Genomic DNA, 72089 nt, shown 5'->3' on the forward strand with positions numbered 1-72089 from the left:
CTTTAAAAAAAATTAGTATCCGAGCTATGTGGCTGAACCTTTTCAAAAAAAAGAACGATATCAAGATTTACAAAGCGACGCCTGGGTCGACCAATGATGGAGATTTTACCGTTGGGGATTTTGAAACCCTCATCACGATCGAGAAGGGTCTATATAGGATCGAGGATCTCGCTGCCATAGTCAACGACCATGCGGGAGGGAGGATCAAACTTTTCGTACTCAAGAAAGGAGTATGTAAAGTCAGAGTTAGTAAAGGGTATGTTGCGATAGTCGATAAAACACTGACGGATCTTATGGGGTATAATTTTGATACCAAGTCAATGTTTACTGAGGGCGACCATGACAGCTATTATAAGACTGACGTCTACAAACTGCTGAGATTTATTTGTCACCAACTCGATGAAGATTATTTCCTGCTTAATGGAAAAAAATCAAAGATACTAGCTATGCTTGCAACGAAGGAATTAAATAACTGGGGAGACATGTTGACGTGGAATTTTGCTACTCCTGTATACCTTCCTTTAAAGGGCTCGACCGATCGTCTTGAGTTCATGTTAACAGATTAATTTCACCACGATAAAAACGTTTCTTTCATGGGTATAACCATGAATATACTGATAAAATAAATATGACAGATATTACAAAGCTTTATCCGAGTTTACCACCGAGTGCACCTGATCAAGAAAATGAGGGGCATGTATATCGATTGAAGAAAATAGAGGAGATCGAACAATTTCTGCGAAGCGAAGTTAAGCAACGTGAAAAACTCGCTAAAAAATTTGGAATGCATGGAACCTGGATACACTATATGGACCACGGATTATTAGCGATAAGTGTGATCACTAGCAGTGTTGGTATTGCAAGCACGTTGAGTGGTATTGGAGTCCCATTAGCGGTAGCGATGGGTGGTATCTCCATAGCAGTTGGATTAGGACAAACAGCCTTAAAACAAGGTGGGAAATTGAACTATAGACGTAAAAAACACGACTCAATAAGACTCCTTGCAGAGACTAAGCTGAATTCAATAGTTGATCTTATATCAAGGGCGATTGAGAGTGGAGTGATAAGTGATTATGAATTCAGTCTAATAATTCAAGAGAAGCAACGCTATATGCTGCTTAAGGAGCAAATACGTCAGAGAACCAGAAAAATCGTAGAGTCGCTATGAACAAGAGAGACAGCAGCTAGTTGAGAAGGGACGCGAGGAGAGCAAACAGGAGTTTATGAAAAAACTTCAATCTGTTCAACATGTAAGCGACATCTAGACGAACCGCCAGCGTATTTATAATCTAATGTATATTGACAATACATTAGATGGTACCGAGTACTTCCCCGGTACTGGCATCAACCATGAAATTATTGTTCCCTTTTGTTTTGTCTCTAAATTTCTAACATATTCCTCGAGTACTTTCATAGCTGTGATTTCTAAGCATTCTTTACAATGAGGCCCGAGGGTCTGGGTAGAGATATCCTTGTATTTGACCTTTCGAATCGCGGCTATAATTTCACCCTTCTTCATGGTGGAGTAGCCATGGATTCTCAGCTCTCTCGCTTTTCTTTTCAAATCATTCATAGTTTATTTTGTATACAACATTAATATACAAAAATCTATCGAGTTTTAACTATACTACAACGAATGGTTCTTCATCGTCATCTGAATTAATAAGGTGCCTGGTCCTGGAAAGTTCCACTGGTTTATACTTACACTCCTCAAGCAAGACCTGTGGATAGTGCTTATTCCCTTGTCGATAGTAATGCTTAGTTTTATTATAAATATGCATTCACAGGATTGCTTCAGTAGTAGTGGTTGATCGTAGAAATACGTGTTTATTTTACCCTTTCATTCTTTAATTTTTGTGTTCAGGTATCTACCGTTCTTCACTGATGAGGTCGTGAACTTACTACCATATAATTTCTCTATCCTGGCCAGGATACACTTATATTTTTCCAGCCATTCAGGATGTTGATGCACATCAAATGACATGGTAAGCGAAGATCCATTATCGTATCTGGATGCACCATTTGAATAGAGCCCCTCTGGCGTTATGATTAATAGTGACGATATCTTGCTACCATGTTTATAACCGATCACGAATCGCTCATCCTTACCCTTGTTGGCTTGGATGGGATCGCTTGGTACAATTTTCTCAATTTGAACATCATCGATGCTTAGTACTGTTTGTTCTCTGAAAAATCACTGGTTTCAATATTATTTCCATAAAATTTGAACATCCCTTTATTTATATAAAAATTGAAGCCCAACTATGGATTTTAACAAACACAGTATCCACTATTGTAGGAGATCCACATGATATAATGTAGCCAACACAACATTTTTCCACATAAAATTAATCTTCGTCCACACTTATCGCATCTGTCATATTTATCAAGATCAATCCCGCATTCGTCGCAATATTCCTTGGTCATATTTATTTGATAGAACTTTGGTAACTAGCATTGGGAAATTCCCTTTACTCATATTCTATATAATATAAATATATACTATATATGATTATGTGTTGGTTATTGGCATTTATATATCATTTAATATTATTTTGTGTTGGTGACTGGCATTATAGGGAATTTCCCTTTGGTCGACGTCGACTGCGCCAGAACGAACATTCTCTATCTCTCTACTAATGAACAAGCCAATGGTAATTGATCTACGGTGTTCCCAGGCCACATCTAACCGTCTTTACTTTTCTAATTCGAACCCTGGACGATAATTTTAATTGAAACATGCACTTAGCAATTATAACCTAAAAATCGTCTATAAAATACTAGCTGTTAACCTGTTGTAATCCACAAATTTGCTAGATTAGCTGGTTGTATACACGTTTTTTTCCTATAAGAAAAGCGTTTCTGACCTGCTTCAATTTCACTAGCAAAATGCTTCTAGGCTGAAACTTTCTTACTTTTTTTTCTTCTCTTTTCTTTGTTTTAAAACACTATTTTCGTTGAGAAAAAAAGACTGTTATTTTTAGAATAATTTTTTCAGGATGTAACTTCAGTAAAATAATTGTGTTGATTCTTGACCTGTAATTGGAAATACGCGGGTTTTTTCCAATATAAGAAATTTTGAAAATCTTAGTATGACAGGTTTTAATTCCTGGAGACCTTCATATTTACATTTTTGTACAGTTATTTAATCACCATAATTTCAAAGCAGCATATATCATGCTATATCGTTTATGTGTGGAAAAGTAAATTAGTAAATTAGTGAATATTTTGTGAAAGGGATTGCATCTGAAATTAAAGATAGACCTAACTTAACTGTGTCACATAAAAATATGATAATGTTCCCCTGCGTACATTAAAGATAATTAACTCCTATATATACGGAGGTGTGGCACTCGAGGGCTAAAATATGCTGTTATCAGTAGCAAAAATCTGAAAATCATAAGGCAGAACCACATTTTTTTAAAATTACCCAGGGTTCCTCGACGTTGTCCATCATATTGGCTAGCGCTGAAACTGAACAAGACGCGGTTGGAAGCTAAGGAATCGTGGCTTAGAACTGAAGACATGCAAAGAAATGCCATGAGTGGTGCCAGGGAAAGAAACGGAAGTCTTAAGTAATTTTTTTCATTGGATTTGCAAGAATTTGAGGTACCCCACAATGAGAAGTAAAGAACAGAAACGCCTTTCTGATGTCTGATGATGAGGGATGGTCACATCTGGATAATATTCATTTTGTGATTTTAAGCTACCTATAGCTAGTACCATGCCGGCACTCCAGGGGCACATTTGTTATTAAATAATTAAGTGGTAAAGTAAAAGAGCTAAATATATTATTTTTATGTAGCTAGCTACACAAAAGATTTTTCAAGGCATTCTGTCATTTTAAATAAAGATAGCTGCTACCTGCTAGCTATTTGGACCTCCCATAACATTCCCACTTTCTCTGAGCTGGATAAGGTATTTGGTCCTAAACCTGGGACACATTTTATCTGTTTGAATTATTTTGAATCCTGAGAATCACTTTTGAACATGCTGTCAAAAACAGTTTATCGGCGTCTCTAAAAATGGCTAAATTCAGGAACTCAGAAACTATGATAGTAGCAAAAAAAAGTTTTCGGTTCATTTCATCAAACTGGTCTAAAAACATGTTTCAAGTTTCAAGTCATTATTTCAATTTTTTCTGAAGTAATAGGACTTTTACTTAGTATAGTTTTAGCATAGTTTTTCATACCGCTGACACCAAAATGGCTGCAGGGACTAATCGGTTTGAAATTAATTTATAATATTTTAATAACAACCTTTTTCTCTTTATGTGTTTTTATTTTCCTGCAAAAGTTGTTGCATAGCTTATGTATATGACATTATGATAAGTATGAAAAAGTTACTGTGCGACATGGGTTTTAAACCTTAAAAATTTCCAGCGAGAAATTTGAAAACTAATAAATGACAAAATCGCAAAAGTTTATCTTAAAAACTTTTAATTTTTGTTAATGTGAAAGTAATCCACTTGAAAAGGTTTCTGAGGTTTTATATGAAGAAATCTTCCATATTACCCATTATGGGGTAACTTGATGAACAATGAATTTTCCCGCAGGTGTTCTGTAGTATGTGTAATATAATTTTAAAAAATGTGATGTAATTTTCCTTTTAAGTTTTGACTTTTAAACCCAGCTAAAAATCTTAGCCTTGTCCTTTCCATACTTAGTCTAGCTAGCTATAGCAAAAAAGTTTAATATTCAAACTTGACCTATTTTACTGAGTATTAAGTAATAAATGCTAGTTTAATCTTTAATCTAGGTATAGGGGAGCTAAGCTACCTGTAAGAACAACATCAAACAACGTCGAGGCTGTTCTCTTTTGTAAACAAAACCAAAACTTCGACAGAAAAACTTTCGGACACAATTTTTTATTTTCAGCGAAAAAATTTTCGGACAAGATTTATATAGTCAAAAAATGTAAGTCTTTTGAAGGAATTTTAACCAAAATTCAAAAGTAATGATTACGGGAAATGACACAAAAAGAAGGCTAGAAGCCTTTATACTTTACACATATTCAACCAAGATCTAAAAAAGGGTCTTTAGTACCCAACTTTATAGATAGAGCCTCAGACAAATGTGGAAATAACGAAAATAATAAGTTCAAAAACTGACGTTTTTATTGATTTTTTGATTACCTTATAAAAAATTTCTATAAACTGGTAAAAATTAAATAAAAACAAAATTTTCGGACAAAACAACTTTCAGCAGACACAAATTTTAGACGGAAAAATTTTCGAATAAAAAAAAAGGATTTGCAAGAATTTGAGGTACCCCACAATGAGAAGTAAAGAACAGAAACGCCTTTCTGATGTCTGATGATGAGGGATGGTCACATCTGGATAATATTCATTTTGTGATTTTAAGCTACCTATAGCTAGTACCATGCCGGCACTCCAGGGGCACATTTGTTATTAAATAATTAAGTGGTAAAGTAAAAGAGCTAAATATATTATTTTTATGTAGCTAGCTACACAAAAGATTTTTCAAGGCATTCTGTCATTTTAAATAAAGATAGCTGCTACCTGCTAGCTATTTGGACCTCCCATAACATTCCCACTTTCTCTGAGCTGGATAAGGTATTTGGTCCTAAACCTGGGACACATTTTATCTGTTTGAATTATTTTGAATCCTGAGAATCACTTTTGAACATGCTGTCAAAAACAGTTTATCGGCGTCTCTAAAAATGGCTAAATTCAGGAACTCAGAAACTATGATAGTAGCAAAAAAAAGTTTTCGGTTCATTTCATCAAACTGGTCTAAAAACATGTTTCAAGTTTCAAGTCATTATTTCAATTTTTTCTGAAGTAATAGGACTTTTACTTAGTATAGTTTTAGCATAGTTTTTCATACCGCTGACACCAAAATGGCTGCAGGGACTAATCGGTTTGAAATTAATTTATAATATTTTAATAACAACCTTTTTCTCTTTATGTGTTTTTATTTTCCTGCAAAAGTTGTTGCATAGCTTATGTATATGACATTATGATAAGTATGAAAAAGTTACTGTGCGACATGGGTTTTAAACCTTAAAAATTTCCAGCGAGAAATTTGAAAACTAATAAATGACAAAATCGCAAAAGTTTATCTTAAAAACTTTTAATTTTTGTTAATGTGAAAGTAATCCACTTGAAAAGGTTTCTGAGGTTTTATATGAAGAAATCTTCCATATTACCCATTATGGGGTAACTTGATGAACAATGAATTTTCCCGCAGGTGTTCTGTAGTATGTGTAATATAATTTTAAAAAATGTGATGTAATTTTCCTTTTAAGTTTTGACTTTTAAACCCAGCTAAAAATCTTAGCCTTGTCCTTTCCATACTTAGTCTAGCTAGCTATAGCAAAAAAGTTTAATATTCAAACTTGACCTATTTTACTGAGTATTAAGTAATAAATGCTAGTTTAATCTTTAATCTAGGTATAGGGGAGCTAAGCTACCTGTAAGAACAACATCAAACAACGTCGAGGCTGTTCTCTTTTGTAAACAAAACCAAAACTTCGACAGAAAAACTTTCGGACACAATTTTTTATTTTCAGCGAAAAAATTTTCGGACAAGATTTATATAGTCAAAAAATGTAAGTCTTTTGAAGGAATTTTAACCAAAATTCAAAAGTAATGATTACGGGAAATGACACAAAAAGAAGGCTAGAAGCCTTTATACTTTACACATATTCAACCAAGATCTAAAAAAGGGTCTTTAGTACCCAACTTTATAGATAGAGCCTCAGACAAATGTGGAAATAACGAAAATAATAAGTTCAAAAACTGACGTTTTTATTGATTTTTTGATTACCTTATAAAAAATTTCTATAAACTGGTAAAAATTAAATAAAAACAAAATTTTCGGACAAAACAACTTTCAGCAGACACAAATTTTAGACGGAAAAATTTTCGAATAAAAAAAAATCGAAAATTTTTTTCGTTCGAAAATTTTCCTTGCTAACGTAATTACCTAAACGCAATTTCCAGAACAAAAACGCACTGTTTTGCATCAAAAATTGGATAAAAAAAAGATTGTTATTGTGTGGTCAGAATTCATGATTGGAGTATAGCCAATGCAAATTTAAAGCAATGCAGGGTCTAACACATTTCTCCCCTGGCTAGTAATATAGAATCCGAGAAATTAAATGCTGATGATGAGCATATCGCTTCTTCCAAAACTGCGTCTTTCATTTAGAGTTTTATATCACAAAAAAGTGGCGCGAGGAGGCCGTAAAAAGTGAGCAGATTACGAAAATAATTATTAGTAGTAGTAAAAGGAGGAACAAAAACTGAATAGAAAAACACCAAACCTAGTACACATTTGATAGTGTGGTTCTTACACAAGTCTTAACCCTATTCGGTTCGGGGCGGATTTTGTCACCCCCCGAGCCTCTTGTGCAATGCTTCATGATTGTGATACCTACTCAGTCCTTATATTTATCTATTAGACACCTGTGTGCTAAATATTTCGGTCCCACACCTCTCAGAGATTTAGATATTGGCTATTACTCGAAAATACCCCTAAATATCTCTATGAAATCCTTATAGTCGGCAAAATATAATAACTTTCGTTAGAATTATCCATAGGACTTGAGACTTACAAGACTTTCTTTAATTCAGGGGAATCTTTCTGACAATTTTGGTCATGTGATTAATCCGATTACCTGATTTTTTCGGATTTTACCTGATAATAGTCTAATTCTCTTTAGATCATAAGTAATTGAATTTTGGACAGACAGTGGTAAATTAAGCAAATTTAAAGCTTACGATGACATCACAGAAAAAGTACTGACATAAGCAAAATTTTTTGCTGCTATTGTGTTTCTTTTATGACGTACTATGAGTGTATCAAGTTTGATTTATTTTTAAAAAAGTCTTTCAAAAATACTATTACCTCGCGGTAATAATATGTCCGAAATACCCCAGATCGAATAGGGTTAAGCTTTGTCAAAAGTTTTCATATTTTCACATAAGTACTTATTGTTTTTACGATATCTCTGGATGTTAAGCCATGATACACTTCAACTTAAAACAATTTCACAAAGGTGAAGATGTGTTATAATAAAAAGCAATATCACACATTTAACAAATCCTAAAAATAAAAACCGAAAATTATGTATTGAAGTTAAATAATAAACGTTTCCAGAAGACTGATAAACAACGGCTTTCTACGTAATGGAGAAATTAAAAATACAGTGGAATCCCCCTAAAGCGGACACCCTATAAAGCGGACAGCCCTCTAAAGCGGACAAAAATTTTTGCACCGGCAGAATTTAGGTCAAACTCTCATAAAAAAATCTCTATAAAGCGGACGATTATAAAGCGGACACTCTATAAAGCGGACAAAAATCTTTGCACCAAATGACAGTTTCCCTTATAAACACTCCCTATAAAGCGGACAATGGAAAAATAACGAGATGAAATGTCACTTTTTCTTAAAATTTAAACCATTTTACTTAGTACATCTTTGAGTTTTGTTATTTACCGAGTCCAACACTTTCCTTATATTTTTCTCGGCCCACTCAACTGCCTTTTCAACACCAATTAATTGGTACTGGGCAGGAATTTCTAGTCCGTAGCCAGCACCACGGTTCACTCGCTTCCCAGTCACTTTACATCCGATGGTACAGTTAGGAAGCGACATGAATTTGTTGAATAGTTTGCTAAGGTTTTTAGGGACGTGCCCAACTACTTTATCGTCATCTGTAACAGCTACAGCAAACTTGTCATGTTCGTTATCTTCTTCCGCTTTTAAACAAAAATTCTCTTCTCCGACTTTTGGGCTCCATATGTCCATGTAAGCATGGTATCCACGGATAAACGAGTCGAAGCGATATTCTTTCTGTTTTATAAGGATAATCTCAATCTGTTGGTCAATGTTTTTGAGAAGCATCTCATTTAGTTGAACGTTCGACATATCTGTGTTCTCTTCAGCTTCTTTAACTTTAAAATAGCATTCGAATCGTGAAGACATTGCAGCGTAAAATTTTAAACTGGAAAGAATTTCGAATTTTGAATTTCTAATGCACATTCAACATGGCAATGTCGAAGCAGCAGCTTGCTGATAAACTAGCGAAGAAAACTTTATCATTAGATGATAAGATCAAGTTTTTGGATTTCGCCAAAAAAAATCCAGAACTTGGATGTAGAAAACTAGCAGACATTTACAAGATTGGAAAGACAGCCGCAGCAAATATTTTAAGAGACGAAAAGAAAATTCGTGAACAACATGAAATTTTTCGTGAGAAAACAAAAAAACGTAACCGCCATGGCAAGTATCACAAGATAAATGAGATCTTATTCGAATGGTACAAAAGATGTTGCGCTTCTAACATCTACCCTAATGGTGTAATGCTTAAAGAGGAGGCGTTGGAAATTAAGGAAAAACTTCAGAACAGCGATTTTGATAATTTCTCCGCCTCTGACGGTTGGTTGGATCGTTGGAAAACAACATATTCCGTCAAAGAACGTCGTATTGTTGGTGAAGCTGGTGACGTTTCTACAGAAACGGTTACTTCCTGGATGGAGAGGATCAAAGAATTGGTTGAAGGTTATTCACTAGAAAATATTTGGAACATGGACGAGTCTGGCTGTTTTTTTAAAGCTCTACCGGCCAAAGGGTTAGTGGAAAAAGGAAAACAAGCAAAAGGTGGGAAAAAGTCAAAGCTTAGATTAACTGTCGCTTTTTTTGTAAATGCAGCTGGGGAAAAGATCGACCAGCCTGTTGTTATCTGGAAGAGTAAAGTCCCGCGTTGTTTTAAAAAATTGAAAGATCCATCGCGTCCAGCTAACGTTCACTACTTTTCAAATCCTAAATCTTGGATGACATCTCAAGTAATGGAAACTGTACTGGCACGTTTTAACAGAAAACTTTTATTTGAGGACAGAAAAGTTATTCTTTTTCTGGACAACGCCACCTGTCATCCGGAGTCAATGATAGGCCAGTTTTCACAAATCAAAATCATTTTCTTACCGAAGAACACAACTTCAAGGCTTCAACCACTCGATGCGGGGATCATCCAAAACTTCAAGGTGAAGTACAGAAAAAGACTGGTCAAATACGTGCTTGCAAGGATCCAGGAGAATAAATCTGCAACTGAAATTATCAAGAGCGTAGACATACTTATGGCTATTCAATGGGTTCAAGATGCGTGGAAAAAAGTAACCAACTTGACCATCAAAAATTGTTTCGAGAAATTTGGCGTAGTTCAAGGAGAAAGTGAATTGATGGAAGATCAAGAAGATGACTTGGAATTTGAAGCTCTGGTGAAGGAATTAACTGAAGATATGTCTGCTGCAGAACACATCGATTTTGACGCCGATGTTCCAGCTTCGGAGCCAAGAATTAACGAATTAGAAATAAATTGGCGACATCAAATCCGAGAAGCTAGCATTAACGCAATTGAAAATCCAGAGATGGCATGTCAGGTCGAAGAGATTTCCGAGGATGATGATGAGAGTGAAGACGTGGTTGAAGAAGAAATGCTTGGTTTCACCGAGCTAATCACTATGCTTGATAAAATTAAGCGATCTACTATTTTTGATGATACATGCCAAGAAATGTTGTCAACCATTACGAAAAAGATTGAGGAACTTCAGCTTCAAAATAGAAAACAATCCTCAATCAAAGATTATTTCAAATAGGGAGAAAAACGTGTATTGAAAGACCTATAAGATAAATGAAATATATCTTCGTAATATAACTTGGTTTCTTAGTTTATAACCTTAGCAACACTTCAAGGTTGGTTGCAACACCGACAAATTTGAGCTGCTAAACTTACTTTACACAGCCAACTTGGGTTCTTTGCTCGATAAGCTAAATCTATTGATGTTGCCGTCTACCCTAGTGTTGCAAGTCACCCCATGATACCCGCCAGTACTACAAAAAAAGCTTTTTTGGTCAAAATTAGGTCTAAAACTAATTTTTTGGTCAACTTCCTATAAAGCGGACATCCCTCTAAAGCGGACACTTTTTTTTGCACATATGGTGTCCGCTTTAGAGGGATTCCACTGTAACACAACCCTTGAACTTACTTCGCCAAAGAATCTATCAAACTTTGCCCAGCTAGAAAAAAATCCTAGATCCGCCCCTGATTGTAAGAGTTAGGGTTCATAAAAAGCTATAATTGATGTCTTGTGTAAACTTTTTATAACGGACACCATCGGGACTTTTGTTGAGTCTCAATGGTGTCCTCTATAGAGAGATTTCACTGTATTTAAAAATTAGGAAATTGCATGGACGACTTAAATCTATGTTCTATCTGCAAGAGTAGATATATTTCATATGTCATTTTCAGGTTAAAATGGATGTTCATCTTTATATTTTGAACCTATTAACCGTATAACACAGGTCTCAGCAACTTGTGAAAAAAATACAGCACACGTCCTTTGCTTTTAATAAATATATATTTTTATTTTAAAGTTTGAAAACAATCATTTTCCATTTTCTAGATACGCTGTCAATTTTTTTCCGAAGCATGTTATCAAATTTGAAAAAGAACTAAAGAGGACGATATCATACGCCACTGCATTGACAAATCACGCTTAATTCAAAAAGAAATGATCAAAAGATAATCTTCCTTTATGAATGGTAGCGAGTCATTTGTGAATATGCGGAATATTTGTATATAATCAAAACAATATAACAAGTAAAATTAGAAGGACCACTAAATATATTTAGTGTTCATAAGTGTTGACAATCATTCTAGTGTGGCTTTTGATTTGTCCCCTCAAAATACAATTTTTGGCTCTCAACTCCCTGACTATCCAAGAAAGTGAAGATCTTACACTTTAAATAGATACAGTTGACTCTCCCTACTTCGAATTCCCACGGGGGAAATTTTTTTGTTCGAATTATAGAAAGTCTTTGTAATTTAAACTTTCAGCTTCAGAGAGTGAAAATTCAAATCACAGAGAGAAATTACCTTATTTCAAAATCAAGAAAACATAATTTAAGTTTCATTCAATCTTTTATCCCTCTAATAATAGCCGTATTCCGTCTGTCTGGCCGTGCGTCGTTTTGTCTTTTTGTTACGAAAACACGAAATGCAATATATAAAGGACGGGCGACCCCGTGGATTTTTCCACAGGTTAACGACTAGTCTCTAATTAATAATAGCCGTATTCCGTCTGTCTGTCACGCAAAATGGCTACCGATATCCCCTTGATCTTTCCGCGATTTTTAAAATCCAGGTGGCTGTTTAAACGAAAATCTTATTATTGATTAAAATATATTCAAGATATTAATTTATCTTTTTAAATAATTTAATTATTTCAATTTACTAACCTTAATTAAAAAAATAAGTTAAGTGATTAAAATGAATGCATTATTTAAATACGCCATTTTTAATAATAATTACCACCGTGATCTCAATCGCCGCTTCCGCTCAGGAGCTACAGAAAACAAATAGGACATTTTTACTGACAGTTTTACTTACTTTGTTTTGACCGCTCGCACGTAGTATACCAAAACGCCTTATTCTTTAAAAAACCAATCTAAGATTTTCGCGGCCTGGAGATGCCAAAGAAGGAACATGATGAAGAAGACCATTTTGGTTTTGAAAGTGGTCGTGGTCAGTGCTACGTTTGTAGGTCTGTTTGACCTTTTTTGTCATCTGAAAGCTTTTGATTTTGTAATATTTGTTACCTATATGTTTTTACATGTTCAGATAAATATATTGTCACGTTTTTAGCCATGTAAAAATCTTAAACGCACTATTTTAAGATATTTGGCTAGGAATGAAGCTTATCATTCTACAGCCAGCTAGCTAGCTACCCTTAGTTATTACTATTCAGTTTGGTATAACAGCTTTTTATCATAGCCAATATTATTTATTTTTAAGTTGAAGTTGTGTCTAGCTAGCTAGCTAGCATCTTAGGTACCTCTGGATAAAAGCCAAAGTAGCCAAATGCACTGTTTGGCTGCAACACAGTTCTTATGCTAAATAAATGCAGTTAGGCAGCTACCACTTTTATTACTGTTATGAAAACTTATGCTGCTAAATAAAATTGCTGAGTATTTTTTTTAACTGAACAGGATAACGACAGGCAGTTTCCTGAATTTTTTTAACCGAAATCGCGATTAAGTTTTTTTAAAAATGGTGTTACGCCTATACTCATCTGCGTCACTGTTTACCTGTACTAACTGCTCAGTCCAGTGTTAGCAACGGGCTGTTTTTCTGTTTTACAGAAGTTGCAATAACGTTTTTTTTGGAAAAGGCTATTATACCTATATGGATGTGTCACATGTACTAAGCACTCAGCTTGGAGTAACATTTCTTTTGAACTTTTACCGGAAACATTCTTCAAAAAATAAAAAAGGTTGGTCAGCGGTTTTTGCTATGACGGGGTAAAAACGAATTGCAATCTGTGTTTGTATTTTAGCTTAAAACGTGGAATTTTTGAAAGAATTATTATACCGGAAATAACATGAATTGTGTGCACTTTACTCGATTTACTACATACCATATACATGTACTAAAGCGCTTTACCTGAATGTGTGGTACAGTTGACGATTAATAGCTCATTCTGGTGTTCAACGCCGGGTAATACAGTTACTTGTGGCCTACCCCGGCAATTCAACAGAGTGTTTCCTGTGCCATGATTAATTTGTTAACGTTTACTGCACCTTATTCTGCAAAATAAAATTATGTTGACTATCTTTTTTTTTGCTATGACGGGGTAACAACGGGTTGTAAACTGTGCTTAAAGGGTATTAAGCATAAACATGTGCGACACGGTTTACCTGTGCTAAGCGCTCAGTCCAGTGTTAACGACGGGCTGTTTTCTGTGTTTCTGTTAAACCGAAGTTGCGATAAAGTTTTTTTGGACAAAAGGTATTGTAATGAATGCGCGGCATTGTTTACCTGTACTAAGCGCGCTGCCCGGAGTAACATTCGTTTTCGAATTTTCACCGACATATGTATACTTGTACTAGAGAGTTCCACCTGAATGTGTGGAATGTGTTTACGGTTCTTTTTAATTGCGCCACAGGATTTTTAAATGCTGGGTAACACTTTTACTTGTGGCTTACCCCGGCGTGCGACGACGGGTCCCCCGGCAAGTTTTCATAGTTTACACAAAAAAAACTGTTGAATATTTGATTGCTTCACATTGGAGAGACGATTTCTTTCAACAATACGAGTTGCATCACCAAGTAATTTTCTGAACCCTAACTGAAAAACTGTTCGAATTATAGAAAGTTTCGAATTAGAGAAATTTGAATTGTAGAAAGTTTTTATTAAAAGTTTCTTAAGGAAAGTTGACGGTGACTGAGCACTTGTTCGAATTATAGAAATATTCGAATTATAGAGATTTGAATTAGAGGGAGTCAACTGTACTTTAGTTTGTTTATTATATATTACAGAGCTGGAATGTCCTACTACAAAGCATTTCTTTTTGTAAGTTCGATAGTATTACCTGTGAGCCAGCAGCACCATCTGACAGGGAAGTTACAAAAACACCCTCAGAAGTCGCCGTCGAAATTCGCTGTCTGTAGGACTAAATTTTGCGACGTCCAGTAGGCAATGAAACTAGACATCCAACAGACATCTTAGTTTGACTATGTCCACTGCGTATGTCCACTGGATAAATCTTAAATCTGGACAAATCTTATTTATCTATTACATACTTACATGTCCCATACCTGCCAAAGGCTTGGCCAAGACTTATAAATATAATTGGTAAACTTTAATTCGAAAAAGTCTATTGACAGTTATGGAGGAGGTGGAACATAGGGCTAACTCTTTCCACGGACGTACTTTGAACCTACTGTAGTAGTTATCTATCATCAGATAAAAAGTATTCTTCTGATAAAAGGAGCTAATCACATATAAACATAAAGTCTGATATCAGATGCTGTGACACCATCTTGGATCGTGTTTAGAGAGCGAGCCGAAACTCACGGCATCCGATATATACCTAGTAAAATATATTACAATCCCTCTTTTTCTCGAAGTTATTGTTGTTGATTTCTTGATTGTTTGTTTTATAACATGTTCACATATTTGCTTTTCAACTCAGTTCCTCTGCACGTACATAAAACGTTTTTGTTCTTCAGCTATACACATCGGTCTTTTACTATATACATCGTATCGTTCGTCTGCTATATATATACATCGTTTATCATTATCGTTCTTGTTATCATTATCTTGTTATCGTTCTTATTTTTTCTCTAAGTCTTCTTCTTGCGCTTCGGATTGATGATGACGTAACGCTCTGTAGTTTTTCTTTGTCGTTTCGGGTAGGTTTTTGCACCGTTCTTGTGGTTTTTCTTTTCGTATAGATCTTCTTCTTTGTTATGGCCATCATTCGGTTTAGATTGTTGGTTCTCATCAAAATTCGCATTGCTTGAGCAGGTACAAGGGTCTGCCCTGTTTCGCGCGTTAGAAACACTCGATTGCTTACCCTTCGCAGATCTATACAGTTTCGCGTGTCCGTTTGCTCGTAGAAACGTTTTTCCTTCCTTGTTTCGAACCATGATGCTTCGTTTGTATACTTTAATGATGGTGAAGACTTCCTTTAACCAGGGCGGTGAAAGTTTGTTTTTGTTGTCGGTAAGATTTTTCAACAATACCTTTTGTCCGACTTCAAAAGTGACAGTTTTTGCCTTGCGGTTCTGGTCGGTGTTTTCCTTGGATTTCTGTTTGTGCTTTTCATCATTCTTGTTTACTTCTATATCCAATTCACTGTTGCTTTTCACAAGTTGACTAACGTCAGGAAGATCATTCGTTAGCGGTCTACCGAACATCAGTGTTGCAGGTGGAACTTTAGTTACGGTATGAGGTGTGGTTCGGTAACTCAAAAGGAATGTGTCAAGAGTTTTACGCCAATCCTTTCCAGTGATGACAGCAGTTTGATTGTGTCGCTTCAATGTGCGGTTAAATCTCTCAACCTCACCATTAGCTTGTGGCCAGTATGGAGTTGTACGCCGGTGTTTTATACCATGTTGTTGAAGGTATCGGCTGAATTTGAAGGACGTGAATTGTGAACCGTTGTCAGTTACAATTGTTTTTGGATAACCAAAAATACTAAAGGTTCGCTTCATAACATTTATTATGTTTTGCACACCAGTGTTCTTGATAGAAGAAACTATTGGGTATCTGGATCTGTAATCAATCAAAACTAACAGGTTGTCACCAGAGGGATAAGGGCCTTGAATGTCCATTGCAATAGTATTCCAAGGTTGTTTGGGAATTTCTGTTGGTTGTGACGGTTCATGCCTAGTGGTGGAGGGTGCAGTTACTTGGCAGGCATGACAGGTAAGTGTTAGATCTTCGATTTGTTTGTTCATCAGCGGCCACCAAACTTTTTCACGTAATAGTAGTTTAGTTTTGGTTGTTCCTTGATGCGTAGCATGTGCTATCTGCAACATTTTCTGTTGTAGAGTGCTTGGGATGACAATTCGTTGTCCTTTGAGTAAAATGTTATTCACAGAGGATAACTCATGCTTTGCATGTCTGTATGGATTCAAAGCAGAATCTTTTGGCCAGGCCTTCGAGTTAATGGCTTTGGTGACTTTTTGAAGAATGATGTCTTTTGCAGTTTCATCTTGTATCTCTTCGATATTGCAGCTTTTAGGTACTGCTTCTGCTGCTGTAAAGTTGATAAAGGATTCAATTGAGTCGTCAGTTTCTCCTTCACTGTCTGTACAAACAGGGTCTCTTGATAGTATGTCAGCAGCATTTTTGGCACCAGAAATGTATTTTAATTTGTAGTTATACCCTTGTATGCGAAGAAGCCATCTCTGGATCCTCGGTGGTGGAGATGTGGAAGTTGGTGACATTACGTGCAAAAGACTCTTGTGATCAGTGGTGATATCGAAGTCACGGTCATATATGAAAAAGTGAAAGTGTGTGCAGCCAAAGGCAACTGCGAGAGCTTCTCGTTCTGTTTGTGAGTATCTCTGTTCAACAGGTGTTAATGCTCTACTTCCATATGCTACCGGCTTGAAGTTTCCATCTTTCTGTTTCTGTGTAAGTATGGCACCAAGACCATACGGACTTGCATCAACAATTATGTCTGTTTCCGCCTCAGGATTGTAAAATGCCATAGTTTCAGAAGTGCAAAGTTTTTCTTTGAGTAAATCAAATGATTTCTGTTCAAGATCTGTCCATATGAATGGTGTATTTTTCTTGGTGAGTTTCCTCAGTGGAGCTGATAATGTACTGTAGTCTTTGATGAACTGACTGCAATAATTTACTAGACCAAGAAAGGATCTGACTTCTGTCGATGTTGTTGGTGTTTTGAATTTGTTGACTGCAGTGACTTTGGAAGGGTCTGGAGATATGCCATCTGTTGTGAGAGTATATCCACTAAATAAAATTTTATTCTTGCTAAACTCACATTTTTCTGGGTTGACACGCAGGCCATTCTCAGAAAGATTACGAAGAACCTTATCGAGATTGCGGTCATGCTCAGCTTGTGTTTTTCCCCAGATAAAAATATCATCAGAGATGTTCTTTGCCCCTTCACAATCAGCAATTACCATTTCAATATTTTTCTGAAAATGTTCAAAGGCACTTGAAATACCATATATGAGACGCTTGTATCTGAAAATTCCTTTATGGGTAATGAAGGCAGTAATGTTTCTGCTTTCTTCGGCTAACTCAATTTGATGGTAGCCTTCTCGCAGGTCAATTTTTGAGAAGACAGTGGCTCCATTTAATAATGGTAGGATTTCTTCCAGTTTTGGAATAGGATGCTTCTCTCTGATAATGGCAGTGTTTGCTCTGCGCATGTCCACACACAATCTAATTTTGCCATTTTTCTTAGGTACTGCGACAATTGGTAAAACCCACGAAGTTGGTCCATTAACTGGCTCAATGATATCTAATTTCAGCAGTCTATCGAGCTCTGCTTCAACTTTCTTTCTGGTGTGAAACGGCAGTCTCCTAGTTGGTTGCTGGATGGGGGTGACATCTGGATCAATATGGAGTTTCTGTTTGAAGTTGTTAAGTTTTCCCATTCCTTTGAATACCTTGTTGTTTTTGTTGAGGACTTGTTCTGTTGATACTGGTATGCCTTTTGACAGACTTCTGCTACCTAACTGGAATGTTCTATGGTTGATGGGTGTTGTAGCTGGTCCAATTCGTAATAGATCTAGCTGCTCAGCTGTTTTGTGACCAAGTAAATTGCCTCCTTGACCAGGTATTACGTAGAATTTTGCTAGTATTTTATGGTGATTTGCTGCAACTGTAGCTTTGAAGGTACCAGTGATTGGGAGCTTCTTAGTAGCATTGTATGGGTAGATTCGGGCATTGGATTTCTGAAGCTGGATGTTGCTGAATAAGCGTTTATAGGTTCGAAAATCGATGATATTTGTTGTGCTTCCAGAATCAATGATAGCAGTCATTTCGCTATTGTTTACTAGAACGGGGAAGTTATTTGACTTCGTAGTGTTCATCTTGTATAGGTAGATATCCTCATCTTCGTCATCAGAGTTTTCATGGTTGGTTTGATGAACTTGCTGTTTATTTTTGGTGCGGCACATTTTTGCAAAATGTCCTTTAATACCACATTTGTTACATGTTTTATCTCTTGATCTCCGACATTCATGACTTTTGTGGTTCTTCATACCACAGCGACCACATTCTGGTTTGTTGAATGATTTGGTTGGGTTGTTCCGATGTGGTGGTGCATTGTGTTTCCTATGGCTACGATGAGGTGGTCTACGCCCATGTAGTTTGTTGATTTGTTCAGAGCTTTCTTCTTCAGTGTCATGTTGTGTTTGTTTACCATTAGCTATTTCTTTGTTTTGGTGTTCTGCAGATTCAAAAAGTCGTCCAAGGTCCTGTGTTTTCTGGAGATTCAAATCAGTTTCCATAAGTAAACGTTTGCGGAATTTAATATTCGATGTTTTTGCTATGACCATGTCTCGGATTTCATTGTCAGTTTCTGATCCATATTCACAATATAAGGAAAGTTGTCGTAGACGGGTAATGAATTGATCCGTACTTTCCCCTACTTGTTGTGAGGCTTGGTGAAATTTATGCCTTTCGAAAGGTATGTTCTTTTTGACTGAAAAATGTTCATCAAATTTATGGAGGGCTTCTTCAAATGTTGTTCCAGGATCAGAGAAAGTTTCAAATATTTCCTGGCATTTAGGTCCAATCATGTGGAGTAAAATTGCCCTCTTTCTTTCATCATCCCTAACTCCACTTGCTAGTATGTAGTATTTAAGACTGGTCTGCCATTTCGTCCATCGTTGACCAACTGAAGTCGGTTCTCCATTTGGGTCAAAGGGTGGTATGGCTGGAAGTTGCAAAACGGACATGCTAGCTGCACAGAAATGCTCAGAGCGCGCGCACAAGTATAACTATCGCTTGAAATTACAAAGGACAGCCTAGCAAAGTTTCCTTTCGCACAGTAAGAGTCAACAAAATTTGTTGTTTTGATTCGAAAATTCACACGTCTTGTTTCACGCGAGATTGCTTTGTAATTATGAAATATACCTCTCCATGAGTTCTTGGAATCCTCGTCGCCAATTTGTAGTAGTTATCTATCATCAGATAAAAAGTATTCTTCTGATAAAAGGAGCTAATCACATATAAACATAAAGTCTGATATCAGATGCTGTGACACCATCTTGGATCGTGTTTAGAGAGCGAGCCGAAACTCACGGCATCCGATATATACCTAGTAAAATATATTACACCTACTTAGCCTAAATTTTAAATTGGCTGTGTAATACGTCCTTTAGTGTGGCGGCGAAAGGTTACAGACTTACGAGGTCTCTTTTAACTACTCAAAAAACCACTATCGAGACAAACTTAAATTCTTTTTATAAGCTGTTAAGGAGATGACGTAAATAGGTTGCGCTGGATGTTGACATTGTGTTGCTGTTTTTCACAGTTTGTACACCTTGCATGTTTCACAACACGATTTTCAAGTGATGAGCACTTCGTCTATAGGTGATCAAAGATAATTACTTGTTGACTTGCGAATCTGCCAAATGCAGCAAGTGGCAATTACTAAATAAGTTAGTACGGACATAAAAATGGAAAAATTGATAACTAATGTCCACAAACCTTTACACAATCGACGTTTCTAAATTTAAACAATAAAAACTAAAATTAAACACAGTTGAAAGTTGAAAATGTGAAAAAACGTTCTTGCTTTTTATCAAGCATCTACCACCAGAATATATTTCTTTAAATATTATGGAAAAAAAGTTTGAAGAAAATTAAAAACTTTCAAAATTTTTAATTAATTGATTTGTAGTTGCATTAAGTACAAAATCTTTATTTCGTAATGTCAACCCAACACCATTATTTTTTCGAAACACTGACAGCCATTTTCTTTAGATGACGCTGATAAATTTTGATACAGAAAAAATTTGTCTTAACACTTATTAGTAGGATTGTTTCCACATTGTTAAAGAATGTGACACATCTTATTTTAAGATCTGACAGAAAGGATTATTTTAGTTAACCCATTTTTCGGTCACATTGTTCCAAATGGGTTTTGATATATCTTAACGCAGATTGGCTACACCTGAAGTATGAGTAACGAGTGAATATTCGTCGTCGAGTTAGTAGCCAATATCAATAGTAATAGTTCGTGCGATTTTTAGTCACAACGAAACACAACAAAAGTACACGAACCATCAATTTGTGCACGTGAGTAAAATGTAGTTGATGAACAGTGTTTAGGATTTCATCTGGATGAAAAAATACAAAAGAATTTGGACAAATTTAATGGTATTAAATATGATCTCAACTTTTGTAGGTGCGTAGGCCAGAGATTAAGAATATCTTAGCTTAAGAATAAAATAACTTGAATCCAGAATTAATAATAAGCAATTATTTCCGAACAGTATTTCCTATTTTTAGGGATTTTTTTGTAATAAGATAATTGCCACATTTAAAAACACACATAATTCCAAAAGAACATTTTAAAATGTTTTTATTAAAGTATACGTTAACCTTATTCCTGCTGGGCTTTTTAGGGGCTCCTCAATGGTGGGGGGGGGGGCTTATTCGACCCTCCCCCCCCTTTGTAATTTTTACAGTTGTTGTCCGTTGGTCTTGAAACTTACAACAAGTGTTGTCCAGGTATTAATAAGCAATTTCGTGAAAAAAAGTTTGATAACGTCAGCATTTTTGGTGATGACGTCTCAAATTCGGTGACATATAGAAAATAAAGCACTAACTTTGAATTTTATTAACGATTTTGAATGCGATGAATTTAGTAACAATAATAACACAAAATAATATAACAATATAAACTAAGAAGTCACTTAAAGCTTTTAAAACATGTAAAAACATTTTTTAGTAAAAAGTAGGAAAAGTCACGAATAGGGTTAACAATAATTATCTCTTTTAGGCGAATTTTTTAATATGTAAACTTGTTACAACATACTTTGAAGACTTTACTTTTCATACATTCGAATATCAGACCCCTTGTGAGGTTTTTATATATAAAACGTCAAAATTCGTCTTAATTTTTCTTAACATAAAAATATCAGATGTAACTGTGTTATGTTTACTGTTATAAAAACTTTAGGAGTATCCGCCTTTTGGAAAGTTGATATATTCAGAATTCTTTTTCAGAATTTTTTCAGAGAAAAACAAATAAGAATAAGGTCAGCCACACAAGCTTCTTGAGAGTAAAAACATATTTGTTGACCTATTTTTCATCGAAAAAAACATAATGATAAAATAGATATTTGTAAAGAAATCATAAACGTTTGTTTTACTTTAGAAAAAAAGAAACAAAAAAGAAAACATTATTAATTTTGAATTTTTTAAGAGGAAAAATAGTTACAAGATACTTAATGTGCACAGTTAAACATTTTCATGCGGTTTAGATTAGCTTAAGCTTACCTCGCACTTTAAAAACAACTTTATCTCAAAACACTCATATCATATTAGTATTTTAAAATGTCTCTTTTCACCTGATTTGCAGTTATAAGAGTGTTACTATAATAAAACAAACAAGGTTAAACAAGCTAATCGCATGTAAATCCGATCGCCATCTGGATTAAGAGCTCCCAGGTGGCAAATATCAAAGTAATTTTAACTCGGTGATTTTCGTATATACCAACAAATATATATCAATAAAGTCGGTAAGATTATGAGTTTTGACGTTAAATTTGTTGCCTTACCCGAAATTATATCGCTGGAAACATAAACGGGTGTTTATCACTCGACTCTTTCATATAACTAGTGCATCCCTAGGCTACGTAATGACATCAAAATCGGATAAAATCAGAAATATGTTTATACCAACAAACATTTTAATATGGCGCAGAAGAAGTGACCAAAGGTTAAATTTCTTTGTGTTCGAAACGAATATTTTTTCTACAGAAAAAAAATTAAAAACAGTTGCATTATTTTCTGCAGATGTCCGCTAATTTACAAAGAAAATTTTCAAAAACAATACAATAAAAACAATGTATACAAATATGTCTGTTAATTAGAATGTCCACTGATTGCCTTTCCACTTTTCAGTCCGTCAGTTTTCTATGAAATTTTGACGGGAATTCGGTCGGTGTAATGAAATCTGTCCGTTAATTAAAGGTGTCCGCCTTTTGGAGTGTCTGTTAATTAAAGTGAATACTGCATTTGCGAAATACGATTTTTTAAACTGATATAGCTATACTGGACAAGCGGTTTGACGCTTGTATTCGTTGATTTTCATTTTGCATAAAAACATTATACTACAAAATCTGCAAAAAAATGTTCGGTTAAAGGATTTAATCGGTAAGAATATTAGGTACTTTCACAAAATGTTATCAACATAGAGACACTTTTTGGTGGCTAATTGTTGGAAAAATCAATAAAAGAAAATAAATTTAATAAATTTAATAAATAAAATTTAATAAATTCTCTGTTATATATAAGAACTTCAACTAACAATGGAAACTGCGAATGTGCAACCTATTTCTCCTATTTTTTCCTCTTTTTGATTTTAATGCATCAAAAAAAGGAAAAGCGAAATCATGCATCATCCCAAACAGCAATGTTAATAATGTCTGTAGCACTGACACAGCAAAAAAATGAACAGCAGCCGCACCACTTAGAATGAGAATGTTTTTATTTGATTTATCTCCTTGCTCATTTTACGAGGTTGTTTATATGTTTTTCTTGGACTAGGCTGACTCATAGGGATGACCTGCTGACTAGAGCTTGTTGGTCCTCTGTTACTAGTATTAACTGCTGTTGTGAGGGAGAGTCAAAAACAAATGCATTACCACCTTGAACAAATAAAACTATAAAAACTGTATCCTTAAGATTTGTATTCTGGCAACCATTTTTAGTTTTAAAACTTCTGGAAACAAGACTTCCTTTTCTTCCTATATCTTCTATTTCTGACTGCTGTTTTCATTTTTATTTAAATATCCTGAAATAACTTACATTAACTTGTATCATGCAACTGTATTTCCTTAAAACAACCCCAAAAATAGCAAAAATAGCAAACAAACACAACAAGAACAATCCTAAAGTTAGCTAGCCAAGAGTTTGTTTTTATTTACAACTGGCTTTAAAACCTGACCTTTTGAGTATAAGGCGGGAAACAAAGCCAATTTACTTATTTATCATTCCATTATCAAAAACATCAGCAGAAAAACACGAGGAAATGTGGTAAAAACGCCCTAAGAATCGCAACATACAACCGATTGCTAGGCAAACCTTAGAATCTGCATAGTGAAAATGTGAATTTGAGCCACATCTCTTTCAAATTTAGTCCCTTAAATAGTTTATTCTTCGATCCTCATATGTTGTTCTCCCACAGAAAAAAAAAATAATAGCAAAGTTTTTTGCACCCCCTTCAAATTTGAAGGGGATGTGTTTAACTACCTTAAACTAAGTAGAAATGGTTGGTGGTAAAAATGCGGTCATTACAAAACCTTAGTCACTGAGCCCACTTTTTTTAATTTTTCATCAATTTTTTTTACCGATGAGGTAAGTCAAACATGGATCAACTTTAAAAATAACTTTGGTTTAAAATCTTCACGCTTAAAGTTTTTGTGCCGTGCCTCATTTTTAAACATAAATGCGACATAATTAAAACCTTGTAAAACAGACGTTTATTGACCTTTTAAAAACTGTTGAGTGAGTGTTAAATAATGTAATTTTGTTTATGTCTTATACACAAACAGCAAAGCTCGCCATGTATAATCTAAATTTTTAGAAAGTACTAGCGAATATACTTCGATGTGACCTCGCGACAATTTTAATAAATATCAACAAAACACATGACGTCACTGTGGCGGCGACTAAACAATCCCATCAATTCGAACCGTCCTTCTAAAACATAAGAGAAAATGCCGTCCCCGCCTAAAATGTAGAAATATCTTCAAAATGAAATTTTGTGGGAGATTTTCTTTGTGCTCTTTGTTTCCTGCTGATGTTTGTCACGTGTTATGTGGTTATGTAAATTTAACATCTTTCATAAATTGAAAGTTTTCAAAGTTTTGTATATTAAAATAGACAACTCTTAACTTTTTTAAAGCTCATACTAGGTTATGAATGTTATTTTAAAATTTCAACATCAGAAATTTTTTGAATTTAGGGTATTCGTTAAATTTTGTAATTTTGTTGCAAAGTTGATTGACCTTGAGATCGTGCCATCCAAAGACACCTCCTTGGGGCAGGGCTACTATATACGCAGACATTAGAAAAAAAAATATGGAAAGCATATAAATAAATGTAACAAAATATTCTGGGCAGACTTCTTTGAAGAGAACAACAAGAAAGACGCACACTGAAAATGGTGAGGTTTTTTTTTCATTTTACACTCCAAGCAGTTTATTTTGGTTAAGCCTTTGAAAAACGCATTTTGACTATTTTAAAATTATAATCGAGTTATAAATTATAATCGAGTTATAAATTATAATCGAGTTATAATCAAATTATTATTTTGCGATGTGCGGTATCAACATACAAACAGTATATTGGTCTCCTTTTTCCGATAAGAAAGTACGAGAAAATTTTGGCAATGCTTCTTAATTAATTAAGAATGCCATAGAGATGAAACATAGGTGGTAAATGTGGAATGTTTATCATGGCAAAAACTACTAGTGGCCCATCTAAAATCACATGAATTGTCAGTGTAGTTTTCCACACTATATGTATACTACTAAAGTTGAATTAAACTGACATATTAAGTTAAACATTGGTAAAGTATTGTTTAGAAGGATGTTTGCTTTCGAAATACTCTTCGCTAAACAAAACTATTTTACCTATGATATAAACCAATCTTCCTCTGTATCTTTTTCAGATTATCGTTGCTCTTACTGCATTTATCTTTCTTTATCTGCACAATGTGAAACCATGCACAGAATTCTTTGTCAGAGCTAAAGATGGTAGCGTAGTTGTTGGAAGAAGCATGGAGTTTCCATTAGATCTCCATTCTAACATCGTTGTAGAACCCAAGGATACACATAAAAGCAGTATGATGCCAGCCATTTGCGCGCAAGCTACCAAGTTCACGTGGAAAAATAAACACGATATCTTGTATGTGGATGGAATGGGTTCACCTGTATTTGTTGACGGAATGAACAGTGCAGGTACCTAATATGCTATTTCATTTATTTTGCAGAAATTTGTGCTTATTACCTTGTTGCTGTAAAATTATTAAAAGTTTACGACATGTTCAGGGTGAATAATGAACAAACTTATGTGGTGATGAATGTGATATTGAATTTATGTCCCCGTTAAGTCATTCATAAGAGTACTTTATAAAAGTTCCACAGCTGGATTATCATTAATATTATTGTTACTTTAGGTTTATCTGTTTCATCGATGTTACTAAATGGTTACACAAAATATGATGATGTCAACGTTAACAAATGTACTTCTTTAGTTTCAAATGTGGAGTTGGTCGGATATATTCTTGGTATGTTATAATTATGTTTAGTTTTGTTGTTGTTGTTGTTAGTGCTGTTAATATATGTGTTGTTACGATTTTTATTCTAGGAACATATAGCTCTGCGAGAGAAGTATGGAAAGCCATAAAAAACGATTCATTCCCAAGGGTATTTAGTCCGCCGCTTCAAGGAATAAAGTTGGATCTATACTACAGTATTATTGACTCCACTGGAGAAGCCTATGTGCTGGAATATCTTAATGAAGGGCGAAGAATCCATAAAAATATTTTGCAGGTGGCCACCAACTCTCCTCCTTATCAGTTTCACTTGTTGAATATGAAGAACTACGTTCATTTATCGAGATTTTCCAAACCAAACTTAAAGTTAGGAAAGGTGACAATAAGTGGAACAGATGTTGGTAATGGTTTGCTTGGTGTACCCGGGGATTTTACTCCACCGTCAAGATTTGTACGGACGGCGGCAATGATACACTTCGCCAACACCAAGGATGACGGCGAAGGTGCAGCTAAGTTAGCATTTCACGTTCTAAATGCTGTGGATATTCCCAAAGGTAAGAATCACCTTTTCTATTAATTAAAAAGTGACAAACATTGTCTTAGAACGTCAGCATCAGAAAATAATTCCTTTTGGGAATTTTTGCTTTTAGGAGTGGCTCTTGTTAATCCCCCGCCTGCTGTTGGTTTGTATGGTTATACTCAATGGGTTGTGGTGAAAGATTTAAAAAACCTGATCTTTTATGTTCGTTCTTACGACGATCAATCCATTAGAATGGTACCTATGAAATCAATTCATCCCAGAAAGAAGGGTAAAATGCCAGTTGAGAGAGGGTTTAGAAAATTTATTCGAAACATAACATCGAGTTTGTACAGTCGAGCAGGAACTGTGATGATATAAATAACTTTTTCTGCACACGTCAAAGATTACTAGTTACCATTGATTTTAAACAGAGATTCTTTGCTTCCACGAAACTGTTTATATTTTTTTTAGCTATGTGCAATTGTAAACGTTAACTTTTGTAGTAGAACTAGTAACTTGGTCCTAGTTATTATTTGCATGGAGTTTTGTTTTGAACTACATCATTGACACGAATGCGAAATTTTTCAATGGCTTTCAATGCATTCCGAAATCGAAGAAACTTAAAAGTAGTGATTTTCTCAACAATTTTATCCGAAACTCGCTGCAGTTAACGTAATTTGTTGACCTCTCCATTTTCAAAGATAAATAAATCACCTACTGAATTTCCTAATGACTTTAAATGCTGACTGTCTTTATATTACATTTAATAAATGTCGACTATTACTTTTTCTGCGTTGAACCTGAGTGAATTTCGTATTTTTTTTTTATTTTGCAGCATAATCTAAGTGTTTTTGTAAAATTGTTAGCTCATGCTACGTGAGTAGACTAAACTTTTGGTTTTCAGATTTACCTGTCGTTCGATTTCTTCAACGCACGCGGTTCCGTCACTAATTATACATTTATACATTTATATAATCAAGTATATTGATCTGTGATACGTGTTACTTTTAGGAAAGATTTTTTATGTGTTACCCATTTAACATCAATTTTCCTTTGAACAAGTCGCTTTATATAACACTTTAAATCCGTCGCGAAAGTTTTGATCAGAACGCGGATTATCGCTCGCGAATATGGGAAGTTCCCCTCTCTAAAGAAAGACTCTGTAATTCCGGCCACCTTCTCCAGAGATAGGCACCTGATTTTATTTTTCGCCTTGTTTGGGGAAACGATGGCTGGAATAATCTGCGACAATGGATTCCCATTTTCTTCCCTAGAAAAACTTAAGTCAAACTTTAAAGTAGGTTTTTACTTATCTGATCAACTGATGGCTTCTGATTAGGATGTTATATTGTCTGATATTTTTTTTGCGAAAGATTGTAATAAGCATTTTAATCAAACATGGCGGTTGAGACACGAAGAATCGGAGTATGACATTGTCAAAGGCTGAGATTTCTCTTCTTTCTAAGGGTCTTAAATTCGTTCCCACCCCACATCATTTTGATAGAGCACGTCTTAAAGAGGAATTAGAGGTATTTGGTCGCAGGTTGCGTTTATTATGGCATTTTAGGAACGAGGAAGGGATCTCTGTTTTCAATCTGTTTCGTCCTAAGTCGAAATTTAACCCAAAGGGAAAAGATGTCTCCATTGAACTGTACCTTAGTAGACTTGAAGAAGAGATCTTAGCCTTAGATACAGAAATTAAATACTCAAATCTTACGAGGGAGGAAAGAGCAGCTATAAAAACCCTAAGAAATGACGGGTCCATTGTTATCAAGGTGGCTGATAAAGGCTCTGCGGTAGTGGTTTGGGATAGGGAGGACTATCTTAGGGAAGCAGTCCTGCAGCTTGATAATGCTGAGGTTTATGAGGAAATTGAAGGTGATGTTATCAGCCCCCTTGTTCACACTGTGATGAGTTGTTTACAAACAGTCAAACTTAGGGGTGATGTAAATATGGAGACAATGGATTATTTTTTGGTTAAAAACCCTAGGCCAGGACGATTCTATCTTCTCCCTAAGATACACAAACGACTTCAAAACGTTCCTGGCAGGCCTGTTATATCAAATTGTGGTTTTTTTACAGAAAATATATCTTCATTTTTGGACCACTATTTGCAACCCCTTTCTAAGAAAGTTAGATCATATATTAAAGATACTAATGATTTTTTTAAAAAACTGCTGATTTCCTTTTATGCACTGTTGACGTAGTTGATCTTTATCCCAATATTTCACGTCTAAGCAATTTAATGTCTTCCACAAAAAAATCCTATAAAAACCGCATCTTCGCAACTGTCAACGGATTTATTGCTGAACTTTTTTGGCATTGCATGACGTTATGGCATCAATAAAGCGAGTGATAAATCAGCAAGCTGATAAAACATGGAGTGCGTTGGGTAAACGTTTCATGATATATGAAATGGATTATAGTAAAGTGTTAACGCCAGAAATTTTAAGCTACATTAAATTGAATGCTGATAGTCTCGGGACAAACATCGGATATATCGAAATCAGGCGCAAGTATAAAAATAAGAAACGGCTATCATTTAAACTTAAATTTGTTCAGCATTTTCGTTGGACTCCCATCCACTGGTAAATCTCATGCTTTTAAATCAACAGCCATAGATCCACTTATAGAATTGCAACTACAACTGATGTCATTAGTAATACAACAAGCAGTGGCTTAACAAAAATATTAACCAAACAGCAATCACTATACATCGTAATCCTGAAATTTCAGAATATTTGCTCAAATGTTTGACGTGTCACACTAAAACTAATCTATATTTATATACATATGCCTAAAACACAATACATCGGTTAACATTTCAGGGGCCACTCAAATAAAATCTATGGCGCATAATCTTTCAAAAATGGATACTGGTAACGGTTTAATGAATCGTTTTCTCATTATGGTACCATCCTCAATTCGACGATTACCTTATGCACAAATTGAGGCCAAATCGCACTTAGATACACATGACATCGTTGGAGTACGCAAACTATATGAAACATTGGTTGATTTAGATCCCAATAATCCAAAACTCCTGTATTTCAGCGAAGAAGCATTGCAGTAATGCCTTTATTTTAATTTTCCTTCAATTCCTTCTGTACCAATGATTTAAGATAAATGTTACGGGAAATATAATAAATTGGAAATTATGTATCCCCTTGGTTATTATAAAAAGGGTTACATGCATAATACCGGAATTTCTCCCATAACATGTATTATATTTTTAACCTAGATATAGTAAATAATTTTTTCTTTATTTCAATTTTAGATATTTTGAACAAATGGAATCAGACTTTATTTCTGATTTTAACAGTGCATTAAGAGAAGGAAGGCCTACCCCTAAGTCAAAGAAGAGTGATCTCGTCCCACGCATCGCAGCATCTATTCACACGTTGCATCAAGACCATTTGCACTAACTGAGGAAATTACAAAAGAAACTTTAATTAAGGCCATCCACTTTGTTGTAACCGCGGAGGAACAAAAGGAAGTGTTTTCAATGGTAAGTGTAATTATCATAACACAAAAGTATCTTTCCTTAAAATATATATTAAACTACTAATTCGTAAATATTATTTAGTTCATAAAAGAATTAACCAACGATAAAGTTCGAGAAAAAAAAAATCAACCAAATATTGAAGAAATTTCAAAAGCAATCTTAATGTGCCCTGGACCAGTCATCACATATCGCATGTATAAATCCACTTCTCAAACAAAAATGAGGTGCATAATAAAATCAGAATATTTGGCTGCAATAAAGAAACTGGAATCAAACAATGCAGGCTTAATAAAATCTTTCAGAGCAGGACGAACATCCCACGATCCACTTGTTTTTATTAAAATCGAATATAACCAACTTCCCTTGTGTCTCCAGGAGATTACCAATCGCACAGATTACAGTACGAATTACCTCACAAAAATACATAAACTTATTTCATCGTCGATGAGAGAATACCTATTATCGCAGAATTTAATTACTTCAGAACAGATAGAAGCTTAATTGCTTTCATCATAGAGACTATTGTTAATTTTATGAAGAAGTTTTAGTTGATTTTTTTAATAATGTTTATAACATTTAGTTTTAGTGCAAATGTTTTTTCAACTTCTCTATCATAGTGTATACATTCGTAATGACAAATTTTTCGTTCTTTAAATAGTTTCATTGTTTATTTAATATTTTTACTTATTAGAAAACATTTATATAATGTTACATAATGTTTTTTTAAACTGGTTTAATTCTAAAAATGAAACTTTTGCTCAAACCCCTCTTCTATCTCAAATCATTTTCAATTATTTTTCGACATTCTTTAAATAAACAAAGACCAAGAAATGAAGGCAACCAGTGACAAGGAACTTTTTGCAGTAAACTCCTAAAGAAATGAAGAAACTTTTGAATTTAAGTCCATCATCATATTTCTTATAAAATCCTGTAAAACCTGTATTTAGTTCACACAATTGGCACATTTGGCACATACGCAATAATAATTTCACAACGTATCGGTATTTAATAACTAACGTTTTATCTTCGAAGGAAACAACATTCCGATGGTGTTTAGAAAATAATATTATAAGTGGAGTACAATATTGTCCTAAATGTTACAGCCTAATGAAAATATGTAAATCTTGTAAAACTTCGGATGGACAACGTTGGCGATGCAGAAAAGACCGTCATGACGTCGAAGTATCTTTAAGGAAGGATTCATGGTTATCCCTATTAAACTTAACAATGGAAGAGGTAATAGAACTGACATATTGGTGGTCAACAGGTATGTTATGAATTCCTCACATCATCACAAATTTTTTACATAATTTTTACAAAATCACGATAGTACAATAGTTTGAAAAAAACTATTTTAAGGTTAAGCATTTCAAGCATTTCAAGTTCCATGTGAAATCAAGCTTAATTATTCCACCATAGGTTTTGAACATGAACAGATATCTAATCAAATGGGACTTTCATCTAATACTGTTATAGATTGGTCAATGTTCTGTCGTGAGATATGCGAAATAGTTATGATGAGGGAAAGTGAGCCAATTGGTGGACCAGGTAACATATAAATCTATTTCTTGGAAACAATATATAGCAGTTGGAATAAACATATATTTAAACAATTTACTATTAATTTAGGTATGTGCGTGCAAATAGACGAAAGCAAATTCGGCAAACAAAAATACCATCGTGGTCATCACGTCGAGGGACAATGGGTTTTTGGTGGCATTGAGGAAGAATCCAGAAAAAAGTTTCTGGTAGCAGTCGACAAACGTGATCGTGATACATTTATTCCTTTAATACAAAAGTATATAAAACCAGGAACAAAAATTATATCCGATTGTTGGAAACCTTATGCCATTCTTGGAGAGTTAGATTACACACATTTTAAAGTAAATCGTCGATAGAATTTGTCAATGAAAATGGTTTTCACACTAACAAGATTGAAGGTCATTGGAGACAGGCAAAGAAGATGCTTCCTGCTTTTGGTGTACGGAAGACCATGTTCAGCTCCTACCTTGCTAAATTTATGTGGCGTTAATCTAACAAAGCGACAGATCTATTCAAAAAGATTATTGAGGATATTGCCAAAGTTTATAACGTATCATCTGAAATCCCAAAGTCTTAATACCTTTTATTACCAATACAATATCTTTTTGGGAATTATCAAGCATAGCGAACATCCCTTATATCTCCACTTAAAAACAATTGTTTATTACATATTATGTCAAAATAAAACCATTCATTCTGTTTATTTCTCCAATTCCTCATAATCCATTTGATTTGTTTTTATCTTTTTTATATAGTTCGATCTGTACTTTTTCTGTTAGATAAAATTATCCATTGGCATGTCAAATTTGGAGAACACCCATTCCCTAAATAGTAATAATTCATATTATTTTTTATTCACTTTGTTTAGAAAATCTCGTAGATTTTGTAGATAAGTAGAAATGGGTAATTCGTACCTTGTCTCGATTACTTCGAAAATAAGTTACAATATCTAAAATATTTTTTTCATTTTAATTTTTTTAACCCCCTTTAACTCTAGCTAAACTCTGGCTACAAGTAACAACAAAACGTTAGCTCGTTAAAGTCTTATTAAACCGTTTTGTATTGTAATTATTGTTCCCGAAATTTATATTTCTGAATGGTTATAGAATATAGAGAACCGTCTTTAACTAAAAGAAATAACATCAGTTTCATTGTTTTTTCATTAGTAATCGGTTTTCTAAAGAAAGGTTGCTTCAGATCTCTAGGCCAACAAGAAAGACTAAAAAATGCACCTCCGTTTATCACTGTGAATAACTTTTCTCTTTCCAGCATATACTCGGTATCATTCGAACTTCTCACCAAGTTAACGTAATTGGTTATTTCATCTATCATTAACTGTGAAAGAAAATCCATTATTATAACTGAACTATTAAAAATAAACAATAAGTGTATTCTTTTTGACTGCAATGACTTCTAAATGACACTGGCAGGAATTTGGCTTGCGTAAAGATTTACTGAAATCTAAATTTATTTTGCAAAATGACCCGAACTACCCCAAAGATGCGATTCATATCTTTGCTGAAAACCAACCTGCATCTGAACAGAACAAAAATATGCTAAACAGTATAGCATCGGATGAAATAAATATCGAGGCCATTGACAAAATTCCAGAAAATATTCCTGTGTCAATGGTGCAAAAACTCTATAGCTGCAGTCAAATGGAGACAGGTGGACTAGCGCAAAACCTTCTTATAAAACTTAACGCAAAAGTCATGTTGACATCAAATATCGATATATCAGATAAACTTAAAGGGGAACTCCAGTAAAAATCACTTTTTTCTTTTTTGTTTTATACGTACTCAGAAAAGCATAAGAAATCAAAAAAAAATTACTTCACTTGTTTTTCTTATTTAAAATCGTTGTACTTGCCTTAGCATATTTAATTTTTTTCTCATAACAAAACAGACAGGCGCAATTTCATTTAGGACTGGACCCAACTATAAATAATGACATCACATCGTGCAGAAAGTTTAAGCGAGCGCAGAGAACGTTCATGTTAAGACCTCTGGCTTACATTTAAATCGCTTTTTGTATGTAAATTACGTTTAAATCTTTAAAAAATGGTTAGTTGCTCTGCGTTTCGATGTTCCAATCGATTAGAGAAGTGTAAAGAAGTAAGTTTTCACAGAATCCCGTCTGTAAAAAAGAAAGAACTCAGACAAAAATGGCTAAACAAAATACGTCGTGCAGGTGATCTGCCAAGCGATCAAAGTTTTTATATTTGTTCGTCGAACTTCACAGATAGTTCTTTTAAAAGAGATCTCCAGATAATAATCTTCCATATTAAAATATTGCCACTTCGCAAAAATGCCATTTTAGCTAGTCAGCGCGGTCAAAGTTTCTCATTTCTTCTCACTTCATTATTTGCACTTATATTCACAACACAACCAAATAACGTTTTCTACATTTTTATATTATAAAAGAACATTATACCAATTTCCAATACAAACACCGATAAAAAAAGTTATTTAGTTAGACATGTATCTTTCGTAGCGCTCGTAAGTTTTTTTTTTTCAAAAAAAAAGCGTTTTGATGGAAAGGAAGGACCTGCCGAATATTTTCAGGGGGTAAATGTGCCCATTTGTTAGCATCATTTTATCGGCGCTACTTCTAATCTTTGTTTATTTAGGCTGAACTTACTGGTATTAAAAGAAAGAGACCGCTGACCAAGGATGCTGTTCCAACAATTTTTTCTTTTAGTAAGCCTGAAAATTCAAAAGAATCGACATCAAAAAGATTGGAAACTTTCGCTAAAAAACAAGTGTGTTTTTAAAATTTATACTATTGCCAAAATATGAGTTTTGCCTGTCTTTTTTCTTAGAAGTTATTCTGATCATTTTTTTTCTAGTGTGTTGCAAAGGCTTTAAGTGTGGAGGATGATGTTGACCTTGAAGTGTTCGCTGAACAAGAAATAATTTCATTGTTTAAGGAACAAGATGTTAGTGCAATTGTGGAAACGGTAGAGAAATCGGTTGGTCCCAATACTTTTACCAGGTCCGTTAGAACACAATGTGACCCCTTAGAGGCAATTCATCCTGAGATACAACCAACGAAGGATGTTTTTAATGTGAAATTTAATCTTCCGCACGGACGATATAAGTCTACTAACGCTGACCTATCCTTTCCTCCGCAAGCTGACGTGACATTCTTGCTGAATGAAAATATGGAAAGTGATCATGATATCATCTCTGGCGACGAGTGCTCTTTTGATGATTCTTTATACTCACCGCAATTACAAATTCACATCGACAACAGTTATGATGAAATTATCAGCGAAGAAGAGTCTTTTGACACTGCTGAATGTAACCCAGGGTTCAAAAGCGACACACAATTTCTTGTTTTCTGGTCTTGTCTGTTGACATTATTTAAAGTTTGTTTCACGTGTTTACAAGAAACGTGCATTACTCGTGTAGTGAAACGTGGAACTCTTATCATTGTTAGTAGTATTTGTCAAAATGAACATGTTTTCAGCTGCCAGTCTCAACCTATCGTAAATGGAAGGGCTGCAGGGAACTTTTTACTTTCTGCAGCCATATTGTATTCCGAGAACACATAAGCCCGCATTTCCGAAATTATGAGTATGTTGAGGCTTCAGTTTATCTCTAACTCCATCTTCTATGATATTCAAAGGTCCGTTCTTTTTCCAAAATTAAACACTTTTTATAAAAAATATCGAAATAACATTTATTCTGAGTGCGCTGCGAAAAAAGGGAATTTGATTGGTGATGGGCGAAGTGACTCTCCTGGTTACAGTGCAAACTATGGTACATACACTCTAATAAGCGTAGACATCAATAAAATCATCAACTTTCAAGTTGTTCATGTTAGAACTGCAGGGAATTCTAGTCGAATGGAGAAGTGAGGATTAGTAACGCTACTAAATAAGTTGCGTGACCACAAAGTGACAATTTCAACATTAACAACAGATCGCCATGTTTAAATCCGCGCATTCAAAGAACATCCTGAGATAAACCACCAGTTCGACGTTTGGCACTTTGGAAAGAGCTTGAAAAAAAGCTTGACTGCTGCTGCGAAGCACAAAAAGTGTCTTGAACTGATACCTTGGATCAAATCCATTATAAATCATTTATGGAGGTGCTGCGATTCATGCGACCAAAATGAAAACGTTTTACGTGAAAGGTGGCTTAGCATTCTCTATCACATTCGTGGAATCCACTCTTGGTAAGGCAATGAATTTTTCCATGAATGTGCGCACCCCACATTAGACCAGCAACGCAAATGGTTAATGTTGAATTCACCTGCATATGAAGCAGTCTAGACTATTGTGCAAAATAAAAAAAACTCTTGCCGACATGAACTATTTGGCGCACTTTTGCCATGCGGGAAGCCTTTCATGATGGCGGCCAGAGCGGACGCAAGTTGTCTCTTGACAAAGATTCTTGTTGTTTTAATTATTGGTATACTTGTAAAGAAGTCACTGTTCACAAATAGTGAAGTTTCAACACGAGTGGATGCTGCAATTTCTTTTGGTTGTTTATGGCAGTATCAAAAGAGCAGGAATTTGGCTTACGTAAAACGCAGTTGGTTTTTACCGCTACTTTTATTGATAGCAGGAGATATTGAAGCGTGCCCGGGACCACAAGCCGATGGAAATGTTGGTAGATTAACAGATTTTACTTTCAGAGAAGGAGTAAAGGTTTTTGCACCAAAACTGTAGAGGTTTGACAAATTGTTAACAAATCTTACGGCTTTATTTTCGGGAGAGAAAAACTCAATTTTATCTCTAAGAGACTCATATTGTACACGAAAGCGATAGCTTCTTTTGTATTCTGGGGTTCCAGTTTGTAGAAAAGAGACGAAAAACTGGCCTAGGAGGAGGTGTTGCTATATACGTATCGGGGAATATAAACTGGAAACGACGAGAAGACCTTGAATGTGAATTTTTAGAAAACATTTTGATCGAAATATGCCCGGAAAAAGCGGAAACGTTATCTAATTTGCTGTATGTACCGACCCCCCCGGCAATTCGCTTCACTTACACAAGAAGTGGAAAGAATATTTTCAATACATGCTTGAGACCGTTAACGACCTATCGCTAGAAGTTATCATTATAGGCGACTTTAATGTTAACTATAAAAATAAAAATGATCATTTAGAATTTAAAGAGCTAATGGCTGTCCAGGGATTTAAACAGTTGGTAACAGCGGCTACGAGAACAACAAGAGAATCAAGCACCCTTATAGATTTGATTTATACAAACAATCACTCGCTAATTCGTTCCACAAAAGTTATACCCTTGAGTATTGGCGATCACGATTGCGTCGCTTGCGTTCGAATACACACTGGTCAAAAACTTCCACCAAAAGTAATTACTTGTCGTAATTATACCAACTACAACCACGATGATTTTTTAAAAGAATTAAATAAACAAAATGGGAAGCATATGTACACATTGACTGATGTAATTAGTTCGTGGAGTTATTTTAAAAATATTTTGTTAACCGTAATCGATAAACACGCGCGCTCATACAAAAGAGAGTGAAGGGAGGCAAGTGCCAGTTGTTAGGTACGGAGGTAAGGAGACTTATGTCTCGGAGAGATACTGTCTTGAAGAAGGCACGAAAATCAGGCAACAGTGCTGATTGGCGTCTTTATAAAAACCTAAAGAACCGATGCAATAACATGATAAAAAATGCAAAGAACAGTTTTCACAAAAACCTCCTTATCGAGAACAAGAGTAACCCAAGAAAATTTTGGAAAATTATTAAAAGCATTTTTCCAACAAAAGGGAAGTCAGTAAACAATGGCACATGTACATCGGCTGCAGAAAACTTAACAAAAGCTGGTAGTTTTTGTTCATATTTTTCCACATGTGCAAATAAACTTAAATCTGTTGCACTGCCAATGAAGGAATTTATATGGAGTAAGCCAAGTCAAGTGAATGAAAATACGAATTCTGTTTTTGCGTTCACTTACGTCTCAAATGTATTTGTTGAAAGTCAGCTGAAGAAGTTGCAGCGCAAGAAAGCTACAGGTTATGACCAAATACCATCAGGACTTTTGAAAGACGGAGCCACAGCGTTATCAAGTCCCTTATCGTTTATCATCAACTTATCGCTAAAAACAGCCACCATACCAACTGAATGGAAGTTGGCAAAAGTCATCCCACTCCACAAGAGTGGGAAAATGGACGAAATGTCAAACTATCGACCGATCTCCATCCTACCGGTCATATCTAAAATAATGGAGAGAGCTGTTTATGTTCAAATTGTGAACTATCTTGAAGAAAATGAAATTTTAACACCCAACCAATACGGATACAGGAAGAAACGATCTACCGAATTAGCCACACTCTTTCTGATAGAGGAAATCAGGAAGGATATGGACAAAGGGAATTTAACAGGTGCGCTTTATGTTGACCTGTCGAAGGCTTTCGATACTTTAAGTCACTCCATTCTCCTGTCAAAACTAAGAAGTTATGGAGTCAAAGGTTTGTCACTAAACTGGTTCGCGGACTACTTGTTTAACCGCGCCCAGATTTGTGAAGTAAATGATCAATGGTCTAAGCCCAACCCTATTGTTTGTGGTGTACCACAGTGGTCCATTCTTGGACCATGTCTCTTTTTAATCTACTTCAATGATTTCGAAAATTGTTTGAAACATTCTAGAGTACTAAACTTTGCGGAAGATACCGTGTTATACATTGGACGAAAAACAAGCCAGCAACTTGAGATTGCTTTCAACGCTGAATTGAAAAACGTAGACAGGTACTTCATTGAAAACGAACTTGTATTAAATCAGAAGGCTGGAAAAACCGAATCGATGATATTCAGCACTAGCAAAAATTTGAATAAAAACGGATCAACCTTGAACTTGGAAATCAACGGAAAGCTAATTAACGCAACCACCGAATATCGATATCTTGGGACTGTTCTCGACCAGACTTTGTCAATGAACCATCACTTTATAAGTCTTTACAAGAAAATGTCTGCCAAGCTTCGTTTACTACTCTCATTGAAATCCAACTTAACGAACAATGCCATCACTAAATCTATGTCGGAATGCTGCTGCCAACGCTTCGTTACTGCTGCACTACAAACCTGAATCTTACCAACGGCCAGCAAAATAAGCTTCAATCGCTTGATAGAAGAACTGCGAAGGTGACAGAGAAACGTCAAGTACCGATTATGAATGAAATAAAGAAACATGCTGTCATGCTCGTCAGAAAATGCTTGGAAAAAGCAGTGTGTAGCAATTTTGAAGATTTCTTCGAGATAAGATCGCACAGTAGAAACACCCGAAACAACAATTACTTACTGACAATACCTAGAGTGAGACTTGAAGTAAATAGATCTGGTTTTAAATTTATGGGATCAAAGATTTATAATGACTTGCCAATCGAAATTCGAAAAATTACCGAGACGAAAGAAAAGGCGTATTTAGAAGAATTAATTACGGCTACTTTGGAACCAATCGACAACGAAAAAGATTACCACAAGTTGCCACAAACAGGATAAATCGCTGAAAGAATAACAGAAGTTGAAAAACCAGACAAAAGCGATGCCATTAAAGCCATCAGGATTTAAAACGCGACTTTTTTATTTTTTTATCTTTATTCAACTTTCTTTGAATAAAACATATTCTTTATCTTCTGCGGGATATTTTCTTCAAATTGCCCATACTACACAAGAAGAAATCACTCTTCTCACCCCTTTTTCCAATCGACTGTGTATCCACCAAGTGAACTGTTTATAACCATCGTAACGATAAGATCCATATAGAAAAATAATTTAGGCATTATTGTCAGTTTTTTACCTTTTTTTCTCGGACAAAAGGAGGGCTTGGGAACAAGGTTGAACTACTTACTCATTTTTCAATTCTAAAGTGTCTCCTCTCAAATCATGCAATGCAGATAACGCAGTTTCTAAAACAGCCTTTGTCAAAACAACCACTTGAAAATCAGCACCTTCTGTAACGCATTTATGACCTATGATACGAGTGATTTTCAATTATACAATATTTATACCCCCGTTTTACTAACTTATCACTTCGACACGAACCTTATTCGATCTTTCGATCACGCATTTCAATGTTCTCCATCACGAAGAAAATGTAACATTACATAAGATTTCTTTGCATTTGTGTGCAAAAAAAGCGCATGCGGAGGAATTAGATTGTTGAACCGTGAAATAAAAACAAATTGGCTTGTGAAGTAAAAAAGATAAAGTTCTTGGATGAAAAGAATGTAAAAGAAAAGCGATGAAATATATTTTTTATTTTTTTAAAAAGGAAAATTTCTCTTAGAAAAAATTTTCTAATATTTGCATTATTATATATATTATTATATTATTATACATTTTATTATACATTATTATATATATTATTTACATATTAATATTTGCAGAATATATCGTACCTACCTTGGAAGAACTCATCAGGAATTTCGTTTGACTCAACGCAGCACACGCTTTCAGTATTAGTTTCCATTGCTCTAAAATTTCCACATTCACACCAATTTGCATTACCCGTACGTGACTCTGCGTCAGTAAAAGAAACCTCAACATTTTCTACACCGTTACTAACTTCATCCTCGTCAGACACAAGAGGTTCAAATTCGTATGGCTGTAGCTTTGTAAAGTCTTGAAGAGAATTATCCGATTCTGAGCTTTCTAAGTTATAATCTTCGTCACTATTACAAGACATCTTATCAACGAACAATGCAAACAGTAAGTAAACAAACTTTTAGAAGGTGTGCTGCTGAGCTCACGGACTTTCTGCACGATGTGACGTATGCTAATTTATTCGGACCTAGTCCTATCGACTTTACGCGACCTTGCAAATTTATTTGAAATTGAAGATGTTTACGGACGTGATTAAGGTATAAACTCCAAGGTATAAATAAAGATGTTTAACGATTGTAAAAGGTTTATTTTGACATATTTATGTATTGTATTATAAAAATAACATATTTTTCAAATATTTTTTTTTTCACTGGAGTGTCCCTTTAATAACGGGCAGATTGGGACTGTTTATCGTATAAAAACTGATGGATTAGAAAAAGTAACAAAGATATATTTGAAAATGGCAGACAAAAGCACAGGAGTTATGAGAACAGATCCATATGCTATGCAAGATAATGTTATTCCAATAAGCAGGATAGAAAAATCAAATTTAATAAACAGAATCTAACTTCACCTACTATGAAATGAATGCAATTCCCACTAATGCAGTCATGGGCTTGTACTGTTCACAAGGTTCAAGGAAAAACGTTTAAAAAAATTGTTGTTTGTTTTGATTTAATAAAGCAACAAGCCTTTCACTCTGGACAAATCTATGTTGCATTAAGTCGAGTCACAAACTTTATACCTAACGGGGACATTTTCTAGATCAGCTATTAAATCAGACACATGAGCAACCGAGCAATACAATTATATGCGAGCACACTCAAAATTGACATCGAAAGATTAATAATTAATAATTAATTAATGATTAATTAATAATGCATAATTAGTGAAAATTCAATCATAGTAACTTTGCTTAATACAAGATCCTACAACAAACGTAAAAATGATATTAAGTCCGACAACGTTCTTATGGAAAGTGATTTACTATGCCTAACAGAAACTCAGATACCATTTAACTCATACTGCGACACAAAACTAGATTACTTTACTTTAATTCCAAACAACAATGTGGATAGGTTTTCTAGTCTTTTGGTTGGTCATAATAAAACTATAAAGTTGTTCAATATTGTGAAAATTCCAGGTGCAATATTTTTTAAAATGACGAAGAAAACGTTTCATAACAATGCTGTTAGTTTTCTACTTCTCTATCGCAAAAATTCACTTAATCGAGATGGGTCATAATACCTTATTCAACATTTTTTTGGAAACGAAATCGTTGATGTTATAGTCGGAGATTTTAATTTAAATGCATTTAGTGACGAAAACTATTTCCTTGATTTCCCACTGAATATAAACAAGTCGTAACCTCTCCAACTCATATATCTGGTTCACTTATTGACCACATCTATATCCATAAGAATGTTCTAAACACCTTTGAAGTTGATACGCTCGTCAAAAATGTATATTTCAGTGATCATGACGTAGTCAGGCTTAAACTTTCTCTAACATGATGTTTACGAAATCTTCTAAAAGGGCCACTGCAAATCATTTTCGTCCTCATAACGAAAGATATTTACGCTGGGTTTACTTTATTGTTTTCTTTTCCTTTTTAAACTTGTTAAACTTTCGTTGCAGATAATATGCATCGCGTTTTGGTTCTCCAAAGATAGTCTCGCACTATATAATTATTATCTATGCTGATGGCGGAAATCTTCAAGCCATCGGGCTTTTTGTTTTTTATTAAAACACTAGTCGATAAAGCCCGTGGAAAAATCCACTAAGGCCGGATAAAAAGGAATTTTGATGACGTTAGCAACCCATCATCAAAAAAAAATTAGAACCTTGTTTTCACGTTGCCTCCTGTGTAGAGCTTAAAGTTAATGAGTTATAAGGGTTTAAAAAATTTGCTGACGTCAGCAATGGCCGGTTAAAAACAGATGTATTAGGGTTTGAAGGTTTTTGATAACGTCATCAACCCGTCCATGTCGAAACGGATTCGGGGACCCAGGTTTGGGAAACCTACCCAAATTGGTCCCAGGTGGTCCCTAGTAGAGATAAGGAAATGTATGTTCTAGTGCAGTCGCGTGCGCGTCACAGCAAGTCACAACAAATCCAGTACCCTGCGTTACTATGCAATGCTTAGTAGGGTAAAGTCCTTAATAGACGGTGTTGTGTAGGGTAAGTCCCTATAAAGTGATGACGTCATCAAAATACATCAAATGAGTTAAAATTCTAACACAGGGGTAATTCCCTAATGATACTAATAATCATCAAAAAACAACGCATGCGCAATAAGATGCGTTAGTTTTGAGCAGAATGAAATCCTCTGAAAATGTAAAAATTCTATATAATAAAGAGAATGAATACACACACCGTGAAACAATTACGTTATATTGCAAAAAGTCGTGGACTTAGGGGGTATTATAGACTACGCAAGGCCGAATTGATTTCTTTATTGGATGTACCGGGGGATATGGATATATTTGAAAAGTGGGAGATGGCCAAGACTCGTCCAGCTATAGGGGATAAAATCCAGGAATGGCACAACTGGCTATTACCCCCATCCGAGATGGATATATTCGAGAAACAGGAGCTGTCGAAAAATCGTTCTGTTGTAAGAGATGGGATGAAGGGATGGTACAACTGGTTAGTTGATGCTGTCCCCAAACCTATAAAGGAGGGGGTCAAGAAGACCTATGCAGCCTTTAAACGTGGGGTGATGGGACTCTATAATAGGGCATCCAACATAGGACCTACACTGCATGATGAGGTAGAAAAAGAGGCCGAGGAAGACTGTCTCGATGATATTCAAAATCCCAACAATCAGCCGGGACACGACTTCACACCCCAGGAACATAAGCATGCTCACCATAGGACATTCCGAAGTTTTCGCATTCCCGGTATAGGAGGAGCGGACGTCCACGGGTATATAAGGATGGTGCGATCAAACGTGAAAACCTTGGTTGAGGGGCAGGTAGAAGGTATGGAGTCAGCAAAGGTACAGCTGTCACTGAGATTGAAAGAGATCCACAGAGAATCAGTAAGCTGAAACCCTATGTAGACCTCTACAAATGGCATGGTATAGAGTTTCCTACAAGCATAAAGAGTATATACAAGTTCGAGGATAATAACCTGGGCATTGCGGTGATGATTAATATCCTGAGGCAATCACATTATAGCAAACGGGGTAAGCAGGTGAATCTACTGCTCCTTGCGGATGACAAAAAGACTCACTATACAGCCCTCAAAAGTCTATCACGACTCCTGGGTATTGAGAACTCGAAAAATACTGCAAAAATGCACTTCTGCCTAAACTGCCTACAGGCCTTTCCAACAATTGAATCGAGGGACAAGCACCATGGATACTGTAAGGGCCACGGGGCTGTTAAAATTGCGATGCCAACAGAGGCTGAAAAATGGTTAATTAATAGGGATGACTAGATGCAATTCAAAGTACCCTTTGAAATATATGCGGATTTTGAAAGTCTACTAATCCCGGTAGAGGAGGATGCAAGAGTGACTAAGACGAAAAAGCTGAACAAACATGTACCATCCGGCTGGTGCACATATAGCACCTTTGCCTATGGGGATGTACCAGATCCCCTAAAGGTGTACCGCGGCAAGGACTGCGTCACGCGTTTTGTGAACCACCTGGAGGACGAGATCAAAAGACTATACTATACCTACCTGCAGCAGGACATGAACCCCCTAACAGAGGTCCTAAAAAAGGAACATTACGAGGCATCAAAATGCCATATCTGCATGAAGCCGTTTGATGACTGTGACAATAACCGTAAAGTCAGGGACCATTGTCACTATACGTAGCTATATAGGGGCGCTGCCCATAACAGCTGTAATTTGAAGTATAAAATCCCCGGTCATATTCCCATCATATTCCACAATCTCTCGGGGTACGACGCACAGGTATAACACCCAGGACATTGGTTGCATAGCTGAAAATACTGAAAAATATATCAGTTTCAACGTGAAAATCAAGGTACCGCTTGGTGGTATGGGATCTGGTGATGGGGAGGCGCACAAGAAGATTGAGATTAGGTTTATCGATAGTTGTCGACTCATGCCATCCAGCCTGGATAAATTAGCAAGCAATCTCATTGGAACAAACGCCGCTGGTATGAAACGTCAACAGTGTGCAGATACCTGTCTAGAATTCCAGAGCATAGACGCCTAATACATGGCAAAATTCTACTGTAAAAATTGCGACTCAAACACCACGAAGCAGTTAGACATGGAGCAGGTAAAGGCAAACGTGCCATCCATGGCAAAGATCATCGACAAAGATGATACCTTCAGGCTAATGCTGAGAAAAGGCGTATACCCATATGAGTATATGGACAATTGGCAAAAATTCGAAGATTTGGAGCTACCACCAAAGGAGGCATTCCACAGCAAATTAAATATGAAGGGCATCAGCGACAGGTACCATGAATACGCAAAAAAGTATGGAATTGTATAACTCCGGGAGGGTAATAACGTTACTATGGGGGACTACCATGACATCTACCTGACCATAGACGTGCTGCTATTGGCCGACATCTTCGAGACATTTCGGGGCGTGTGCATGACAATCTACAAACTTGACCCTTTCTATAGCGCACCCGGCCTAGCATGGAATGCAGCACTGAAATATACTGGAATCAAACTAGAGCTTCTCACAGACCCCGATATGCTCCTGATGTTCGAGAAAGGTATCCGTGGAGGTATAGTCCAGGCCGTATGCCAAAGCAAATAACAAATACATGGGGGACCAGTACGATCCGGAGGTTGAATCATCATACCTCCAATACCTCGACGCAAACAATTTGTACGGCTGGGTGATGCGTCAAGATCTGCCCACGGATGGTTTCGAATGAGTATCGAACGTCGAGGTATTTACCGAAAAGCGTATCGGTAAACTCGTTGAGGAAAACAAGCATGGGTACATCCTAGAGGTTGATACTACCCGGAGAGGCTACACGACAAACATAATGAGTTGCCATTCCTACCCAAACGAACTATGGTCCACAAGGTCAAGAAATTAGTACCAAATTTGAAGGACAAGCAAAAGTATGTGGTACACATCAGAGCCCTCCACGAGGCTATAAAACATGGCCTTAAACTGAAAAGGGTGCGTAGGGTGATCAGGTTCAACCAGAAGGAATGGTTGAAGGGGTACATAGATCACAACACTAGGCTGAGAACTAATGCCAAAAACGAGTTTTAGAAGGACTTCTACAAATTGATGAATTTGAGCGTTTTTGGCAAGACAATGGAAAATATTAGAAACAACAGCAACATCCAACTAGTCACCAACGAGGATAAGTACACGAAACTCGTGATGAAACCGAACTTCAACGGTGTAAACAGGTTTAGCAAGCACCTCCTCGGGATTGAGATGGGCAAGAACGAGATTAAGATGAATAAACCGGTATATATTGGCCAGGCCATCTTGGATCTGTCAAAGATGGTGATGTACGAATTCCACTACGACTATATGCAGCCAAAATATGGTAGCAAGCTGCAGCTCTGTTATATGGACACGGACAGCTTCGTTTACCATATCAAGACACATGATTTTTACAAGGATCTCAAGGACGACGTCGAAAAAAGATTCGACACAAGTGCCTATAATCCTGATGAGGGAAGGTGGTGGGCTTGATGAAGGATGAGCTGGGTGGTAAAATAATGACAGAGTACATCATCCTCAGGGCTAAGCTATATGCGTACAAGAGCCTTACAAAAGAAGGCGGTGACAGGAAAGTAAAGGGTGTGAAGAGGTGTGTTACGAAGAAGTCGATAACCTTCGATGACTATCAACGATGTCTGGAAGAGGGCGTTGACATATACAAGAGACAAGTGCGAATCAAAAACAAGAACCATAAGGTATATACCCAGGAGGTGAACAAGTTGGCACTAAATAGGGCAGATGACAAGCGGATCGTACAACGGGACCAGATTACAACGCTTGCCAGAGGCCATTACAGCCTAGTGCCTGCAAGGAAATAAATGGTAGTGTGTTTGTATATCTCTAATTGCCAACATATTTTTTCGTTATAGACGACTACTAATAAAGATGTCAGACAATGCCTCTGCAGAATATGAAAATATCGGAAAGCCCATCAATAAGCGTCAAATTTTAAAGGAGGCCCTACGCAAAGGTAAAGGGACTCTCCTACCAAAGGAGTGTACGGAAGGGTTCGTTGATAAGGCTCCGGAGGTTGCCATCGATAAGGTACATACCGAGTATGTACAGCGGGAACTCCAGGAGAAGGGTGAGAAGACTGTAGAAGCACTGTCCACACATGTTATCAGCCTATATGCCAACATTTTGTTGATATTAACTCTGTTGAGGAGCTAGGAAGAGATATCAAAGAAGATCCCATTATCCGAGATAGCATGACAGACCTTGGGATCCTCGTACACCGTGCCATCGGTAGGTGTTTGGCCTTATTGCTTGTAGCGGGCCATAAGGCTCGGCAGATAGAAAAAAAGAAAGAGAATGCGGAGAAGGAGAAGTAGGTGGAGACGGCGAAGACGGCACCATAATATAAATAAGTGAGGAAGAGAAACAAGAAGAGAGAGTCATAACCAAGAAGAACGAGGGTCGTGTTGCCGCAGGCAAGAGACTTGCGGAATGGAATCGAAAGAACAAGGCTAACTTACAGAAGAACGTGGGCAAATAACCTTCACATGATCATAAAGAACCTGCGGCAGGTTCTGGCAAGTCGATGGGCAGTGTTTACATCTATGGGGTTGGAGCGATAGCCGTGATTGCCATAGGGGTAGGTGTCTGGTATATGCTTGACAGGGTTAAAAATGAACCCAACAAGCCTGCGGCTAATCTGGAGCTCCAAGAAGGCAATACCCAGCCTATCCCAAGCATGCAATAATTTTGCTAAAAAATGACACCTAATAAATGACAACAAACAAACATGATGAAAACATGCGACAAGAAGAGACCATGATAATCGATGCCCTGTGGGAGTCTGTCAGGCTCGTGTCGTACACAATTCTAATTGCCATGGGCGGGAAAAAAGCCTTGGGGTTTCCAGGCCAGGTGCTAAGATGGACCTACAGGATGGTCTAAAATTAGCCGGTTATATGACGGCAGCGATCCTGTTCGACTAATATACAATTAAGCAGGAATGGTACAAAAAATCATTAATAGCTCCGAAATAGACCGCCCGGTAAAATTTTTATTTGTCATAGAGACAAATAAAAATAATGGAAGAGAAGGCCAAACAGTGTTATAAATGTCTAATAACCCTACCCTTAAACCAGTTCAAGGCAAAGGGCAAAGGGCAACTTACAAAAACATGCATTGCCTGCCTTGATCTTGGTAGGATTTCAAAGGGCCACGCAAGACGCCGCATTTACATGCAGCCATTATACGAGTTAATAATTATGCTAGAGGATCATATTCAAGACCTGTTTAATGAGGGTACACGTGGGAGAACTTTGAAAGACATGTGAATAACGAAACGTTTAACCGCCCAACGCTTACCGAGGTTACTAATGCATTACGGCGGGCACAGTAATCCATAACAAATGGACATCAAATGTTGTAGAGTATGTAAGCAAATATTACCGCCACACAAGTTTTAAATAAGAGGCAATGGTCGGACCAAGACCTGCTTGGCATGCCTGGCTAAAGCGAAGGAAAGGCGGGCGACTCCTAAAAATACGGACATCGAAGACGTTGAAATAGACCCCCCTGCTATCGATCGGAAAATTCGGGGCGTTCAACAGGATGAAAACTACCTCATCCTAATGACTTAATGACATATAACATTATACCTCAATATATCGAACTTATTGGGGATAGCCCAGAGAAGGCAAGGCTCGTTGAGAGGTACCACAATGCATTGCGATGCCTGCAAGGTAAATTAAGGCTTACTACACCTCCCTTTGAATACAAGGCTCGTGGGACCAAGCTCTGCCATGCCTGTTGAGGGTCCTTGGAAAACAGGCATGGAGGTGTGTTAATATGCACGGGCTGTGACCACTTTCGATCATGTACAGGATACATGATCGAAAGTGGTCGAATTATTGAAATAAATGGACATTGTGGGTGACCCCCACACGGCAATCTTTACAGGTCCTACAGGCTGCGGAAAAACACAACGTGTACTGAACCTGTTGGAAAATGAGTATAGGGGACACTTCAACAATATCATAATTCTATGTCCGACATTGCGGTGGAACGGTACTTATTTGGGGAGAGTCTCATTATGGAGGGATGATTACGTGTTCCTTTTAGACCCCGGGGACAAACTTTTCGAATGGATCTAGAAATTTTCGTTGTTGCTAGCGGGCGAGAACACGTTGTTTGTTATTGATGACGTCATCGCTAACGAGAATCTCGATAAAAAAGGCAGCCCCTGCTTGAATTAGCCATCAGTGGTAAGCACAGAAGGCATAGTTTATGGCTCCTAACCCAATCGTATACCGCCTTGGCCAAGAACTTCGGAGGAAGAAGAAATAGTTGTTTTTATGGTATCCTCATGAAAAAAGTGACATGAGGATGATCGGTGAAGAGACGAACTTGATACCTGACTGGAATCATATTAAGGCCGAGCTGAAAAAACCTAAGCATGCGTGCCTTTTTATAAGATTGGAACATCCTAGGAATTGGGAAATCTTGGATTGACCGTTAGAAAATCCTCCGACAAAGCATCAGTATATAGAAAATGTCTTCACTCGCCTTATTCAACGCAATACCTGCAGTGGCCATTGAGACCTTATTTGATAAACAGGGGCAAATTCTCTTCAATCATGCATACCTAGAAAAATTCCTTTGCATTCCGAATGCTAGGCAGTATGGACTTGATCGTCATATGACAATATCGAAAGGAGAAATAGAGGGTATAACAACTGTAGTCACCAACTACAGTTGCTCAGATACCTTCGAAGGTGTTAAAAAACGACATGATGTGTTTGTCACGTTGGACGGAACACTCGAAATCACCGTCAGATCGAGAAAGCTTAGGGCCGTAGCTCTGACAAAATGGTTGACCGGGAAGGGGGTGGAGAAATTTCAGGATGAAATCAAGGAGCAGCGTCAAGCCCTTGAGGATAAGGATAATGCCTTAGCTTTCCTAAATGATAAAATTGAGGATAGGGATAGCCAACTTATGGCATTGGGGATGAGATTGAGGAGCTGAAGCAACGTGCCGTACCTCACCTCGAAGATCCTGAAAAGGATAATAGTATGGTGATTATACAAAAGAAAAACGATGATCCCTGGTCATACGTTGCGATCTGTGGGCAACAGGGGTATGTAGCACAAAAAATACGCAATAAGCTTGTTGATTACACCAAGGGTGAGATTATAGTATTGGCTTAAACCCCCAATTCTATTGTTCACTATAATTGGCTTAGGGAACGGGGCTGTATCTGCTGCAACCCGGAGAGAGTCAGGCATTTTAGGATTGGTGAGAATTATACGCATGAAGGACTCCTGGAATTCGCGGAATAGGCATGATTTTCACTACTCTTGCGGGTAGTGACAATTGTATTCAAAAATGGGTGGGGTGCTACCCCACCCCTTGGTAAAGCTTGATCCCTATCACCAATTCTTCACATAATCTGGAGGCACTTCAACGTCCTCAGGAATAAGCACCAACTCTTCCGAGACGAAGCTTCTTTTGGGACCATCCTTCAAATAGTAAAGCATGCAACTACCCGTTACAATACGATCCAACCTATACATCTTTTTACTCCAGAAAGCATCGGTGGCACGTCGTTTCGCATCACCGTGCTCTTCCCCGGGTTGCAGCAGATACAAGTATAAACCATCCTCAGGTAGAGGCTTTTCCTCTGGATATTCCTCGCCTTTTGCGAGTCATCCAGCTTGATAGCCTTGTTAGGTTTCATACCAATCATGACAGTCTTTGTATTATTAAGACTCTTGACGATGATATACAGGTGCTTTACCCAGGTGGTACTGATCTCATCGGATGCTAACTCCTGGGGATCCTGAGGCTTAAATAGTCTCTCTACAAGCGATGGAACAACCCCATTTTCCCGATATTTAATCGGTATCTTGTGATCAATGTGCCACTCCCCATGGTTGTCCCAGGTCATACCCTCGGACAATTAAGCTTCAATATGGGATTGTAGGGTAGCGATATCGCACCCCAGATACTCCTGGGAGCTGAGCTCCTTGTTTCCCTTCAGGGCATTGTGGATTCGGCTGCCTACGGCACAGGCCAGATGCCCTGAAGGATCGTAAATGGAGCAATGCCTCCTTTGTTTTTGATGATGGCATATGCCTGCGCCTCCACAGTTCCTGCATATTGATCTTACCCTTTGATGCCTGCAGATGCTTCCACCCCCGTAGTCCCCGCATATTGATCTCCGCCTTTGATGGGGGCATATTTGACTTCCCTTACATTCCTTGCAGCGATACCTTAATTTCTTATGGGGGCAAATCTGACTTCCCTTGCACTCTTTACACTGCTTCCTCTGCCTTTCATAGGGGCAAATCTGACTTCCCTTGCACTCTTTACATTCGGACCTCCGCTTTTGATGAGGGCACTTTGTTCGTTTCTGTGACGCAATGGCTATATTCAAGCACCTGATGCACTGTTTGGTTCGTTGACCATTCCCCTTGATCCTTAAGTTGTTCAAAGAAAGATAGTTCTTACAGTGTGTGCATTCCCTGCTATCCTCCATATTAACTCGTTTTTGCCCTTGGGGACAAACACAAGTTGTGGTCATTTAGTACTCCACACGATCAATCCTACCGTCCAGGACATTCAGCTGTGCATCTTGTAACAGATACACGAAGCACTTAAACTCACCGGTTCCATCGGCTTCTTTGGTGATATGCAGAGTGATTCCATCGCTCAGTCTCTGTAATGGTCTACCCGATCCATGTAGTATGTCATCGGGGGAGCTCCGGAAGTCTACAAACAGGGCATACCGTTCGCTAAAAAATTGTCCGATAGTTACATTGGAGTTCCCGCGTCTGCCAAAAATGTTGACGATCTGTTCCAGATGATCCTTGGGAAGCATGGCATGGCTGTATAATTCATTTGGCTCCCCTTCCGCCGTCACGCTAATCTCTTCAATTTTGGGGTTGTAAAACGTTTCGTTAACACCGGCATAGGTTTTCACTTTTCCAGGGTCTAAAAATAGTAGCAGTACGCCCTTGAAGGACTTAGAAGGACCATCAATCTGGATATTATAACTAGTATCCGATTTCTTCATAGTAAGCACCTTTATTATCAGGATTCGTTCATAGGGTAGGGCAAGTCTTCAGTGGTGATTTTGTCGAATTCGAGTCTGATATTACTAATCTTATATGCAGAGTCAGCTGGCTTAGCTCCTGTACTCCCTACGGCCGCCGTCCATGTATCCTTGATGACGTCACCGTAAGGGGCGAAATTGATGATGAATTGCAACCGGTCGTACAGGCCTGCTGGATATAGGGGGAGATCCTGGGTCAATTCGAACATTTTTCCAATGGGAATACAGGAGGTGTTACCATAGGCTTTAACGATGGCCTTCTCCTCATCTGTCCCCACATGACCGGTTGCCTTGACCTGTAGGGCCCTGATCGTTCCGTCGTTGGGATTGATACCCTCCAATATCAGATTATTATTACGTTCGAACTTGGATAGCCAAAGATCCCTATACAATGCCAGGATATTGTAATGAGAGATATTTTGAACCTCCTTGTTATTTAATGTAATGCGTAGATTTTTTACCAGACTTCTCCCTATATTCGATACGATCGTACGTGTCGTGTTGGTCCCGGTCAGCGTCACTAATAGGCGCTTGAGACTACCCGGGATAATGACATCATTTTGTGGCATATTTGGAACATCAAGGTACAGATCTTCTTTCTGGTCAATGGTTGATGGTGTATGTGAAATCTGTACTCTTTGCCGGCGTCCCTTCATACCAAGAAGCTGCTTTCTCTCCGCGTAAGGGTCCATCAATGTACCATATGCGTTCATTCTTATTTATTATATGGCTGTAAGTAGAGATGGCTGATAATCCGGTTTTCACAAATGAGGAGGATATTGGTAGAGATGATAAAGGCGACAAAGAGGATACCCAACAATCAACGCAATTACACGATGTTCCGGGGACTTCAAAGCCGGGACAGCAGCAGGGAGGTACACGTAAGGGTGGGGTGAGAAGTCATGTGAGACCACACTTTTTGAATCGAAGGTTGATAGCCTATATACACATCTTAGAGACGGACTCGGTATGACGCCCAAAGCAATGCATTACGATAGGTTCCGAATGGAGAAGGGTGAACTTATTATAAAAAGGCTTGTAACGGGAAAAAGATCCTTACCGGAAGTAGTACTCACATTGCAAGATGGTAATTTCCCAACTATTGGACAGTTCGAAAAGAGGCTGGGTATTGCGCGTATCTTCATACAATAGGCTTTGATAAATATCAAACACCCAACAAAGGTAGTAGGACAGAGACCCAGAAACTTATCCGTGATGTTAATGTCCTTATGAATAAGGATGAGGATGATGAGAGGACCCCTTTGATAAGGCCCGAGGTGATGGAGATGGAGACGATTGAGAATATTCAAAATTTTGCCCACGATGTAGAGGGTTATATAGATACCTCATTTGCGGGAATTGACGATGATGCCTTTGTGATCGATATGAGATCATTAAAAGTCGAAATTGAGACCCTTCAGAAGAATATCAAGAAGGCGAGGGATAAAATTATAAAATATGATAGCGACATCAAGACGAAAATGGGTAAATTGAAAGAAGAACTTAAGAAGCAGAACGCCGGGGCGAAAAAGCCTCAGGAGATTGCGAGACTGGAGAAAGATATTGATCAATTGAAGAAGGATAAAAATGTTGCACTCGGTAGGCATGGTCTAATTTCCTCCGAGGTTTTTAAGCATCTACGGAATATTAAGTCTGAGTTGATGAAAATCGCCGGGGATGACATGCCTTTGCTTGGAAAGCTTAAAACACTCTTCCGTGAACAGGGGATAACCAAAGCCAGCATCGTCTCTGCTGTAGGTCTACCAATTTTCACCATTGTCCTTGCCGTTATAGGGGGAAGTGGTGCAGCAGTAGGTGCTGCAGGGGGAACCACAGGGGGTGGTGAAAAAGGGTTTCTGCCAAAGCAACTTGAAAGACTTGGGAACTTTCTTAAATATCTAGCAGGTAAAGCAGGTGCTGCATTGCCGGGTATTATAGGTACAGTGGTCTCCTTCCTTCTAAGAGTAGCGTCAACCATCGTTACATATGCAGCTAAACATCTGTATATGGCTATTGCGAGAGCTGCCGGGCTTGTCGTGCTATACATAAAATAAGCCTTATTCTTTTAACCAAATATAAGCTAGGATGAGACCTACCCCTGCTATAATTATGGTGGTCTTGGTATCCTCATGCTGATTTTGTGGGGGTTGTTCGGGTATGGGGGACGATGTTGTAGGTCCGGGAAGTGGTATGGCATGTATGGTATGATCGGGAGGTATATAAGGTATGGGTGGCGTAGTGTGCTTTGGGGGTAGGGTATGCCTAGAGAGCGTAGTATGCCTCGCAATAGGTTTGTTATTCAAGTCAAGCCCGATACCAATCATCGCACTTGCAGGGGCAATCAAAATATTATTGTTATACCCGACAGTTTTGCCTATGCGCAGATTCATGTTGGAGGGCAACATGTAGACGTGGTGCATTACAGCAAAATTTACGGGCGTTTGGGCATATTGCAACACCTTCTGGAATTCCGTAATATCATGGTTTACTTTCTCTTGACGTTCTACCATAGCCTCAAATTTCTGTACTAGAATTTGCCTTGTCGTATAGTTGTCTGCATTGGATCCGATGAGAGATGCCTTGGCGCCTGCCTGAGACCCAAGCAACAGGACCACATAAACCCGGATACTCTCGCTCAGCTTGGTCAACCCTTCCGATGTTAAGCCTTGGCTTGTTGGCATGGTAAATTTGACCCAATCCCCATCAACCTGCGGCCACCATCTACCAATTTTCAACGACGACATGACGGCCTTAAACTTGTACAGACTATTGGGATCTGCGCCGTATTCGCGGCATACCTGTGCGTATCCAAATGTGGAGTATGGGTTTTTGTACTGTGAAAACCCATCATCAAAGGGCATGTGTACCTTCATCCTGGCAAGGATGCGACGCATGTGGTAGTAGACATGGAATTTAAAAATGCTGTTGATGAGAGGTACCGAGCCCGTCATGTGCTGGGCACATATGCCTAATGCGGTGGTTGCACAATGGGTGGCGAAATTAACCTGGATATTCCAGTAATCAAGCGCTTGCCCTTTCCACCCCACACTAACGGGGCCATCGAGGTAGGTTGTTGGAACTTTGATGGCATACTTGGTAAATTCGGGAAAAACCACAGAGATATGGGAGTCTGTACTCACGTACAGGTTCTGGTGTTCCAAATTTGTAACACCAGGTGGCCATTCGCCGCTGTTACTTTTGTACTTTGCAGAGTGGTTGTATTGGTATATGTTCATTCCTTTTCTTGTTAGAAGAAAGGAGACGAAACAACTGTACATCACCGATATCGATAAACCTACTATATTCGAAGACTACCTGGGACAGGACACCCGTATAGCTCTAAAATCCATCAGTATCAGACCGGGATGATTGAACCTATATAGCAACAACGATATCACTATACGTAAAGTAGGACCCGACCAGAGGGTAACTCGAATTGAGATTATGAATGGCTTGCACAAATTCGAGAATATCGCGGCTATTATCAACAGCCAGGCAGAGGGAAAGATATCACTATTTGTTTTGAAAAATGCATATTGTAGGCTCAGGGTTGGTGACGGGTATATGGTAGTGATCTGTAGGCAATTGCAAGAGCGTTTAGGATTAACCTATGACCACGCAGAAAACATATTACAAAAAGGGTGACTACGATGCCATATATAAAACCGATATATACCAAAAATTACGACTTATTTGTCCACAATTGGAAGAAGACGACTGCCTATTGGATGGTAAAAAATCGAAGGTTCTGGCCTTGCTTCCTACCAAGGAGCTAAACGCCTGGGGGGATATATTAACCTGGAGTTTTGATACCCCCGTATACCTTTCACTGAAGGGGTCCACCGACCGTCTGGAGTTCATGCTAACGGACGTCTACCATCACGAGAAGAACGTCACGTTTTTCAATATAACCATGTGCATTTTGATAGAATAAAAGAATGAGTGATATCAGCAAACTTTATCCGAGTTTGCCGAGTGCACCCGCACAGGGCCCTGATCAGGAGGAGGGACAGATTTTCAGGTTAGAAATAAATAGAGTAAATAGAACAATATCTCAAAAATGAAATAAAGGAGCGGAATAGATTGGCGAAAAAATTCAAAATGCATAATACATGGGTACGCTTCTGCGACCATGGATTGCTTGACGTGAGTGTAATCACGTCGGGGCTTGGCATTAGGGCTATGACATCAGGTGTGGGAGTACCCCTAGCCTGTACGATGGGGGGGGGGGTCTCGCGATTGCCGCCGGAATAGGCCAAGCCGGTCTCCGGAACGCCTCTAAGCGCCTGCGTGTTAAATCCAAAAAACATGAGGGCATAAGGCTACCCGCAGAGGCGAAATTAAACTCCATCGTTGACCTGATCAGCAAGGCAATAGAAAATGGTTTTATCAGTGACCATGAGTATAGCCTAATTAGCCGTGAAAAGGAAAGGTATATGTTGCTCAAGGAGATTTAACAGGATCGTGAATGCTGTCAACGAACAGGAGAGAGCCCAACTAGTTGCCAAGGGTAGGGAGGAGGGGAAGGACGAAATTTTAAAAAAACACAATCTGTGCAATATGCAAGCACTATGTAGAGTCCCCATCTCAATATAGGCCTTAATTTTATATATTTTATAGGCCTTTTGGACCTATAAAATATATGGTTTTCTAGTCCTCGCCCAACAGCCATTCTTTTTTAAAATACTTATACCGACATTCTGTGATATGTACCTGTGGATAGTGGGTTTTGCCTTGTACATATACCGATGAAATACCTAGGATGGAACTGACCTGGCAGGGCTCATCGTAGGGTACCGGCATACCCTGGAACTTGGTAGTAATTGTGTCCTTGTAATATTGGAGTTTAGCATTCATATAACGATCCTTTTTTACAGGCTCTGTCGTCAATTTTAACTCCTCGATCTTTTGCCATACCTGGCGGTACTTCTCAACCCAAGCGGGGTATTCCTCAAAATCGAGGCTCATTGCTGGTACTGCATTGGCGTTATACCGTGTCACCCCATGTGCGGACCAGATTTTTGGCGTCTTTACCCTCAAAGCTACCACAAGGTCCTGTGTATGGTATCCTACTATATATCGTTTGTCATTACCTCCGTTAGCAGGCCTGGCTTCTGATACAGTCAGGTATTCTACATTGATATCATCGATATTTGTAAACGTGGATTTGGATTGACAAGCTCATTCTCAAATTGTAGCATTCTGTTTATTGTAAATTTTGAACGACTTCAGAGAATTACATGTCATTGTATATGCACAACCACCCCTGTTATGTGTGATATATTCGTGATAGCAGTACCAGCATAACATTTTACCATTTACCACGAACCTCCGACCACAGGTACATTTGTCATATGCATCGAGTACCCTTTCACAGTCGTCACAATGCTAATTCATTTATTAGGATGTCAAGGCGAGCCTCCAAATCCTTAATTCTCAGTTCATTAGACCCCTCCTTCTCCTCCTGTACACATGCCGGGGTTACAAGTGGTAGGGAGAGACCGATAGCGGTAAGGAAGGTCATGAATAGCATAATTTTTAAACTATATTGACAGTTTATACACATCTTTATTAGTAATATTTATCTTGCAACATTTGCTGTAAGATAATGTTTCAGGTCAACCCCCACAACTTTTTGAGACCTACCTTTTCATCCTCCGAAAAGCACCAATCGATAACGGAAGTGAAGAGTGGAGTAGAAGTAGTAAAGTAAAGTTAGAAGTAGAAAATGCATGCTAGAGTTCTAAGTGGATTGGAATTCAGAGAAAGTAATAACTTTGATATGTTTAGACGTTCCGTTTTTATGCCGCTGAAGCTACGTGTTACCTTTTTATGTAGTACACTTAAAATTGTCAAGCAAAATCGCATTCTCAAAAAAAATCCATTAAGGCTTCAAATTCTTAAAGTTTTGTATTTTACCGCGTTTTTTTAAAAAATAAAAAAGCTAGCTATAGCTAAAAGCTATATTTGTTTACATTTTTATTTTGCATAATTAATGACCTAATGGTGGGTAACTCATGTATTTGTTCTAAAATTCAAAATGCTACATAAAGCTGTTAGCAGGCTAACAAACTAATTTGCTGGGGAAACGAAAAAATTTGATTTTTTGAACTCACTGTTATCATTTTCACATTACTATTGCCTCTCTTTATAATGTGTTTTACTAAGCATTAGATTAGTGGTTATAGCTCTCGTACTCTGTGCGGGATACCGGGGTTCGATTCCTTTTGACAGCGATTCAACATGGGCGAGTGAATGTTACCATAGCCCCGGGTTAACTCAAGCCATGTGAGGGAAATTGGGTAGATGGCACATTGTGTGGGGCGTTGGATGTTGCCGGGAGTTGTCTAGTTGAGCGCGGGCCCTAATTGCGTAGCTCAAAAAGAGCATTAAATACTTTAGGACTCTCCATCTAATCCATGGCCCCTCCTGGAAATAATAGACAGGGTATATTCCTCCATATTTGTCTATCTATCTATAAATAGCTAGCTATAGACTCAGCTAAGTCTCTCCAGTTTAAATATATTTAACTGGGTGTCTTAGCTGCTGTTAACTTTTGTTAGCTGCTAGCAAATAGAACCTTGGGTGTCATCAAACGAACGTTTGAATGCAAAACCAAAAGCAACTTGTGTATATTGTACAAATCCCTAGTGAGACCCCATGTTGAATACAGCATACAATCATGGAGACCATTCCTACAAAACGACGTTGATAACATAGAAAAGGTCCAGAGAAGATTTACTAAGATCATCACAGGTATTGGTCATCTACCATACGAAGAAAGATACTTAAACACTGTAATTTGATGTCTCTGGAAATGAGAAGATTAAGAACTGACCTCATAGAAGTATTTAAAATAATGAATGGGTATAAAAATTTGAATCCAAATGACTTTTCTCAACTGTCTGAGAATCCACTGACAAGGACACTCAAAAAAGATATAGAAGCCTCATAGTAGGCTGGATAAAAGAAAATTTTCATTTGTTCCTCGGGTTATTAATGAATGCAACTTTTTACCAGAGAAAGCAGTGTCTGCTACTTCAATAAATAATTTTAAAACTTTATTCAACCACATTTCAAGACTGTTAGGGGGCTTTATACAAGTCAAAGAAGACTGCCTGCCCCAGTTCTAAAACGACCACCGATGTTTGCCTACTAAAGACCATACCGGTGGATCCGGTAAAATAGCCGGTTAGTTAGCTAATGTTAGCTTTAAGGCTCCATCCCATATCTTATCTAGCTCTAACCTATGAGTTGCGTTGTTATTCGTATTTTTTAGCTATCTATACCTACCTTAATTTGAGCATGAATTATGATGGAACAAGCTAGCTACAAAATTTCTTCAAAGACTTCTTGAACCTTCAGGATAATGTGACACATTATTATGCCCATAGAGAATAATTTTTTCACATTTCCTGTAAACTTTACAGGGGGACTACAATATGACAATTGGGACGAATCTTATAGAATTTAAAGTGTGTGTGTTAAGTGTTATTTTTTATTGTTTTGTTTCTGACATCCTGTTAAACTTTTGTCAGCCTACATGTAAAATGCCAGGTTTTTTTAAAGGGGTTTTTTACATTTGATTGGCAATTTACGTGGGTTTATGACTTTGGGTTAAAAAAATTTATGAGAAGAATAAATTGTTTGTATTGTAAAGTGCTGTTATTTGACATTTTGTGTAAACTTTTATGGAAACAGACCACATGCAATATAACGAAAGAACAAGCAATTTCTTGTGGCTTTCAACTTTATTTCTCTACTTCTACTTCTTTACTTGGACTTTTCTTTCTCTGAATCATTTTTTGCCCTTTTTTAAGACGACGGTGTTATAGCGAATACACACTTTAATGGAGTACCGCTATACGATGGAGAGCATGTCGAAAACAAGTACGAAAGAAGAACTGTAAATATTATTATTTTTGAGAATAGATTATGTTGAACACACGTGTCCTCAGTTTTTAACATTGGCGACGAGAAATTATATTTTTAACGAAAGATCCTAAACAACAACAGAAATTTACTTCATTATCAGAAGAAATTAATCTTGGTGTAATTCGTGTGTATTACAAACTATGGCTATTTCAACTTTAAACCTTCCAACTTTTCCAAAGTTTGATACGGATGATTTTACTACAATCTCAACTCGATGGGAAAAATATAAGAAACGTTTTTTAAACTTGTGCGTCGCTCTGAACGTTGAAGAAGACAAGCAGAAATTAGCCTTATTGCTTAATTACATTGGTGAAGAGGCGTATGACATATACGACAATCTTTTAGTACCAGGTACAGATGAAACGTTTGCAAACGCCATTACAATATTTGATGGATATTTTTCACCTAAGAAAAACATCGATTATGAAGTGTATGCATTTAGAAAACTAAAACAACACCCCGACGAAAACATTCATCAGTTTTACATACGGTTGAAACAGCAGACGAATAAATGTGACTTTAGAACAAATTTGGACAAAGAGCTTAAACAACAAATTGTGTTATCTACTCATAACAGCAAAATTCGTAAACACGCATTTAAGAATACAGCAATTAGTTTAGCAGACTTATTGATTTATGGAAAACATTTGGAGGATGCAGATCAACAAGCCGATGATGTAAAGCGTTCGATGAATCCACAGGAAGAAATTAACCGACTTACAAAGAAACTGGAAACACTCAGAGGTAAGAACTTGTCGAGCAGAGGGAATAGCAGTAGCCGAAAAGATAACTATAAAACATGTTATAGATGTGGGAACGACTACCCACATTCTCAGGCATGTCCGGCCGAAGGGAAAGAATGTAATAAATGCCACAAGATCGGTCATTTTGCCCGTTGCTGCAAAAGTAGTGCTAGGGGTCCGATATCTCGAGGAAGGCGCTTCGTGAACAACAATACGGCTACTTCTGATTCCTCTGACTCTGGTGCCGAAAATGTGAACAGTTTAAATCTATTTATGTTATCTACCGCGGGGAATGCTAACAACAACAACAATAACTGTATTGCTAGTGTCCGTTCTAATTCAAATACACACTATGAGTCAAAAGTTTCGGTTTGCGTTGAGAATAGTGAGATCAAAGATTATGCGTCAGTTAATTCTATAGAAAGATTTTATACAAAAGTGAAGGTAGAAGGGGTCACACCAACACGATTCTTAATAGATACCGGTTCTGCTTTGAATATTTTGAACACAAAAACATTTCACAAAGTGAACGAAAATTGTGGCGGGAAACTTCGCTTACAAAAGACAGCCACCAAGGTGATCACATACGGCTCGAACGAACCCAAATTAAAAGTCCTCGGAAAAATTAACCTCGTTATCGAAAATAAGCACCGCCTTAGAACAAAAGATTTTTATGTAATTAACACTGACCACAAAAATCTTTTAAACGGCAAAACTGCCCTCGAATTAAAATTAATAATTATGCCGAAGGATGACGCGATTCCTTAAAAGAAACCAGATAAATCTAGAAACACAAACAATGCGGCATATAAGATTAATGTGGAAACAAAAAACAGCACGAGGGAGAGCAAAACAAAACATGCCCAAAAAGTTCAACCACCTACTAGATTACGTGCGTTGATTGAAGTTTACAAAGAGAAGCTTTTTAGCAATAAGATCGGCAAATTTACGGATTATAAGGTCAAACTACATATCGACGAGAAAGTGACACCGGTCACACAGGCGGAACGACGTATCCCATTTGCACTAAGGCAGAAAGTGAAAGCAGAGATAGAAAAATTACAGCAACAAGATATTATAGAGGAAGTTAAGGGACAACCGACGCCGTGGGTCAACCCAATTGTTGTCGTACCCAAGGGCAATAACGGTATTCGCATATGTCTCGACATGAGATGCACAAACAGAGCGATAGTAAGAACACGTTATCCCACGCCTACTGTTGACGACCTACTTGTAAAACTTAAGGACAGCAAACACTTTACTAAACTAGACCTTAACGCAGCATTCCACCAGTTAGAACTAGACGAGTCTTGCAGATATATAACAGCGTTCCGCACACAAGACAAAATTATGCAATACAAACGATTAATATTTGGTGCAAATAGTGCTTCAGAGGAACTACAACATACGATCCAATCAATACTTTCAGACATAAACGGTGCAGATCATATTGCCGATGACATACTAGTTTACGCAAAAACGACAGAAGAACATGACAGAATCTTGACACAAGTGTTTAAGACACTATCGGATAAGGGAATAACATTAAACCTACACAAATGCTTGTTTGACCAACATAACCTTGAGTATTTCGGCTATGTGTTTTCAGCAGAGGGGATGAGACCAAGTCCGACAAAAATTAACGGTCTTTTAAACGTCAACCGACCTAGAGACGTCAAATCATTAAGAAGCTTTTTGGGGATGATTAATTATTTGAAAAGATTCATTCCGAACTACAGTACCATTACTTATCCTCTCCGACGTTTAACGCGAAAAGATGTAAAATTTGAGTGGAATACAGAATGCCAAGAAGCGTTTGTAACTTTGACAACAACATTATCCGAAAAGTCGTGTCTGTCATACTTTGACGAAAACAAAGAAACACTCTTGTTCTGCGATGCAAGCCCAGTGGGAATTTCAGCGATCCTACTTCAAAAAAATTGTAAGAAAAATGACATAGATGTGATATCTTACTCTTCAAGATCACTTACGCAACCGGAAATGAATTACTCCCAGATAGAACGGGAATGTTTAGCAGCGACTTATGCATGTGAAAAAAACAATTTGTACCTTTACGGAAAGCACTTCACACTTTTTAGCGACAACAAAGCATTAGTAAATATACTGAACAATCCCAAATCAACACCGCCCCCGCGAATTGAACGAATGATGTTGCGACTACAGAGGTACAACTTTAAAACAGATTACGTCAGTTCTGCAGATAACATATGTGACTACCTAAGCCGAAATCCAACGTCTATTGGCACAGATACAAAATACATCGAAAAACACGTTAATTTTCTCACGTCGTACGCAACACCAAACGCTTTAGACATTAATGATATAAAAACCGCCACACTAGCTGACCCAGCATTAAAACAATTGATATTAATCATTAGCACAAACAAATGGCGACATCTGAAAGAAGCTCCAGAATCAGACGAAAAAAAGTTATTAAAACACTTCCACAAAATAAAAGATTCCTTAACCTTGAATTCAGAACAGAATCTAATACTGAAGGACAAACGAATTGTATTACCAAGAATATACCACCGTACAGTAGTTAAACTTGCCCACGTTGGTCATCAGGGATTATCAAAAACAAAAGCCCTTCTGCGAAGTAAAGTTTGGTTCACCGGCATGGACAAACTAGTAACAGATGAAGTAAACAACTGCATTCCATGTCAATCTGTCAGCAAAAAATCTAAGCTACCACCCATCCAGCCAACAGAATTACCGGCTCGTATATGGCAAACAGTCAACGCAGATTACTTGGGACCGCTCCCTGACAATAAGTATGCCTTAGTAATGATAGATCAGCGGAGTAGATATCCTGTCGTGGCATTCACAAACAATACCACAGCAAAGAACTTCACCAACATTTGTAACGATACCTTTGCACACTTTGGAAATCCGGAAACACTTGTTTCCGATAACGGACCGCCGTTTCGTTCCAGTGAAGTGAAAAGATATATGGAAAAGAGGAGAATATATCATAGGAGGGTTACGCCCTTATGGCCACAAGCGAATGGCGAGGTCGAGAGATTCATGTTACCATTGACGAAAATAATCTGTACAGCACACATTGAAAACAAGTCGTACGTCGAAGAAGTGCAGAACTTCTTGATGGCGTACCTTATAACACCTCATTCTACAACAAATATTCCTCCAGCCGACCTTATGTATAATCGCAAAATACGATGTGCTATTCCCGACTTTTTTAGCAAAGTTGACGACTCCATCGAACTACAGTTAAACAAAAATGACCAAGACAGTAAACAAAAAGCAAAAGAATATGCCGATAACAACAGATACACACAAGAACAAGAACTAAACATCGGTGACCGCGTTCTGGTGAAACAGAAAAAGATAAACAAAGTGACACCTCCTTTCAATCCGAATCCATACCACGTTACTGATATCAAAGGAACGATGATCACTGCGATGAATAAGGAAACAGAACACCAGATCACCCGCAACATATCTCATTTCAAACCAATTCCAGATACTGCCAAACATGTGCCAATAAAAATAGACACTGAGGATGAGGATGATGAGGAACACCATGTTACCGTTCACAGACCTGAACTTGAAAATAGCGGCCCCAAATCTACTTCTAAAACAACCATGACAAACAACTCTGCGTCACAGCGAACGTCGAAAGAACCGCAGTCGAGAAAGACATATCCAAAACGATATAGAAGACCAATACAAGAATGGAAAACACACTAACCAATGAACTTTCAAGACATCTGTAGATAGCAATTCGACAGACGTTTAGACAGACACGTAGTTATGTTAGAAATTTATGTTATGTATAGGACAAGTTGCTTCTCTTTTGTTTTGCTGTTTCAGGGGAAGATGTTATAGCGAATACACACTTTAATGGAGTACCGCTATACGATGGAGAGCATGTCGAAAACAAGTACGAAAGAAGAACTGTAAATATTATTATTTTTGAGAATAGATTATGTTGAACACACGTGTCCTCAGTTTTTAACAGAAGGTACCTTTTTTTGTTGTTGTTTTTTTATTGTCGAGGGTAACCATTTTTCGGGAGTTAGCCGTTAAAATTATTTTAGCAAATCAAGTTGCTTCATTTTGATCACGTGATGTTAACAAAGTAAACCCGCTGGCAAAATGGACATAGTTTTTTCGGCGACTTCAAAGAAAATTTCTGCTACATCAAAGGAAAATGAAGACATCCACTTTGCCTGTTACAGACAGACACACGGAAGCTCTGTATTATTATTGTAACTTATTTTCGTAGTAATCGAGGCAAGTTACGCATGCGCCTGATAGCGCATGCTTGAATAGAACTTTCCCGCCTATTTTTACTCACAAGTCAATTCTATTCGTACGGGTTAGACGATTCACAGAGAAGAAATCATGTCTAGTGGTGAAAGTTTATCAAAAGGTCAGAAAAGACGGAGAGAAGACACATCTGCTCAGGAAAGTCTTTCTCTTTCTAGTATTAAAAATTATTTTGACAAAAAGTTTAAAGATATCCAAACAAAGTTTGAAAAGGATAATCACAAACTAACAAAGAAATTCAAAAAGGAAAAAGAACTTTCTTTTAAGTTTAGGGGAACAAAAAACAATACGAGTTTAATGAATCTATTCGACGTGACCTTGAGACGTTGGGAGATCTGATAAAACAAGGCTCAAAGCACAGATCTACAAAAATGTTGCAGGAGATAGTTTCGAATATTGAAAAAAGGATCAAATTAATTAAAGTACTGACAGATCTATTGTAGGGTGGAGTACCGTCGACGAACACATCTCAGATGACCTGGCTAACGACTCCGCAGACGAGCAAAAAATTAAAGCTGCTGAGAATCGTGCCCATCAGAAAAAAGCAAAACACATTTAATCGCCCCAGAAAATCAAAGTTTTCGGATTTATCGTCAACGATCTCCAAAGCTCCAGTTAAAATCCAGTTTCGGAATGCTGAATCAGACTTCGGACGAGTTGTTCACCCCAGTGCGACTAGCTTCGAGTTAACAGGAACTTGCTTCAGCTGCGGAAAAAACGGACACTGGCGAAAATACTGCCCCGAAGCTAAAAGATAAAAGTGCATTTAAAGATAGGTTAATATTTCCTTTAATTTCGTCTGAAACATGTAAATCAAAATCCAATAATAAATTTGAAAGTGTAAAAGGCAATTTAAAAAACAAAATTCCCTTTTGGGAAACCATAAAAGCGAACAGAACAATTATAGATATCCTAAAACATGGCTATAAAATTCCATTCTTCTCAACCCCGAAAAAAGACAATTTTGAAAATAATAGATCAGCTCTCATGGAAAAAGAATTCGCTACTGCTTCAATAAAAGAACTGCTTGAGAGTGGAAGGATTCGGGAAGCTGAATTCACTCCTCACGTGGTGAACCCATTATCCGTTTCTAATCAAGGTAATGGTAAAAAACGCCTTATCTTGGATTTAAGACATGCAAATAAGCATATATATAAAGACAAAGTAAAATTTGATGACTGGAGAGTCATGGAAGAATACTTAAAGATGGATAGTTTTATGTTTCATTTTAATCTGAAGCAAGGTTATCACCGTATTGATATGTTTGAAGAACATCAAACTTATCTTGGATTTTCTTGGAAATTTGAAGGGATAACAAAACATTTCGTATTCACTGTTCTACCTTTTGGCTTAACTTCTGCCCCATTTTATTTTTACAAATGTAATGCGTTGTCTGGTTAAATATTGGAGGGAAAGCGCGATTTGTATTTCTGTGTACCTTGATGATGGTTTAGGAGTCGCAAGCTCATACGAAACATGTTTAAAACAGTCGGAATTTGTTCAGGAGACTTAATTTAAAAGCGGACTCGTTGTTAACAACGATAAAAGTGTCTGGAATCCACAAAAAGAAGTAATCTAGTTAGGCATTAAAGCAGATTTGCATAGAAATGTTTTTATTATTCCTCAAATACGAGTTAACTCCATCTTTGATTGTATTAAAAAGGCCATACAAAACTTCCAGTATTTAAACAGCGAGAAATTTAGCAAGGCTGTGTGACAATATTGTTTCTACAAAGTTCGTTGTGAAAGAATTAATTTAATTAAAAACTAGAAATTTATACAAAATAATTGATGCAGAAATGTCTTGGGATCCTCGAATTAATCTGAAAGAAAAAGATCAGTCTATGAAGGAAATTATCTTGTGGCGTGATAATTTTAAAATGTTTAACAAAAGAGAAATCATTCCCTACAGAATTCCACAAATAGATGTTCATTCGGACGCAAGTGATTACGCTATAGGAGCGCACGTAAGAACGGACAGCAAAACATACACCTGTTTTAAGAATTTTAAAATTCATGAGAACAACTTTAGTTCAACATGGCGGGAATTATATGCAATTCTGTTCACATTAGAAACATTCAAAACCATATTAAAAGGAAAAATTGGAAATTGAAAATCGGACAATTTCGCAGCTGCTATAATAACAAAATTAGGTAGTGCAAAATCCCAGCTACAAGAAATAGCTGAACGTATTTTCAAAATCGGTTTTGATTATTCTATCGATATCAATATATCATGGATACCTAGAAAAGAAAATCGTTTGGCAGATAAAATAAGTAAATATTTTTACTACGATGGTAAACTACAGAAAAGTGTTTCAATACACTGAACAGATTATAAAGCCCTTGACAATTGACCGATTTGCAGACCACGAGAATGCGAAAACGCCAATATTTAATTCACGATTTTGGTGTCCCAGAACAGCGATCGTCGATGCGTTCACTGTCGCGTGGGGAAATGAAAATAATTACTTAGTCCCGCCTACGTCATTAGTGAGCAGAACTTTAAGTCACATGGAAGCGTCGAAAGACATAGGTGTGCTAGTTGTTCCATACTGGAAGTCTGCAGAATTTTGGCCGTTATTAATTATCTCAGATTCAAAATTTAAGACGTTTGTCAAAGAATACCGTGTTTTTAAATACACTTGCGATTATGTTAGATTGGGAAATAACCGTGATGCGCTTATTGGGTCTGCTGCTTTTAAAAGCCCAATGATTGCGCTAAGAATAGCATTTTCTTAAAACCGAGACAGTAATTTTATGACGGATACAAAATTTTACATCATGAACTGTTACGAAATATGTAGGTCAGCAGGATTGCAGATCCCTACTGCTGTGGAAACACAATCGTGAAAAGTGTAAACAGACGGGCAGTCAAGCCCCCGTTTAAACAAATAGTTGGAGGAAAAGGAGTATTGAAGGAGTATTGAGTATTTAATAGGAGTATTGAAGGAAAGATAAAAGGACGGGCATGCGTTTTGGTAAAAAGCTGTCTGACGAGCACTGTCTGCGAAAATTTCAATAATTATTTTGTTATCAACGAGCATTTAATTAACACACGGAATCGAAGTATGTTAGTGAAATTACCACGTATAGAATTGGAGAAAGATGCTTTAAATATCTTGGTGCAGCATTATACAATGACTTACCATTACATATACGTTGTTGCGATAACTTATTTCAGTTCAAAAAATTAGTTTCAACATTTTATGTAAATATTCGCTTTTAAAATATGTTTTATATGTTTTTAGTAATTATTTAAGTAGCTTCTGTTTCTAACTTTTGCGCATTCTAGTTTCACATTTTTCTTTTTTCTCTTTTTCTTTTTTCTTGGTATGTACATGCGTTTTATATTCATTTATTAGTTAACTCATGAGTGGTTAATTAGTAGATGATAGTTTTTGCTTATATTTTTCATTCTTTTATATATTTTTACTGACAGGACACACGATGATTGCAGTAGTTCATTTTCCTGAAGTGTAAAAAATCCTGTATAAATATTGTTTAATAATAATAATCTCTATAATAATAGCCGTATTTTGTGTGCTCAAAAGGGTTACCGATATTCCTTTGATCTTTCCACGAATTTTTAGAAACCAAGGGGTTGTTTAATTGGAAATCTTATGATTTATCAAAATAAATTACAGAAATTAATTTATTTCCTTACATAATTTAATTAATTTTATTGATAAACCTCTAATTTGAAAAAAAAATTAAGTGATTAAAATGAATTCATTATTTAAATGCGCCATTATTAATAATAATTTACCCCCGTGACCTTAATCGCCGAATTCCGCTCAGGAGCCACAAAAAACAAATAGCATGGTTTTACTGACAGTTTAACTGACTTTGTTTTGACCGCTCGCACGTGTATACCAATCAAAACGCCTGATTCTTTGAAAAACCAATCAAGACTTTCGCGGCCTAGACATGCCAACGAAGAAACATGATGGCCATTTTAGTTTTTAAAAAGTAATGGTGGTCAGTGTTGTTTTTAAGTCTGTTTCATCTTTTTGTCTTCTATAAGCTTTTTTTATTTGTAATATTTGTTTTGTTTTTATGTTCTAAAATGTGAAGATAAGTATATTGTCACGTTTTTTAGCTACGTACAGATCTTAAACGCACCAGTTTTAGGAGTTTTGGCTAGGAACGAATATTCTATTAGCTAATAACTTTACTTTTTACTAATTTTGTTTGGTATAGAAGGTTTTTCTCCGACCCAACATTTATTTTTATGTCGAGGATGTAGCCACTTAGATAGCTCATATATTTAGAGTATAAAAATTCAGTTTGGCTATCAATATGGCAATATTCTCAGCAATAAATCTTATGCCAAATGCAGTTTAGCTAGGTAGCTACATCTTTAATTATTTTCCTTAAAACATAAAATAAAATAAATAGCTGAGCAATTGCTTTAGCTGGAGGGGTAACGACAGGCTGTTTCCTGTGTTGTCATTTTAACCGAAGTTGATAAAGTTTTTCTTGAGAAGGGTACTGTTCAATTCTGTTTAAGTGTACTAGGCGGTTAGGTCAGTGTTAACAATAGCCTGTTTTTTGGAAAAGGCTGTTACGCCTATGCGGGTCATCCCACTGCAACAATGTTTACCTGGACTAACAGCTTAGCCCTGTGCAAGAAGCGAAGGACTGTTTCTTGTGTTTTCATTTAAATAGAGTCTGCAAGAAAGTTTTTTTCAAAAGGGTATTATCCCTATACACCTGTGTAACACCATTCAACTCTACTAAGCGCTCAGTCCCGTGTCACGATTAATTTTTTTAACTTTTACAAAAACTTATTCCGCAAAATAAAATAATATTGACCGATTGTTTTGCTATGACGGAGTCACAACGGTTGTAAGCTGTGTTTTTATTTCAGCCTTTGTTGCGGGAAAGTTATTTTTTGAAAAATATGTTACAGTCGCAACACTATAATGGTGTGTGCGCTTCACTTGATTTACGACATACTGCATACCTGTACTTATAGAAGATAAAAAGATGAAACAGGCTTTGAAACAACACTGACCACCATTACTTTTTAAAAACTGAAATGGCCATCATGTTTCTTTGTTGGCAAGTCTAGGCCGCGAAAGTCTTGATTGGTTTTTCAAAGAATCAGGCGTTTTGATTGGTATACATGTGCGAGCGGTCAAATCAAAGTCAGTTAAACTGTCAGCAAAACCATCCTATTTGTTTTCTGTGGCTCCTAAGCGGAATCGGCGATTAAGGTCACGGGGGTAAATTATTATTAAAAATGGCGCATTTAAATAACGAATTCATTTTAATCACTTAATTTGTTTTTTAAATTAGAGGTTTATCAATAAAATTAATTAAATTATGTAAGGAAATAAATTAATTTCTGTAATTTGTTTTGATAAATCATAAGATTTCCAATTAAACAACCCCCTGGTTTCTAAAAATTCGCGGAAAGATCAAAGGAATATCGGTAACCCTTTTGAACACACAAAATACGGCTATTATTATAGAGACTAGTCGATAAAGCCCATGGAGAAATCCTTTTAGGCAGAACGGCAATAAAAAATAGGTTGTTTTAGATTTTTTGCTAGCGTCACCAATGCAGGTACAAAAAACCCGACGGAATTTAGTTTAGCCGTTGCCCGTAATGTGTAGAGGTTGAAACGCTGATCAAAATAATGTATAGGATCATATGTTTTGGACAAAAATCTAAGGATATATAGGGCTTTAAAAATTTTGCTGACGTCAGCAATGGCCCTATCCAAACCGAAATGTTTTTTTAGAAATTTGTATACCTGTTGCCTTCATCGCATAGATCTTGAAACGCTGATCAAGAAAATGTATAGGATTATGTACTTTTTACAAACGGTTGTGGAGATATCAAGGTTTGAAGGTTTTTAGATGACGTCATCAACCCGTCCATTCCGAAACGGATTTGGCGATCCAGGTTTAGTAAGCTTACCTAAATTGATCTTAGGTGGTCCCTAGTTACCCATGCAGTGAAGAATCATTGACGTCACCACCCTGTTTCCAAGTTATTTAGCCTCAAAGTTTTAGGTGCACTGTAATGGCTTCATTAACCTAACATAGGATTAAAGTAGTAGTATTGACGTCGCGCCGTAACGTCAGAAAATATAACATATTACACATGCATTTTTCCGCAACATCAAAGGAAAATTAGCACATCCACTTTGCCTGTCACAGAGACACGGAACTGGCGTATTATTATATAGATAGTCAATTAAGTCCGTGGAAAAATCCACTAAGGCGCAGAAGAACAATGAAAATATAGGTTGCTTTAGATTTTTTGCTGACGTCATCAGTGCATATACAAAAAGAAAATTGGTGAAATTTAGTCATTTGTTGTCTGTAATGGGTAGAGGTTGAAACGCTGATCAAAAAATGTATAGTATCGTATGTTTTTGACAAACGCCTAAGAGATATCAGGGTTTAAAAATTTTGCTGACGTCAGCAAAGTCACTACTGAAAGTTTCAAAACAATTTCTTCACAAATTTGTACACCCGTTGCATTCATCATATAGATCTTGAAATGCTGATCAAGAAAATGTATAGGAACATAAACTTTTGACAAACGGTTGCAGAGATATTGGGATTTGTAGGTTTTGTGATGACGTCATCAACCCGTCCATTCCGAAACGGATATGGGGACCCAAGTTTGGGAAACTTACCCAAATTGGTCCCAGGTGGTCCCTAGTTACCCACGCGGTGAAAAATCATTGACATCAGCACCTCGTTTCCAAGTTATTTGGCCTCAAAGTTTTAAGTGCACAAGTAACGGCTTCCTTAATTTAACATAGGATATTGACGTTAAAGTAGTGTTTTTGACGTGGCGCCGTAACATCAGAAAATTTAACATATTAGACATAAGTTTTTCGGCTACATCAAAGGAAAATAACGATATCCACTTTACCTGTTACAAACAGACACAGTCTCTGTATTATTTTAAGAGACTAGTCGATAAAGCCCGTGGAAAAATCCACTTAGGCAGGATAACAGAGAAAAACAACTGTCATTTAAATTTTGCAGACATCAGCAGAGACCTGTAAAAACCCAAAAAAATTTTTTCAGAAATATGTATACCTGTTGCCTTCATCGTATAGATCTTGAAACGCTGATCAAGAAAATGTATAGGATCGTGTACTTTTGACAAATGGATGCAGAGATATTAGGGTGTAAAAGTTTTTGATGATGTCAGTAACCCGTCCATTCCGAAACGGATTCGGTGACCCAGGTTTGGAAAACTTACCCAAATTGGTCTCAGGTAGTCCCAAGTTACCCACGCAGGAGATGACGTCAGTTAATTCTACCCGTTTCCAAGTTATTTAGCCTTAAATTTAAAAGTGCAATGCAATGGCTTCACTAATCTTAATATACTTTCCTTTGACGTCAATATTGCTTTAACGTTAAAGTTTGCTAATTTACAGAAGAAATATATAGGCGATGTTTTATAGACTTTATCAAAGAAATTTTATCCACTTTGCAAAAGTCACAGATAGGACTGGCGTATTATTATATAGACTGGTCGATAAGGCCCGTGGAAAAATCCACTTAGGCAGAAGGACAATGGAAAAATAGGTTGTTTTAGATGTTTTGCTGACGTCAGCAGTGAACATCCCAAAAAAGTTAGAGAAATTTATTTTATTATTTTATTGTAATGTGTAGAGGTTGAATCACGCTGATCAAAATAATGTGTAGGATGATATGCTTTCAAGGAACGCAAAAAGAGATATAAGTGTTTAAAAATTGTGCTGACGTCAGCAAAGGCCCGTGAAAACACAAAAATTTTTTTTCAGAAATTCATGTACCTGTTGCCTCCCTCGTATAGATCTTGAAACGCTGATCAAGAAAATGTATAGGATCATGTACTTTTGACCAACGGTTACGGAAATAT

At 37.0% G+C, this 72089-nt stretch overlaps 5 protein-coding genes across 5 annotated transcripts; 2 read left to right on the forward strand and 3 right to left on the reverse strand.

Moving 5' to 3' along the window:
• Window positions 1-9016: 9016 nt before the first annotated feature.
• Window positions 9017-10624, forward strand: LOC130629922 (tigger transposable element-derived protein 6-like). Its single transcript, XM_057443297.1, has one exon. It carries the CDS (start codon window positions 9017-9019, stop codon window positions 10622-10624), a length of 1608 nt encoding a protein of 535 aa, XP_057299280.1.
• A 4528-nt stretch (window positions 10625-15152) lies between these two features.
• LOC130629923 (uncharacterized protein K02A2.6-like) lies at window positions 15153-19253 on the reverse strand. Its single transcript, XM_057443298.1, has one exon. It carries the CDS (start codon window positions 19251-19253, stop codon window positions 15153-15155), a length of 4101 nt encoding a protein of 1366 aa, XP_057299281.1.
• A 6381-nt stretch (window positions 19254-25634) lies between these two features.
• Window positions 25635-26876, forward strand: LOC130627092 (conjugated bile acid hydrolase-like). The gene is made up of 2 exons (XM_057441361.1): window positions 25635-25822; window positions 25903-26876. The coding sequence occupies exons 1-2, from the start codon at window positions 25729-25731 to the stop codon at window positions 26385-26387; spliced, it is 579 nt and encodes a 192-aa protein (XP_057297344.1). The 5' UTR covers window positions 25635-25728; the 3' UTR covers window positions 26388-26876.
• A 12167-nt stretch (window positions 26877-39043) lies between these two features.
• Window positions 39044-40717, reverse strand: LOC130629925 (uncharacterized). Its single transcript, XM_057443302.1, has 4 exons — window positions 40705-40717; window positions 39759-39977; window positions 39205-39325; window positions 39044-39083 (listed from the first exon to the last, which is right to left on the reverse strand). The coding sequence occupies exons 1-4, from the start codon at window positions 40715-40717 to the stop codon at window positions 39044-39046; spliced, it is 393 nt and encodes a 130-aa protein (XP_057299285.1).
• A 9343-nt stretch (window positions 40718-50060) lies between these two features.
• On the reverse strand, window positions 50061-50684 carry LOC130629926 (uncharacterized). The gene has a single exon (XM_057443303.1). It carries the CDS (start codon window positions 50682-50684, stop codon window positions 50061-50063), a length of 624 nt encoding a protein of 207 aa, XP_057299286.1.
• Window positions 50685-72089: the final 21405 nt, after the last annotated feature.

The sequence above is a fragment of the Hydractinia symbiolongicarpus genome, chromosome 2 (genome assembly GCF_029227915.1).
Source record: "Hydractinia symbiolongicarpus strain clone_291-10 chromosome 2, HSymV2.1, whole genome shotgun sequence".
Taxonomy (NCBI): domain Eukaryota; kingdom Metazoa; phylum Cnidaria; class Hydrozoa; order Anthoathecata; family Hydractiniidae; genus Hydractinia; species Hydractinia symbiolongicarpus.

Coding starts and splice junctions, on each gene's coding strand:
- LOC130629922 (XM_057443297.1), top strand. CDS start 9,017: ATGGCAATGTCGAAGCAGCAGCTTGCTGATAAACTAGCGAAGAAAACT.
- LOC130627092 (XM_057441361.1), top strand. CDS start 25,729: ATGTTACTAAATGGTTACACAAAATATGATGATGTCAACGTTAACAAA. Junction 25,823..25,902: donor GTTGGTCGGATATATTCTTG/GTATGTTATAAT, acceptor TTTTTATTCTAG/GAACATATAGCTCTGCGAGA.
- LOC130629925 (XM_057443302.1), bottom strand. Junction 39,326..39,758: donor TCCTGATGAGTTCTTCCAAG/GTAGGTACGATA, acceptor CTCGTATCATAG/GTCATAAATGCGTTACAGAA. Junction 39,084..39,204: donor ACTTTAGAATTGAAAAATGA/GTAAGTAGTTCA, acceptor GGTTATAAACAG/TTCACTTGGTGGATACACAG.
- LOC130629923 (XM_057443298.1), bottom strand. CDS start 19,253: ATGTCCGTTTTGCAACTTCCAGCCATACCACCCTTTGACCCAAATGGA.
- LOC130629926 (XM_057443303.1), bottom strand. CDS start 50,684: ATGACCACAACTTGTGTTTGTCCCCAAGGGCAAAAACGAGTTAATATG.